Source organism: Henckelia pumila, chromosome 3, assembly GCF_033568475.1.
Source record: "Henckelia pumila isolate YLH828 chromosome 3, ASM3356847v2, whole genome shotgun sequence".
Classification (NCBI taxonomy): domain Eukaryota; kingdom Viridiplantae; phylum Streptophyta; class Magnoliopsida; order Lamiales; family Gesneriaceae; genus Henckelia; species Henckelia pumila.
In genome coordinates, this window is record NC_133122.1 from 93747123 (window position 1) to 93819211 (window position 72089).

General features: G+C 39.9%; 1 non-coding gene across 1 annotated transcript; it reads left to right on the top strand.

Moving 5' to 3' along the window:
* The first annotated feature begins 23161 nt into the window (after window positions 1-23161).
* On the top strand, window positions 23162-23268 carry LOC140894157 (small nucleolar RNA R71). The gene has a single exon (XR_012153704.1). It is a non-coding gene; the product is annotated as a small nucleolar RNA R71 (small nucleolar RNA).
* Window positions 23269-72089: the final 48821 nt, after the last annotated feature.

Here is a 72089-nt window from a genome sequence, read left to right on the forward strand (position 1 = left end):
GTGGAGGATTACTACAAGGAGTTGGAAACCACGATGATCCGGCCAACATTGAGGAGGATAATGAAGCTACAATGGCCAGATTTTTGTGTGGTTTGAATAGAGAAATCCAAGATCAAGTGGAGCTTCGCCACTGTTTTGATTTGGATGAGATGGTGCAGACAACCATGAAGGTGGAGCAGCAGCTCAAGAGGAGAGGAGCTGGTCGTCTTCCTACCGGTGGAGGATCGTCAACTCCTTGGCGTCCAAGCATTGCAAAACGGGAGGAAAACAAGTCGGTGTCCAAGCCAAAATTTGACACCAAATTGGAGGCACCAAAACAAGTGGGTAAAGGTACACCTGAAACTACTAATACTCATTCTAGGGATATTAAATGTTTTAGATGTCAAGGACTTGGTCATATTGCCAGTTAGTGTCCTAATAAAAAAATTATGATTATGAATGCTGGTGGTGAGATTGAGTCGGAGAGTGAAGATGAGAAATATGATAGTATGCCTACGTTGGAGGATCCTGATGAAGAGGGATATGATGCGGTGGTTGGAGAATTGCTAGTGACCAGGAGAGTATTGAATGTACAACAAAAGGAGGAGGAAGAAACTCAAAGGGAGAATTTATTTCATACTAGATGCTTTGTGAATAACAAAGTATGTAGTGTTATTATTGATAGTGGGAGTTGCAATAATGTAGCGAGTTATGAGCTGGTGTAAAAGTTGAGTTTGCCTGTTATAAAGCATCCTCAACCTTATAAATTGCAGTGGTTTAATGATAGCTCGGAGGTGAGAGTGCATAAGCAGGTGGTAGTACCTTTTTCCATTGGTAAATATGTAGATGAAGTGTTGTGTGATGTGGTGCCTATGCAAGCTTGTCATATTTTGTTGGGTAGGCCGTGGCAATTTGATAGAAAGGTGATACATGACGGTTTTAAAAATCGTTATTCTTTTACCTTGAAAAAGGAGCCTATTGTATTGTTACCGATGACTCCAAAGCAAGTGTTGGAGGCCATTTGAAAAAGAAAAAGAAAGAAGAGGCCGAAAAAAAGGGTGAACAAAAAAGTGAGTGGCCTTAGAAAAAAATATTGAGAGAAAAAAAGATGAAAAAAAATTTGAGAGGAAAGAGGCCGATAAAAAAATATTTATGACCCAAAAAAGTGAGTTGCGAGAGATTTTACATGTGCATACTCCACTTGTGTTGATTTTCTATAAGGAGTTTCTCCTTAACACAAGTGATATAGCCGGAAATCATCCGAGCACTGTTGTTTCTCTTTTGCAGGAATTTGAAGATTTATTTTCGGAGGATTTGCCTCAAGGCTTACCACCTTTGAGGGGGATTGAACATCAAATTGATTTTGTGCCCGGAAGTGCGTTGCCAAATCGTCCAGCGTATAGGAGCAACCCGAAGGAAATAAAAGAGATGCAAAGACAGGTAAGTGAACTTTTAGATAAAGGTTTTGTGCGTGAGTCCATGTCACCATGTGCTGTGCCTGTTTTGTTAGTTCCTAAGAAAGACGGTTCATGGAGAATGTGTGTGGATTGTAGAGCCATTAATAACATTACCATCAAGTATAGGCATCCTATTCCTAGACTAGATGATATGTTGGATGAGTTGCATGGTTCTAGCGTATTTAGTAAAATTGATTTAAAAAGTGGTTACCATCAAATTAAGATGAGAGAAGGTGATGAGTGGAAAACTGCTTTTAAAACCAAATACGGCTTGTATGAGTGGTTGGTTATGCCCTTTGGACTAACTAATGCACCTAGCACTTTTATGAGATTGATGAATCATGTGTTGCGTGCTTATATTGGAAAATTTGTTGTGGTATATTTTGATGATATCTTGGTATATAGCAAAAATTTGGATGAGCATGTAGAACATTTGAGAATTGTGCTAATCACACTAAAAGCTGAACAATTGTATGCTAACTTGAAGAAGTGTGTGTTTTGTACAAAAGAACTTGTGTTTCTTGGTTTTGTTGTGAGTTCCCAAGGTGTCAGAGTTGATGAGGACAAGGTAAGTGCAATTCGAGATTGGCCAACGCCTACTTCTATTAGTCAAGTTCGAAGTTTTCATGGTCTTGCAAGTTTCTATAGGAGATTTGTGAAAGATTTCAGTACTTTGGCGGCACCTATGACTGCAGTGATCAAGAAGAACGTTCCATTCCATTGGGGCGAGGAGCAAGAGAAGTCTTTTAATATTGTCAAGCATAAATTAATTAATGCTCCTTTACTTGTATTACCTGATTTTACTAACACTTTTGAAATTGAATGTGATGCGTCAGGTGTAGGAATTGGAGGTGTATTGATGCAAGGTGGGCGACCGATTGCTTACTTTAGTGAGAAGCTTAGTGGGGCGTCCTTGAATTATCCTACTTACGACAAGGAGTTTTATGCGTTGGTAAGGGTACTTGGGACATGGCAACACTATTTGAGGCCAAAGGAATTTGTGATTCATACGGATCATGAATCATTGAAGCATCTCAAAGGACAACATAAGCTAAACAAGAGGCATGCTAAGTGGGTGGCGTTTGTGGAAATTTTTTCCTACGTTATCAAATACAAGCAAGGGAAGGAAAATGTGGTAGCGGATTCTCTATCACGAAGGTATATACTTTTATCTACTCTAGATTCTAAATTCTTAGGATTTGAGTATGTGAAAGAGTTATATACTAGTGATCTTGATTTTGGTGAGATATATGTGTCATGTTTGCATGGTCCAAAAGATAAATTCTTCATGCATGATGGGTATTTGTTTAAGGAGGATAAGTTATGTATTCCTAAGTCGTCTATTCGTGAATTACTTGTGAGGGAATCACATGGGGGTGGCTTAATGGGACATTTTGGTGTGGCTAAAACTTATGAAATTTTGCATGAACATTTTTATTGGCCACATATGAAGCATGATGTTGAGAAAATTTGTGAAAGATGTGTGACTTGTAAGAAAGCAAAGTCTAGACAACATCCACATGGTTTGTATACTCCACTTCCCGTTCCTAGTGAACCGAGGGTAGATATTTCTATGGATTTTGTTTTAGGACTACCGAGGTCTAAGAAGGTGAGGGATTCAATTTTTGTTGTGGTTGATAGATTTTCTAAGATGGCTCATTTTATTGCTTGTCATAAATCTGAATTGTTCTTTAATGAAGTTGTTAGATTGCATGGCATGCCTAGGAGTATTGTGTCAGATAGAGATACTCGTTTTTGAGCTACTTTTGGAAAACATTATGGTGCAAACTTGGTACTAAACTACTGTTTTCGACTACATGTCATCCTCAAACGGATGGTCAAACTGAAGTTGTTAATAGAACGTTAGGAACTTTGTTGCGTGCTATAATTAAAAAAAATTTGAAGAGTTGGGAAGAATGTTTCCCATTTGTTGAGTTTGCATATAATCGTAGTGTGCATTCTACTACAAATTTTTCACCATTTGAAATTGTGTATGATTTTAATCCTTTAACCCCGTTGGATTTGATGTTTTTGCCTATGAGTGAAAGGGTTAACATGGATGGTAAGAAAAAGACGGAATTTGTGAGAAATTTTCATTAAAAAGTGAAGGCGAACATTGAGAAAAAGAATTTGAAGTATACAAAGCAAGCAAATAAGGGAAAGAAGAGAGTTGTTTTTAACCAGGAGATTGGGTGTGGTTGCATTTGAGGAAAGAGCGGTTTCCTGAAAAACGGCGCTCAAAGCTTCTACCTAGAGGCGATGGACCGTTTCAAGTATTGGAGCGCATCAACGACAATGCTTACAAATTAGATTTGCCAGGTGAGTATAATGTCAGTGCTACTTTTAATGTTTCTGATTTATCTCTGTTTGATGTAGGTGATGATCAAGATTTGAGGACAAATCCTTTTCAAGAAGGGAAGGATGATGCGATCATGGATGACTCACATGCTGATCAAGTGACTAAGGATCTGTTGGAGATACCACGAGGACCGGTTATGAGAGGCCGAGCTCAGATGTTAAAGGAAGCACTTCAATCTTTGTTGTTGAAGACACAAGAGGGCGTTGGATTTCTTGATATTCAATTTGGAGGAAGTTATAATCTTATTGAGGTCAAAAGAGGTCAAGAAAGTGAAAAAATTGAAGACCCTGCTCGAAGCCAAGGCGCGCCCGCGCCATTATTTTGCGAAGAAGAAGCGCGCCCGCGCTTACGGATGCCAAATTGACGATGTTTTGCGAGCTCTCGGTGCGCCCGCGCTACCTTATCGCGCACCCACGCCATTGTCTGCGCAACTTCGGCGCACCCGCGCCTCTCTCTAGCGCGTCCGCGCCATGCCCTTTTACACGCACCGAAGGTGTTTGTGTGTGTGTTCGGGATTTTTAATAGTTTGGATTTACTTTGTTTATTTTAGGTCTTTTATTTCTACTAGGAAACTTTAGGAGATATCTTTGATATCTTTTTGATTTATTTTGCGTTATCTTTTAATATTTTGGGTTGTAATATAAATACTACAACATTCATTATTTTAATAATAACTAAGATTTTCACATTATTGATTATTCAATACAAAATTCTCTTTAGAATTTTATCAAAGCTTTTGCTTTACCCAAAATCAAACTTATCAAAGTTTCATAGTTTTTTGGCGTTTGTCAATCGATTTTTAATTGAGTTTTCAAAGACAGGTTCCTTTGAAGGTCTAATTGAATCTTTGATAGTTACAGGTTCAACTAGAGGTGGAGATTCCAAAATCTGTTACTTGTTTCAAAGTCGGGACAACATTATTGAATTCTTTTGTTATCGAATTGAGGTACGATTCGTTGAAATCGTGTTGCCTTTCATACATAAGATTCACATCATGTACCCAAAGCCATCCTTAAAATTATGGATTTATTTTATTTTATTGAATTTAAACTTTGATTTTCTGAACAAAATTGAGATTATTTTAATTTCAGTATTTAGTGTGAATATAAATTTTCAATCCTCGTGGGAACGATACTCTACTCATCGTATATTAAAACTTGACACCGTGCACTTGCGGGCACAAAAATATCGCAACACCATATTTTCTTCATTATTCTCATACTCACCAGCACCATTTAAATCTAGTGAGCCTTCGGTCGAGCGAGCAGCAGCCCTTCCAGGGCTGCTGTCGCCTTGCTCCGGCCAAGGCCGAACGTAGCACCACCGGTAGGACCTTCCCAGGGTCTTGCCGGCCCTAGCCTAGCCCACACCTCGCTGTTACATGGGCATGCATGGACCATCCAAGACTTATTCCCCATAACCCTAAACCTGCCCACTCTTGGACCCAAACTGATGAAGCTCAATCCTAGCCTCATTCCAGCCTTAACCATTAAGCCAAACCCAGCCTAGGGACCCTAAGGCACCCTCTGACTCATGACCCAGCAGCCAGATCCTTGCCATGGAGGAAAACGTGAACCATATACATGAACAAAAGAACACACATGAATTCGGATGAAGGAAACTCAACTTTCTTGCATATAAATCATAAAATTCAAAATCAACCAATAAAAAGAATCTGTAAATGATGTGCATTCATAGCTTATATGGTGTCCAAGAGAAGGAAAAATTCATGCCTTTGAATTAAATAACGAAGACTATTGCGTATTCGGGGCTCCGGGACGACGAACAGATGAAGAACTTTAAAAATCCTTGAAGAATCGGTTAAGGAAGCTTGGGTTTTTTGCTGAATATCATGAAGAAGAAGGTGGAGGCGGCTGAGTGCTTGGGGCGTGGGGTTAGGTTAATTAGGATTTAAATTTAGGTTTTAAGTTAATATAAATTAATTAGGTAACTAATATAACATAAAATATATACTTAAAACTCCTACTAAAATATTAAATCTTATAATAAATTATAAATATCGAAATTAATAATTAAGGAATTTTTAAAAGTTACTAAAAGTCATTAAAATGGCTTATTTTGGCTAAAAATTGGCTTGCTAAAATATACATATAAAATACCATAAAATTTTGGGAATAAAAACTTCAAAATAATAATTTATGGCTACTAAAATCTCCTAAAAATAATTGGGATGAAAAATCAATATCTCATCCGTCCACGGTCCCGTCTACGTGATCAAAATAATAAATTTATTAAAAATCTAGAATTTCCAAAATTATGGGTTAAATGCTAAAATAACTTAAATCATGCACATAATACACATAATAACACATAAAATTATTTAACCCATATTTCTAAAATTTAAATAATTAAAATTTTCCTAATTATGCACGCGAATTTACGTATTAAAATTTCCGGGTGTTACAATTCCCCCCCCCCCTCTTAAATTGAATTTCATCCTCGAAATTAAAGTACTTACCCGAACAACTCCGGGTAGCGAGTCCTCATGTCCGCCTCGGTCTCCCAAGTAGCTTCCTCCTCCGAATGATCCAGCCACTGGACTTTGACTGTAAGGCCCAGAAATATTAAATGAATAATTATGGGATTTGAGAATTTAATTCCATATTATGGGCTAATATTGATTTGAGAAGTTATGGAAATGATAGATTTAATTTTCGACCCAGAAATATTTAATTTGAGAATTTATGGATTTTGAGAATTAAATTCCGAGAATTCTTAAATTAAAAGAATAAATATTCGATTTGAATATTAATGGGATTTAAGATTAAATTCCATATTTTGGAAATTAAAGAAGATTAATTTTTGAAGATACAACCCGATCAGGGACTGATTTGCAAATATCGAAGTTGCAAGGGCTAAAGTGCAAATGGCCGGGATTATTTAATTAATTCAAATTTAATTTATTTTAATCCGAGTATATTTAATTTGGGAATATTTAGAGTTTCGATTTTAATTCTAATATTCTTAAATTATTTTGGATTGAAATTGAATTAAAAAGAAGGCCGAGGACTGAATTGCAATTAATGAAGACTTGAGGGACTAAATTGCAATTAAGCAATATATATCCGATTATTACAGATAATAATCAGAATTAATACGTGTATTCTTCAGAATGAATTCAGAATTGAAGAACAAAGTTCGACCCTCTTCCATTTCTTTTGAGTTTTGATTTTTAAACGTCGATAACTTTTGATACGATCGTCCGATTTCAATTCCGAAAGATGTTCTGGAATCCTTGAAACAAGGGCTTCGATTTGATGTAAGTATTTAATCATCTCGGCATGTTTTGAAGATCTAAATATGTCAGAGATCATATTATGAATTTATGTTTGTGTTCTTGAGTTGTATGCCGTTCGATATCGAAGTCGGAGTGAAAATGAATTAAGAAATGAACTTGTTATGATGTCCAGCTTGTACTTGATATACTTAGCTGCTGTTATAAGGATTAGAATGATGTATTAATGATTTGAAATGGACGTATGAATTGGATTGAAGTTAAATAAGTTAGATTCAAATTTGATATTTCATCGGTTACCGATTTTTGATCGCTACGCCGTCGATTAATGTTTTAAAGCCGGTTTGATAGCCTATGATATAGCATTTTTATTTCTCAGTTTTAGATGAGTTTCGAAGGCTAACGACTCACGACTCCGAGTTGTACCGAATAAGAAGAAGTTGAAGTTTGAAATGATGCTGATTGAATTTATATTGATGATTTTGACTCGATTCTGAAATGATTGACTAGAATGAAGATTAATATGAATGTTTTGATGCTATGTTTCAGAGTTTAATAGGAGACTATTGACTCAAGAACCTCAACTTGAAACCAAAGAAGAAGTGATCAAGATTGAAGTAAATTTAATTAAAGATTGATTGATGTTTGAATGATCAGATTTTTGTAGGAGTTATTGTACTTCCTATCCAGATGTGGAACATGACAAACTCGAGAATGAAAGGTATAATGACGACATCGAGAGTCAGGGACTTTGAAACTCATGATCGATTCTTCTTGAGTTATCCCGCCAAAATCACATACGTATTTATTGCTTTGATTTGATTTTGATGTTGTCGATCCATCCCAGGTAGTGGATCTTTGATTTGAGTCGATACGATTATGATATGATGATATTGAATTGATTCTATGCCAAGGTCGGAGGGCGACCTTATTTTCGAATCCGGAATGATTTCGAAAGATGAATATCCATGTCAAGATCGGATACGAATCTTGATGGCAACGAAGTAATAAGAATCAATTCTTGAGATAGCGCGCTATAGAAATTCGAAGAATAGATTGAGAGATTGTGATGTTTATATCTGAATCGATATATGCGTTAATTATTATACTTGTTGAGTTGATATGATTTATTTAACGCTTTATATGTCGATTATACTGAGAATTATATTCTCACCGAAGTTTATCCGGCTGTTGTTTTGTTTTGTATGTGTGCATCACAACAGATGGGGCAGGAGCTAGTCTGAGATGACGATGATAGCTCGGGAACGAGAGTTAGCAAGTGTGGACTCGGGTTTAAGATGAAGAATGGTAGTGAGACAACATCAAACTTGATATGAACTTATAGACTTGAAGCTCACATTTGAGTCTTTGTGTAGCTTGCTCGGTTAATGTCTATTATGCTATTCAATTGATGTATTGAATGCATGATTTGATACTTGAAACTTTATACATGTTGATATGCATGTTTTAGAATTTATAAACCATGAATTGAGTTGATATTGAATGCATTTGGATTGATGTATCAAGCTTGACAACAGAAAATATTTCCTGGTGTTTTCTGGAAATAGTGCCCGCTCGATCGGGTGAAGTTCACCGATCGAGCGAGGCCCTTATTTTTAAAGACAGAAAGTCGAGAATTTTGGGCTCGCTCGATCGATAGGTTTTGACCGATCGAGCGAGGCAAAATTTTGTTCAGACCCGAGAGCATGATTTTGTTTCTCGCTCGATCGGCTAATTTTGCCCGATCGAGCGAGGTTCCGAATTAAAAAAAAAAAAATATTCTGTCTTGATTTATTATCTTTTGATTGTTTGATTAATTATTTAATTAATCATTAGTTACCCTAAAACGAGATTAGCAACCCGAGGTCCCCACAACAGGTGGTATCAAAGCGTAGGTTCTGGACTGAGATAAAAGCTGAGCGGGGTAGAGTGAGTCACATGCATTTATAGTATTGCATGATTATGAAATATTTGATTCGATGATTTAATAAATTGCATGTGTTATTGATCTACTTGTGAAATTGAATTGATTAATTTACTGATTTGTAAATTGTCGAATTCTTATCGATGTTACTATAAGAATTTTTCCGGGTGATGTAAGCACCCAGAATCGAAGAGAACAGTATTCTTTGGGTGATGTAAGAACCCCAGACTGATAGTATAGTATGGCCAGACTGAACAGAATGGTATGGTCAGATTGAACAGAACTGTATTATTGCTCAGCTGAATGAAATATCTCTGATTGAACAGAACAGAACAGCATATCAGCCAATGAATAGATATTATTGTAGGTAGAAGTTGGTTTGAAGAACATGATCAGTTGTTCATATTTGTTTTGAAGATACAGATGAATATAGTATTAGATTGATTTAATACCAACTTCGAAACCTAGCAATCATGAATTTTGATGAAGAAATGATGAGAAGGCAGAGGTATATTGATTGTTGGTAAGTGCTTAGAACAGAACTTTGTTTATATTTCTTTGCCGCAATAGATAGAATTGATGAGAAAGAAAAATATACCCTGTAGACGCTGAATATTTTTAATTTTGAGGATTGCCTTATTAGAATTTTCAAGCCTACTATGATTCTCTGAATTGTAGATGATAATAATGAATCTCACGATTGAGTTGTTTATTTATGACGAATAATTCAAAGATTATGTCTGAATAAATGTTGATGACTGAAACATTTTATGAAGGACATAGACAGAGCAAATAAACTGAAATTGAATGATGAAGCAGAAGAAATGAAATTGTAGATATGTCACAGGATATGAGATAATCATAACTGACTGCAATTTTTCCTTCCAGAATAGATATGAAGTGAATGATATGTAAGTAATTCTTTAACTCTAGCGGACCGAGACAGAAGTGTTTGGGTCTAAATGCAGAATATGTTAGAGATTATTGCACTCATTGTGGAGGAAGATATCCGAACAAGCAGTGTAAAGAAAATTTAGGCACGAAAAAACATAGATTCTAAGAAGATTCGAAATGAAAAACAGTTCCAGAAGTATACAGAGGATCAAAATGAAATTGAACCTGAGAATGAACTTTCAGGTAACAGATTTATTTTGTTTTGACCTGTTTATTATTGGTGCAATAGATATATGATAGCTGAAAGCTTATTATATGATCACCTCTGTATCAGAAAAGAGACTATGTGAATTGAACTGAAGAATGGAACTATTGCTTCGATGAACTGAAACTGAATATGATTGTGTTCATATTGAAATATCTGTTTATGTTGCATGATAGATGATGATGCAATAATCGAACACAGATTAGTAGAAGAATGAAGGATAAGAAGCGATGAAAAATTAGATCAGTAAGAACATAATGTGCATATGAATATGACGATATGATATAGAATCTCGAATTAAGATTCTGTGATTTCGGTTTGATATATGATTTTGATTACAGAAATATGCCGAAATCAGTATATTCGATGTACTAGATATGTTCAAGATCTAATTATCATTGATAAGTATGCTAATGAGTAGAGATTACAGATATATTCTAGTAAGCTTTTCGATGTTAGTTTAAATTGTGAACTGGAACTCAGTAGCGACTTGATGAATTTATGAATTTATGAAATACCGACTTGATGAGATTATGAACAGAATATTGATCTTGAGGTTTAGAAGATAGATGATGATATGAAAATCAGTTACAGTTAAGTCTATTCCTTAATTATGCTGAATTGATTACATCAATTGGAAATATGATTCTTGAAATGATTGAATATTGATTGGATCTCATGGCACATTGCTTTCGTTTAGAGCCTGTGTTGATTCACTCATTATGAGTTGGGTGATGCAAGTGAGTTGTTTTCACTTTGCAGAGTTTGTTATCCAGAAGATTTGATTTTTGGATGACCTTGATTGAGGGATTTTCTCAATCTTGATTTATTTCTTTTGATTTTGAGAATTATTGATCCTTTGATGATATTTCAGCATATTTTAGATTGTTGGCTCGTAACTGATAGAAGAATTTGAATATGATCCATAATTTTTGGGTTAGATGATATGAATTGTCAGTATTTTGGAGATAGAAATGAGAAATGAAATAGGCATCCGATGAATTGATTTCAGATTTCTGTATATTCTGGTTTGAATATTCGGACGAATATATAACCAATCAGAATGATTTTCGATTGAAAGTAAGCCAGAACTATTCAGAAGATGAAAGAAACACAGAAAGTAAACTGAAGCGATGAGAATTTAGTAAAGAATTCCAGATTGAGATATGAATTGAAACCTTAGATCAGAATGAATGAATTCTATTATGATTGATTATTTGATTGTGCCTGATATTTCCGAAAAGAGATATCAGAATTTGAAAAATTGCACAACAATGAATTCAATATTCCTCCGATAATTGTTTTATCAGACGATAAAGCAAATAGAAGTAACATAATTAGTACGTTTTTGAAGTTAAACGTACAGAGAGTTTCCGATGAATTTAATAAATCGTTGACCAGATGAATTCAGTGATAGTTTAGAAACTCCAGAAGTGTTATGAGATCATGCTTTGAAAGAATATTGTGCGAAACTACCATGATGAAACAGTATAGATGAGGTAAACAGGTGGTGGTTATGAACAGATTTATTGAAATTACTGTATACGATGATCTGTCTATATGATCAAATCACTGAATTGTGATTAGATTCATTGCAATAAGAACAGTAAGCTACGGAATAATGCTTCAGATTGAAACATTGGGTTTACTATTAAATTGTAATACAGATGATCAGAAGACTTTGAGTACTTTTTGAGGTAAAGGTACAAAATATTATTGTTGAATTGGAAGAATAGTCAGAGAAGATAAATCGAAGTGCGGGAATGAACTTTATCTGTCATGATACCGATTATCAACATATCTGAATACTTTGAAATCTGTGAATGCAGCGTATTGTACTCTGATTAATAGATAGTCCGAATAGACTAATCAGCTTTGTAGAATACACTGTATGAGATGTGAATAACAGCTGTCTATTCAGATCTGTGACGAAGAAAGAGATATGATGAAATTACAGGAATGATAACAATCTATTGTCAGGATTAAGACTTTAGATTTATTCGACATAATGTGGCATCGACTGATTGACTGATGTTCTGAGATTTGGTTATATGTGATTGCATTATACCATTTGTCGATTGATGGATTATCTGAGTTGATTTTCCAGATATTGAGACTATTCTCAAAACTTTAATACCTGATTCGGTATTACTTGATTTGATGTGTTGCCACTTGATGATTATAATTCCTGTACTAGCTAATGAATCGATTTTGAGATAATGTTATGATGATATGATGAAAAGAAATCCGATTTCCTTGTGTTGAAATGATACTACCGAAGTATATAACATCAGATCAGACATGAATTGTCGATATCAGATCAGATTTGATTTGAGATACACACAGATTTTGAAGATGAATCTGTACGAAATGAAAACAGAGAAGAAGAAACATAATTAGTAATTGAATGATAGGTATAACTGTTGAAGCTGAAACTGATTAGTTAAGCGGAAAAGTTATTCTTGAAACATCATTCAATTTAGAATAGAGAAAGAGCAGAGTTGAATTTACAGATTCAAAATATGAAGTTGAATACTGACCTTGAAACGATGAACTGAATGACAGTGTAAACTTGATATGTTTTCTATGCATAGCATAGAATGATAAAGAGAATGAAACAAGTCATCACTGAAGCTGAATTTCATTGACTGAGAGGTTAGACAGAATTAATGCTTTTCTGGATCAGCTTGATATGATGGATCTGATTTGTTCCATGTGAATAAGAGAAGGAAGTATCAGAAGATTCTTCCCATGTACTTTAATCAAATGAGTTATATATTGAAAAGATACTGATTTGAGTCGATTATTCGACAGATCCTTGATTTGAAAAAAAAAAACATCTCTGAAAGATTTCTTTTCAATTATTTAAAGTACAACTGAATAGATATCGAATACAAGAGACTAGAAGCAGATTCGAAAAAAGAATCTGATAAGAGATGAAGAGATGAGATATGAAGTTCAAAGCTATATGATTGAAGTAATAACTTCAGATAATTATTCAGTCAATTAGATTGAATAGTTCGATTGAATGTGATTTCGAGGACGAAATCATTTCTTAGAGGGGAGGAATTGTAAGACCCAAAAATATTAAATGAATAATTATGGGATTTGAGAATTTAATTCCATATTATGGGCTAATATTGATTTGAGAAGTTATGGAAATGATAGATTTAATTTCCGAGCCGAAAATATTTAATTTGAGAATTTATGAATATTGAGAATTAAATTCCGAAAATTCTTAAATTAAAAGAATAAATATTCTATTTGAATATTTATGGGATTTAAGATTAAATTCCATATTTTGGAAATTAAAGAAGATTAATTTTTGAAGATACAACCCGATCAGGGGCTGATTTGCAAATATCGAAGTTGCAAGGGCTAAAGTGCAAATGGTCGGGATTATTTAATTAATCCAAATTTAATTTATTTTAATCCGAGTATATTTAATTTGGGAATATTTAGAGTTTCGATTTTAATTCTAATATTCTTAAATTATTTTGGATTGAAATTGAATTAAAAAAAAGGCCGAGGACTGAATTGTAATTAATGAAGACTTGAGGGACTAAATTGCAATTAAGAAATATATATCCGATTATTATAGATAATAATCAGAATTCATACGTGTATTCTTCAGAATGAATTCAGAATTGAAGAACAAAGTTCGACCCTCTTCCATTTCTTTTGAGTTTTGATTTTCAAACGTCGATAACTTTTGATCCGATCGTCCGATTTCAATTCCGAAAGATGTTCTGGAATTCTTGCAATGACGGCTTCGATTTGATGTAAGTATTTAATCATCTCGGCATGTTTTGAAGATCGAAATATGGCAGAGATCAGATTATGAATTTATGTTTGTGTTCTTGAGTTGTATGCCGTTCGATTTCGGAGTGAAAATGAATTAAGGAATGAACTTGTTATGATGTCCAGCTTGTACTTGATATACTTAGCTGCTGTTATAAGGATTAGAATGATGTATTAATGATTTGAAATGGATGTATGAATTGGATTGAAGTTAAATAAGTTAGATTCGAATTCGATATTTCGTCGGTTACCGATTTTTGATTGCTACGCCGTCGATTAATGTTTTAAAGCCAGTTTGATAGCCTATGACTGAGATAAGACATTGTTTGAAATGTTATCGATGATGTAGCATTTTTATTTCTCAGTTTTAGATGAGTTTCGAAGGCTAACGACTCACGACTCCGAGTTGTACCGAATAAGAAGAAGTTGAAGTTTGAAATGATGCTGATTGAATTTATATTGATGATTTTGACTCTATTCTGAAATGATTGACTAGAATGGAAATTAATATGAATGTTTTGATGCTATGTTTCAGAGTTTAATAGGAGACTATTGACTCAAGAACCTCAACTTGAAACCAAAGAAGAAGTGATCAAGATTGAAGTGAATTTGATTGAAGATTGATTGATGTTTGAATGATCAGATTTTTGTAGGAGTTATTGTACTTCCTATCCAGATGTGGAACATGACAAACTCGAGAATGAAAGGTATAATGATGACATCGAGAGTCAGGGACTTTGAAACTCAAGATCGATTCTTCTTGAGTTATCCCGCCAAAATCACATACGTATTTATTGCTTTGATTTGATTTTGATGTTGTCGATCCATCCCAGGTAATGGATCTTTGATTTGAGTCGATACGATTATGATATGATGATGATATTGTATTGATTCTACGCCAAGGTCGGAGGGCGACCTTATTTTCGAATCCGAAATGATTTCGAAAGATGGATATCCATGTCAAGATCAGATACGAATCTTGATGGCAACGAAGTGATAAGATTCAATTCTTGAGATAGCGCGTTATAGAAATTCGAAGAATAGATTGAGAGATTGTGATGTTTATATCTGAATCGATATATGCATTAATTACTCTACTTGTTGAGTTGATATGATTTATTTAACGCTTTATATGTCGATTATACTGAGAATTATATTCTCACCGGAGTTTATCCGGCTATTGTTTTGTTTTGTATGTGTGCATCACAACAGATGGGGCAGGAGCTAGTCTGAGATGACGATGATAGCTCGGGAGCGAGAGTTAGCAAGTGTGGACTCGGGTTTAAGATGAAGAATGGTAGTGAGACAACATCAAACTTGATATGAAATTATAGACTTGAAGCTCACATTTGAGTCTTTGTGTAGCTTGCTCGGTTAATGTCTATTATGCTATTCAATTGATGTATTGAATGCATGATTTGATACTTGAAACTTTATACATGTTTATATGCATGTTTTAGAATTTATAAACCATGAATTGAGTTGATATTGAATGCATTTGGATTGATGTATCAAGCTTGAAAGCAGAAAATATTTCCTAGTGTTTTCTGGAAATAGTGCCCGCTCGATCGGGTGAAGTTCACCGATCGAGCGAGGCCCTTATTTTTAAAGACAGAAAGTCGAGCATTTTGGGCTTTCTCGATCGTTAGGTTTTGACCGATCGAGCGAAGCCAAATTTTGTTCAGACCCGAGAGCATGATTTTGTTGCTCGCTCGATCGGCTGATTTTGCCCGATCGAGCGAGGCTCCGAATTTTAAAAAATAAAAAATAAATAAATTTTGCTCTTGATTTATTATCTTTTAATTGTTTAATTAATCATTAGTTGCCCTAAGACGAGATTAACAACCCGAGGTCCCCACATTGACCATCGGTATAACATGCGTCCTCAGCCTCTGCTCATCTCTATCCAAGATCCTAGATGGCCTCTCCTCAAATGCCAAATTCGGTGCCAACTGTAGAGGCTTGTAATCCAACACATGCGACAGATTCGAGATGTATCCCCGTAGCATGGATATATGGAAGACATTGTGCACTGCCGCAAGCCCTGGTGGCAAAGCCAAACGGTAGGCCAACGTGCCAACTCTCTCCAAGATCTCAAATGGCCCAATATACCTCGGATTCAGTTTGCCTCTGCGACCAAATCTCATCACCCCTTTCATATGTGATACCCTCAAAAATACATGATCCCCTACAATGAACTCAAGAACTCAATAGATCTTCAAGAACCTGGATCACTCTCTCAGACTGCCCGCCTATCTGGGGGTGGAAAGATGTACTGAATAGTAATATAGTCCTCAATGTTGTATGCAGACTCTTCCAGAATGCAGATGTGAACCTCGGATCTCTATCGCATACAATAGACACTATGTCATGCATTCTAACAATCTCTTTGATATAAAGCTCTGCATAATGGATCAAACAAAAAGTAGTCCACACCGACAGAAAATGAGCTGACTTGGTGAGTCTATCCATGATCACCCAAATCGCTGTACAGCCTCTGGCACTCCTCGGAAGACCAACTACAAAGTCCATAGTGATGTTCTCTGGTAGCGCTTAATCGTGTCACGCCCAAATTACCTGACTCAATCAGATAAACAAATAATGCAGTAGTGTGAGTAGGGATCGTTCCCACGAGGAAAGACAAATTTAATGCATTCTCAATAAATAAAGGGGGTTTTGAGGTTTGAGGTTAACTACTAAAAACTTTAAGCAATGAAAATTCACTAACATGCAAGATTGAATAATAAACTGAAAAAATTCAATAAGAGACAAGACTTGGTATCGGTCGACTACACCCTTGATATTCATTCATTCAATCATCGATTCTCTAAAAATAATTAATCCTATTAAATATTTGCCATTGAATATAAAATTCATGTTTCACCTTAATTTTAGTTAATTAGAAAACAGCATTCTAAATTAACCCTTACCCCATAAATTAACCCAATACCAGCGATCAGATTTAAATCCACGGTAGCATTCAAACTAGTAAAACTGACGAACCTAGACAACACAAACACCAGCGGTTGTATTTAGCCTAGTCAATAATTGATCCTACGATTTAATAACTTCAACAACATAAAATATCAAACGTAGTTGCTTCGCAAATTAGATTGTTCAAACAATTACGGATTTGAATTCTAATTTAGCTATTGTTCGCAATACAAAACTCTAAGATGACCAATCCTAAAATCTCGCATAAAAACATGAAATCAAACAGATCAAAGATTGATACTTAATAAAGATTAAACACTACGAATCTAATCTCATGAATAAAATATATCAAGGTTTCTTCTCCCTCAACCAAGTATTAAAAGTTTAGCCAACAATACTCATGAATTCTCTACAAAAATTCATGAAAGAAATTAAAATTAAGAAAAGATAGATGAAACCTAGCCGTCCAGAAAGAGTTCTTCACGTTCTCCGCGTCTAGAATCTACTGATAATGTCTCCAAAATGGAATTAAAAGTCTAATATAAGTCTAGGACATTATAGTTTCCAAAATTACAAATTTCATCCCGCAACAGACCCGCGCGCTCGATCCTAGATATATACCTGATCGAGCGCGCAATACCGGCCAACTTTCTGCCTTAAAAATTCCTTGGTCGCGCTCGATCCGGGAAGAATGTGCGATCAAGCAAGAGATTTGAGGCAGCCTATTGTCTTGAAAATCTCATGACCACGCTCGATCTGGGAAAATTCCAGGATCGAGCGCATGCTTCTATGATGAAAAAAATATGCTTTGCTGTTTTCTTTGGACGCATGGATGCACTTCGATTTCTTTAATCAAAACATGGTAATTCCTACACAATAAATCAAAACTAAGCTAAGAAGCTCAATGCATGACATAAAATAAAACTAGAATAAAACATGAACAATGACACAAAATGCATGCAAACACTTAACAAAATGACACTAAAAATGCAAAAAAAATAATACTATCAAATACCCCCACACTTGAACCTTCTCGCCCTCGAGAAAGTTATGCAAAACAAAATATGCAAACAAGAATCAAGAAATACTACAGAGCACTGGCCTCAATTCATCTTTCAAAATTTTCACATCCATCCATCCATCCAACTCGCATTGTTTTGAAAATTTTAAAACCAGACGGATTTTACTTCACAAACTTATAAACCCCGCAACTCAAGTTCAAAACACTCGCCTCCAAATTCAATTCACACATTCATAGATCATGAAGAATTTTCATGGTTTCACAGGATTATAATGAATAGAAATCAAATCAACACACTCACAATCGGTTAAAGACAAAGAAATCTAGTGTGTACGTGTTTTGATAAAAAATTCATACTCATCAATAGTGTCAATCGACAGTCCATAGGCAAAATTCTCGCAACCCCTCTCCACTAGTATATTGGGTGACTGTGACTCGGTCAATAGGTCTTAATTGGCTTATAATGTAGGCTTGGCGTATAGCTACAATAATGGAAAAGAATTCAAAGAGGGAGTAAATTATGTCTATCTTTGGAGTTCACTCCTTTTCATTCAGTTTTCACACCGCTTTTCACTTCATTGATCTCCATATTTTCTTTTCTAATGTTTTTCACCATTAAATTGCCCTTCTTTTTCACCACTTTTTTCATCATTTTTTTTATCCCCTTTTCACTATTATTTTTTTTTACTTTCAAGCTATCATCACACCATTCCATATTAACCATTCAACGCAGGAGAATAAAATAATTTTAACATTCAACTCACTCCCTTAAAGGTAGGAAACAGTATTTAGGCTATGGGTAGTAGTTGTAGGACCTTGAAATAATGCCGAATGGGGGTTTACCACACGTTTTCACGCATGCCATTCATTTTTCAATCAAGCTCAAACAAGGTACTAGGGATAATTAATAAAGTGGGTGGCTTGAAAAGCTCAAACGAATTCAGAAAAATTGCCTACATCACTCATAAGTCACAGTGTACCCATATTGCACCTCGAGGGATGTTTGAACAAGTTCTAGACATGTCTCAATTCACTATCAATTCATACAAATATTTATCAGTGCAGAAAAGAGAAATCATCAACAGTAACCGATGATTTTGCACAAAATTCAGAAATATGCACCTCATGTGCTCATATATATATGAAAGCTCAAAGGGCATCTAAGGACAAAAGATTCAAGAAAATGTAGGCCCAAATAATCCAAACAATGCCTCAATCCTATCCATGTTTGTATGTTTCAAAATTCAGATTTGAGTATAATTCACAGAGTATGTAGGAGTTCACTCGTCTACTGAGTTCCATCAGTGCAAAAACTTTTCAGATAGGCATGGAATTCACAAATAAAGCTTCAATCATCGGCCAGGCTACCCGTTTCTTTCTCAACTCAATACAAAATGCAACAAATGCTAAAATCCTAAAATGAAATAAATGCAACAACGCAACAAAAACAATAATGCAAATGAAATTCAATGCATGAATTCCCCCCCCCCCCCTACACTTAAATGAAACATTGTCCTCAATGATTGAGAACTAAACTAAACAAAAGCACACAACAAAACAAGTAGCAATAAAAACAAAACAAAAAAAAATAAAATGATGCAATGCAAAAAGTAAAAAGAAAACTCCCCAGATCTATGGATTGGCGTCCGCCCTGTCCTCATCATGCTCTGGCGGTGGCACTAGTTGACCCATGGAAACTCAAAAGGTGGCGGGAAAGGAAACCGCTGGTGGGAGCGTGGTGGATCAATCCCTAGTCTCTCGGAGATGCCACGAGATATGTAGTCTAACACCTGAAAATTTGCAGCTGTGGCCGCATTGAACGTGTTCTGATGCTGAGTGAAAGTGGCCATCTCTTGAACAATAACTGTAGTAGTGTGGCGTAGAGGTGGAATAGGATGCACCGGATCGTGTACTACCACAAACTGGTCATCCACCACAAATAGGCTCCGCCTATAAGCCCTTTTTGCATCAACAGCTGCTTGGTCAATGGGTCACATTGACTGCAACCATTCCTCGTCTGCTCTAGCTTTCACACCAGCTCGCATGCATAACTGTGTAATGATCATGGGAAAGAAAAGACCGGATGTCCTAGAAGTGACCGACTGCCATATCTGATCATGAACAAACTCGACCCACATTGACCAGGAATCCGACATCGAGAGCGTATAGAAACACAGCACGGTCGACATGAACTTCACTCTTGTGTGAGATTGGCATTAGACGGCAGCATAGGAATGCGTACCAGGTGGCCGGACTCACAAAAATATATTTCTCTTTGAAGCACTTGTAAGTAACCGGATCCAACCAAGCAGCCCCGGTAAAGCACAGCTGATTAAGGATCTCGTGGACATCCGGGTAAAGGGTAGCGCTTTGGAATATGCTGTCATCGACATCTGGTGTCTCTAGCATGGCATTCAACTCAGAAGCTGCGTAGGAAACCAAAGTGCCCCGGACAAAGGCTTTGCCATCCGTCCTCTCCGCAGCATTGGCGTAGAACTCCCTAACAAGAGGGACGATGGCTGGAGCGGGTTGCTTACAGAACGTTCCCCACCCACGTGCCAAGACTTGAACCGCCACTTCGTTTACATTCACATCTAGATCAAAACCCCTCTCAGTAATAGGGGAGCGATGGTTCTTGGCGTGGTCGTAGCGATCCCGGGCCGCTTGATTGGCAAAACGACCGGCTAAGTTTAAGGTTGCGGTTGTAGCTCGTGTACCTTGGTGAGAAGATTCGCCTCTTGCTGTAGTGCGTTTTGGACCCATGAACACCCTAAAATTTGCAAGAATTGGTGAATGAAGCAATTCGTCAAACACCTTGTGGATACCAACAATTCCGGATTTTTAGCAAAATATGGCTGTGGAGAAGTAGAGAGGAGGGAAGAAATGAAGATTCCAAGCCCTTGAATGATCCTGTAATAGATTGATAACAAATTGTGAACAATTATGCAATTTCGAAATTTTGGGGAAAAAAGGGTTTTAAAGGCCGAGGGAAATTTTTGAAGGGGAGTGGGGAAGATGAGCAGAAAACGGCTCAGAAATAGGGTGTGAGAGGGGAGCGCTCGATCCTAGAAATATACCCGATCGAGCGCGCCTCTTTAAAAAAAACGGACAGTGACTTTGGGAAAATTGCGCGCTCGAGCCGGTGAAATGCCAGGATCGAGCGCGCCTCTTAAAAACATGGGGCAGTGGGCTCGGGATTTTCTGCGCGCTCGATCCGGTGAAATGCCAGGATCGAGCGGGCGATACTTCAGAAATTACTTTTTTTTAATTTTTCAAAAAAAAAACCGAAAATCAATTAAAAACAAAATTCAACAAAACACAAAGCAAAAAAAAAAACTAAAAAGGAATATAAATACTGGGTTGCCTCCCAGTCAGCGCCTTTGTTTACGGTCGTTGGCTCGGCTGAATGCTGCAGATCCTCAGGGTGGTTTAAATTTGGTTCCTTTGTCCACCTTCACCCACTTCAGAATTTTTCCAGTCAATGTCCCATGCTTTTTCTGCTTCGACTTCTTGGGGATTCTTTTCGCTCGGTCAGGAGGATGTTTTGTCTCAGTTATAGGTACCTGCATATCAGAAAGAAAAATTTCAGCAGGCGTTGCAATAGTCTCTTTCAACTTATCTTCAAGTACAAGCTTCTTCTTTCCTTGTGAGACGTGGTCATTGACATCAAGAAAATTAACAACACTTTCACTTTTAGGAGTTTTCAGGGTATCAAAAATATTAAACTTCGCAATTTCCCCATCGAATTTCATAGTGAGAGTGCCGTTATCAACATCTATAATGGATTTTGAAGTTTTCAAAAATGGTCTTACTAACAAAATAGGACTATTCAACTCATTATTTTTCATGTCAAGAACATAAAAATCAGCAGGAAAGACCAATTCACCAACTTGTACAAGAACATCCTCTAACAATCCTTTTGGAAAAATAGTAGATTTATCAGCCATCTGGATAACAATGGCAGTTTCATTAAAAGGCCATAGTTTTAAGGAAGCATAAACAGAGTATGACATGACATTAATAGATGCTCCTAAATCTAGCATGGCCGTATCAAGCTGACTATCTCCTATTTTACATGGAATCGAGAACATACCTGGGTTTCTTGCATTTTGTAGGTACCTTTCTTTGAATGACGGCAGAGACCTGTTCTCCCAATTCAACTCTCTTACATCCCTTCAACTTTTGTTTTCTTTTCGCAGTACATAATTCTTTCAAAATTTAGCATAGCGAGGTACTTGCTTAATAGCATCTAACAGTGGAATATTTACCTCGCATCTACGAAAAGTTTCATAGAGCTCCTTAATCCCCTCATCATTCCTAGAATCCTTTAGTGCCATGGGAAAAGGGGCAACAGGCTTATATTTAGATAGAGGAGGGAACTTACCTCTTGGTGTATCATTTGGAATAGGTTCACTTTCCTCCACCTTTGACTCCTTGTCATTTTTAGACCCTACCGGTTCTTGGATCAATCCTTCACGAATATTCAGCTCCCGTCCACTCCTCGACGTAATAGCACTCACGTTTTCCTTTGGATTCACTACTGTCTGTGATGGCAGACTGCTAGACTGTTGTGCTTCCAATCTGTTGATTGCAGTTGCCAACTGTCCCACCTGAGTGTTCAAGTGTTGGATACTTGCTCTCATTTCCTGTTGAAAACTCATGGTGTTAGTTGCAAGATCCTTAACTATATTTTCCAAAAACTCACCTGGTGTTGGAATTTGTGGGCGCTGTGGTGGAGGATGATACGGTGGCCTATAAGCTTGATTGTGCGTTTGTGCTTGAGGTCCAGATTGATTCGCTGGAGGATTGCCATATCTGAGGTTTGGATGATCCCTCCAACCTGAATTGTATGTGTTAGAGTAAGGATCATACTTCTGCTGAGGTGGCCCTGGAAATCCTCCTGCGGCATTGACTTGTTCCGCAGATCCCTCTTGAAGAGTGGGACACATTTCAGTTGCATGTCCCACTTGAGTGCAAATTTCACATACCCTTTCAATATGTCCATTCCCTACAGCCATATGACGCACAAGAGACGTCAGTTCGCTCAGTTGTTGTTCAAGGGAAGAAACGTTTACCTCACTACTCTTTCTTGGCGCAGGATCACTTCTGTTGGTGCCAAATTGCTGAGAATTGGCAGCCATACTCTCGATTAGATTCCTTGCTTGTACTAAAGTTTTATCGACGAAAACTCCACCACTGGCCGCATCCACCATGCTCTTGTCATGAGACAATAACCCTTCATAGCAGTATTGAATTAATAAATTTTCACTTATCTTGTGCTGCGGGCAGCTGGCGCATAGTTTCTTGAAACTCTCCCAATACTCATGCAGTGACTCTCCCATCTGCTGCTTGATGCCATAAATTTCCTTTCTGATGTTTGCCTCTCTTGAAGCTGAAAAATATTTCTCAAAGAAAATCCTCTTCAGTTCTGTCCAAGTGGTGATGGATCCAGAAGGTAGGTAGTATAGCCAATCCTTTGCAGCACTCTTCAAAGAGAAAGGAAAGGCTCTGAGTTGGATCTGCTCCTCTGTCACTCCATGTGGTTTCATGCTGGTGAATACGATAAATTCCATCAAGTGCTTTTGCGGATCCTCACCTGTAAGACCATGAAAAGCAGGCAATAGATGTATCAGTCCAGATTTTAATTCAAAATTAGCATTATTTTCTAGAGTAGGAAAATTAATGCATAAAGGCTGCTGAGCGAGATTAGGAGTGCCAAGTTGTCTCAAACTCAAGTTCGCATTCGCCGCCATATCTTCCTCAGAAATTTCAGTCTTAAAATCGTCCTCTTCTTGCCTCATACGAGCTTCTCTCCGTCGCTAAAGCAAGGTTCTTTCAATCTCTGGGTCGTATGGAAATTCTTCTTCTCCCGAAGATTCACCTGCAAGCATGAACAAACCAGAGTAGCACTACGAGATATAATAAAATAAGAGACGAGACTTGGTATCGGTCGACTACACCCTTGATATTCATTCATTCAATCATCGATTCTCTAAAAATAATTAATCCTATTAAATATTCGTCATTGAAAATCAAATTCCTGTTTCACCTTAATTTTAGTTAATTAGAAAACAGTATTCTAAATTAACCCTTACCCCATAAATTAACCCAATACCAGCGATCAGATTTAAATCCACGGTAGCATTCAAACTAGTAAAACTGACGAACCTAGACAACACAAACACCAGCGGTTGTATTTAGCCTAGTCAATAATTGATCCTATGATTTAATAAATTCAATAGCAGAAAATATCAAACGTAGTTGCTTCGCAAATTAGATTGTTCAAACAATTACGGATTTTAATTCTAATTTAGCTATTGTTCGCAATACAAATCTCTAAGATGGTCAATCCTAAAATCTCGCATACAAACATGAAATCAAACAGATCAAAGATTGATACTTAATAAACATTAAACACTACGAATCGAATCTCATGAATAAAATATATCAAGGTTTCGCCTCCCTCAACCAATTATTAAAAGTTTAGCCAACAATACTCATGAATTATCTACAAAAATTCATGAAAGAAATTAAAATTAAGAAAAGATAGATGAAACCTAGCCGTCCAGAAAGAGTTCTTCACGTTCTCCGCGTCTAGAATCTACTGATAATGTCTCCAAAAACGGAATTAAAAGTCTATTAAAAGTCTAGGACATTAATTAAAAGAGTTTCCAAAATTACAAATTTCTTCCCGCAACAGACCCGCGCGCTCGATCCTAGATATATACCCGATCGAGCAAGCAATACCGGCCAACTTTCTGCCTTAAAAATTCATTGGCCGCGCTCGATCCGGGAAGAATGTGCGATCGAGCGGGCGAGTTGAGGAAGCCTACTGTCTTGAAAATCTCATGACCGCGCTCGATCTGGGAAAATGCCAGGATCGAGCGCATGCTTCTATGATGAAAAAAATCTGCTTTGCTGTTTTCTTTGGACGCATGGACGCACTTCGATTTCTTTAATCAAAACATGGTAATTCCTACATAATAAATCAAAACTAAGTTAAGAAGCTCAATGCATGACATAAAATAAAACTAGAATAAAACATGAACAATGACACAAAATGCATGCAAAACACTTAACAAAATGACATTAAAAATGCAAACAAAATAATACTATCATTCTCCCACTTCCACTCTGGAATGGGTAGAGGCTTAATCAACCATGCTGGACGCTGATGCTCTGCCTTGACTTTCTGGCAAGTCAAGCACTCATATACGAATCGTCCAATGTCTCTCTTTATACCAGGCCACCAATACAATGACTGTAAGTCTCGGTACATCTTCGTACTTCCAGGATGGATGGAGTACGGAGATGTGTGCGCCTCTGAAAAAATCTTGGCCCTCAACTGATCAACGTTTGGTACCCACATCCGCCCACGGTACTGAACAATGCCATCAACAATAGTATAAAGAAGACCACCCTTGGCCTCATCCCTCTGTCTCAACCTCTGCAGCTCCTCATCAGCAGGCTGTCCATAATGATCTCGAAGATTTGGCTGTACTACCAACACTGCCAAAATCGGTGCATGACCGCCCGAGTAGAACTCCAACTCAAATATCTGAATCTCCTCCTGGAGTGGCAACTGTACTGTCAAACAGGATACCACCAAAGTCTTCCGACTTAATGCATCGGCCACCACATTAGCCTTACACGGATGGTAGCTAATGTTGCAGTCGTAATCCTTCACCCACTCTAGCCATCTGCGCTGCCTCATGTTCAACTCCTTCTGGGAGAAGAAATACTTGAGGCTCTTTTGATCGGTGAAAATCTTTCACTTCTCACCATACAGATAGTGCCTCCAGATTTTCAAAGCAAAAACCACTGCTGCTTGCTCCAATTCATGTGTCGGATAGTTCTGCTCATGAATCTTCAACTGTCTCGACGCATAGGCAATGACTCGGTCACACTGCATCAGCACGGCGCCTAACCCTAGCTTAGACGCATCCGTGTAAACCACTAACTCCTCATGTGGAACAGGCATCGCCAACACTGGCACAGAAGTGAGTTCTTCCTTCAGCTGATCAAAGCTCCTCTGACAGTCAGAACTCCATATGTACTTTGCATTTTTCTTGGTCAATGCGGTCAAGGGTACTGCAATAGAAGAAAAACCCTTGATAAACTTTCGATAATAACCTGCCAAACCCAAGAAACTGTGAACCTCAGAAGCATTCTTCGAAACTCCCCAATTCAGCACTGCCTGAAACTTATACTGATCCACCGCTATCCCATCTCTCGAAACTATATGGCCAAGAAACGCCCCCTGCTCCAACCAAAAATCACACTTACTGAATTTCGCATACAGTCGATGCTCCCTCAAAGTCTGCAACGCTGTCAGCAAGTGCTGTCTATGCTCCTCCGTGCTCCTCGAGTAGATCAATATATCATCAATAAAGACTATGATAAACTGATCTATGTACGGCTGAAATACGCGGTTCATGAGATCCATGAAGACCGTTGGAGCATTGGTCAACCCAAATGGCTTTACTAAGAACTCATATTTCCCATAACGTGCCCGGAACGCAGTTTTGGACACATCTGCATCTCTGATCCTCGACTGATGATAGCCAGATCGCAGATCGATCTTAGAGAAAACTGAAGCTCCCTGCAACTAATCAAACAAATCCTCAATCCTCGGAAGTGGATACTTGTTCTTCACTGTGACCCTGTTGAGCTCTCGGTAATCGATACAAAGCCTTATGCTACCATCCTTCTTTTTCACAAACAACACTGGCGCTCCCCAAGGAGAAAAACTAGGGCGAATGAAGCCCTTCTCAAGCAATTCCTGAATTTGCTCCTTCAACTCTTTCATCTCAGTAGGAGTGAGTCGATACGGTGCATTAGAAATAGGCACAGTGTCAGGCAACAACTCAATATTGAACTCCACTTCCCTCTCTGGTGGAATTCCTGCAACATCATCGGGAAATACATCTGAAAAGTCACGTACCACGTCTATCTCTGCTAGGGAACTAGTAGGTGGCAATGCTGATGTGACTACACTGGCGAGAAACCCCTAGAAACCACGTCTCAATAACTTCCTTGCACGTGCATAAGAAATCACATACGAGATCCTGCTGCTCTAGGAAGCATTGAAAATAAACTGGTCGCCCTTGTATTAGCCCGTAACCAAATCAGTAATTAAGGAATTAATCATAATTACTTGGGTAGAGTTCGGAAGCTCCGAAGGTGAGATCGGAAGTTCCGAACAGGATCGGAAGCTCCGATGCAAGATCGGAAGCTCCGATCATATTACGTCATCCATGACGATTGGCTAGATCGGAAGCTCCGATCAGGACCGGAAGCTTCGATCACCCCTATCCGGAGTCAACAAGTGATATTTTGACATGTGGCAGATCAGGATCTTCGGAAGCTCCGATGGCAGGATCGGACGTTCCGATCGGGGTTCGGACGTTCCGATCAAGGATCGGAAGTTCCGATCGTTGTCTATAAATAGAAGGCCGAGGCTTCACTTTCATTTGCCAATTCCGAGTTCTCCTTTCCTTTCTAGTCCTTTTGGAGCTGTTCTAGTCTTCTTAGGCTTGGTCCGGAGGTCGGCGAGGCATTTGGTAGTCGTAGCGGAGTTGTGCCCAAGTTCTGGAGGCATCGACATCAAAGGGCTAACGACGGACGAAGGTATAGCTTTTGCTTCTTATAAATATTTAGGAGTATGCAATAGGTTAGTTAAGGCTTTTAGAGCCCTTTAATGATAGTAGTATCATTTGGCAGTGTAGAGCAGACTATAGGCGTGGACCTAGAGTTGGTAGAGCTTGCACTGTTTTGAGGTACGAAAGTACTGTTCGAGATATCCTGACTGAGTATGCATGTATTATGTGACTGCATGATTTATATGCCATGATATTATACTGCATTCATTTGCATCTTGCTGTATCTCTTTCGAGATGTCTGTTAGTAGGGTTGTACCCTATCCTGTTAGTGGATGGACTTCCATCGATTTGGGTCCGGCGCATCCACGGTTATCTCGATATGGGAGCCACCTCCTGAAGTGACGGCACAGCGTGCTACATACCAGGGCCCGGTCTGTCTCTGTTATCTGATCCTTGACCTCGAGTCTATAGGGTGTTCACTTTGCATGCATGTATACTCATACTCTCGCACTGAGCGTTTTATGCTCACATCTCGTACTATGTATTTTTCTGGACACCCTATTCCATGGGGCAGGTTTGCGATTGGACGAGGAGGGTGGATCCAGGAGGGGCTAGTCAGTGGTTGGCCAGCTGGAGCTTCGCTTAGGTTTTATTACTGTTGTTTGGGTTTATACAGCTATTCGATTTGGTTGTATATTATTGGATAAATTACAGATTCCTTTACTTGGGATTGTATAATGTTTGTGGTTTCTGCAGTTTTATTCTGATATCTGTTTAATTAAGTTAATTGCATGCATAAGTTCTGTTTAGTAGGTGATCCAAGTAAGGGTCACTACATTTATGGTATCAGAGCATGCAAAAGATTTCTTGGGATTTAGTCTCATCTTGAGGTATTTTTGTAGATGTCAAATCGTGACGACCAGAGTTCTCATGGCAGTGTTGGTGGGCGTTGGGGAGATGCCGACCGGGAGCCTCGTCGAGAACGGCATCATCGTCACCATGACGACGAGCGTTTCACTGTGAGTCGATTCTTAGCTATGGGTCCTAAGCCCTTAGTTGGAGGTGAATCTCCGGAGGATGCGGAGAACTGGTTAGACCGCATGGAGACGACTTTTCAGACTTTCCAATGCACCGAGCAGCAGAAGGTGGAGACCCTTGGCTATCTTCTGGATGGGCGTGCGCGCAGGTGGTGGAGGTTTACTTCTGCACCTTTTGTTGCGGCGAGAGGAGTGGCCACCTGGGCCGAGTTCTGCACAGCTTTCCAAAAGCGGTATTTTCCTCCTGCACTCCGACAGTCGAAGGCAGGCGAGCTACTGAGTCTGCGACAGGGAGCCATGTCTATTGATGAGTATCAGCATAAGTTCTTTGATCTGCTATCCTATTGCCCCGAGATTGCTGATAGCTCAGAGATGAAGTATAATATGTTCCTTCAGGGCCTTAACCCTGAGATCCATGACCGTGTGGCGGTTGGCGACGACATGTCCTACGAGGGTTTGGTGAGCCGTTGTCACCAGGCGGAGGACAGCATTCGGCGGAACAAGTCTTTCCCTCAGTCGAGGCCTACTAGTTCTTTGGGTCCCCGTGCCCAAACTTTCAAGAAGTCTGGATCTTCTTCTTCCTCTGGTTCTAGAGGTGTTGTTCGTTAGGGTAAGAAGGACAAGTGTTATCACTGTGGGAAGAACCATCCATCCGACAAGTGCCGTAGAGCTTCTGGAGCTTGTTTCCGTTGTGGAGAGACTGGTCATATCCGGAGAGATTGTCCACTGTCTGGGGGAGGCGGTTCTGGTTCTGTTTCAGGATCTGGTTCTCAGGCCACCGTTCAGCAGAGGTCGCAAGGACAGTCTGCTGGGAGTTCTCATTTGAGGCCACGAGCTTCTGGCCAGGTGTTTGCCCTGAGACATGATCAGGCTGTGGAGGAGAATGAGAAAGTCATCGCAGGTACATTTCTGATTTTTGGTATACCTGCTCTTGTACTTATTGACACTGGTGCATCTCATTCCTTCATTTCTGCACGTTTTGTTAAGAGGCATAAGTTACCATGCATTGCACTAGACGTAGTGATGTCTGTTTCTACTCCGACGGGCCAATCTGCTTTGGCTAAGCGTCTAGTGATGGGTTGCCCTTTAGAGTTCGAAGGGAACATTCTGTTAGCGAATCTCATGGTCCTGGCGATGGACGACTTTGATTGCATTCTGGGAATAGATGTGTTGACTACCTATCGAGCTTCAGTGGATTGCTATCAGAGATTAGTACGCTTTCATCCGGAGGGGAGTGAGAGCTGGTTTTTCTATGGTGAGGGAGCGCGACCCCCGATGCCTTTGGTATCAGCTTTGAGAGCATGTCGAGCTCTAGAGACTGGCGGGGAAGGCTACCTTATCTATGAAGTTGATTTGTCCGCTGAGAGTATTGGGATAGAGAGCATTCCTGTTGTGGATGAATTTCCAGATGTGTTTCCTGATGAGATTCCGGGTTTTCCTCCTACTAGGGAAGTCGAGTTTGTCATAGAGTTGATGCCGGGTACTTCGCCTATTTCTAGAGCACCGTATCGTCTGGCTCCGTCAGAGATGAGTGAGTTGAAGAATCAGCTACAGGATCTTTTGGACAAGGGGTACATTCGTCCTAGTGTGTCTCCTTTGGGAGCTCCTGTTCTCTTCGTAAAGAAGAAGGATGGGTCGATGCGGCTGTGCATTGACTATCGGCAGCTGAATCGAGTCACTGTTAAGAACAAGTTTCCGTTGCCTCGTATTGATGACTTGTTTGATCAGCTGCAGGGCACGTCAGTTTACTCCAAGATTGACTTGAGATCTGGGTATCATCAGTTGAGAGTCCGTGATCAGGATGTAGCCAAGACTGCATTCCGTACTCGCTATGGGCATTACGAGTTCCTAGTGATGCCATTTGGTTTGACTAATGCGCCCGCTATATTCATGGATTTGATGAACCGTGTCTTCAGGGAGTATTTGGACAAGTTTGTCGTGGTCTTCATTGACGACATCTTGGTGTATTCGCGTAATACGGAAGAGCATGTTTCTCACTTGCGGTTGGTACTGCAGACTCTTCGAGATGAGCAGTTGTACGCCAAGCTGAGAAAGTGTGAGTTCTGGATGGATAGAGTGGTCTTTCTTGGCCATATCATATCCAGGGAGGGTATTTCTGTTGATCAAAGCAAGATTGAAGCAGTACTTAATTGGTCGCGTCCGACGACAGTTGCTGAGATCCGTAATTTTCTGGGTCTAGCAGGGTATTATCGTCGCTTCATTCTGAACTTCTCTCAGTTAGCTCGACCGTTGACGCAGCTTACCCGCAAGGGTGTGGATTTTGAGTGGTCCTCCGAGTGTGAAGAGAATTTCCGTGAGCTTCGACGGCGGTTGACTTCTGCGCCGGTGTTGGCATTACCGTCAGGATCTGGAGGGTATGTAGTTTACACGAATGCTTCTCTTCAGGGGTTAGGTTGTGTCCTGGCTCAGAATGGGCATGTGATCGCATACGCTTCTAGACAGCTGAAGCTTCACGAGGACAACTACCCAGTCCATGATTTGGAGTTAGCAGCCATTGTGTTCGCTTTGAAGATCTGGCGTCATTATCTGTATGGCGAGAAATTTGAGATCTTCACCGACCATAAGAGTCTCAAGTATTTGTTCACTCAGGCAGAGTTGAACATGAGGCAGAGACGTTGGATGGACTTGCTTAAGGACTATGATTGCGAGATTAAGTACCATCCGGGAGCTACTAATCTCACCGCTGATGCTTTGAGTCGCAAGGTGCGACTATCCACACTTCAGACTTATTCGATGTCTAGTGGATCAGTGACTGTTGCACTTCAGGTTATACCTTCAAGCATAAGAAAGGTATGCAGAGTATCCAGATATTTGCGATATTATCTGAGCCAGCCTTGTATTCGCGGATCCGAGATGCTCATATGTCTGATTCGAAGACCCAGCGTTTAGCTCGTCTAGCTAACGAGGGTAGCTCGTCTGGATTTCATTATCAGTCAGATGGTTTTCTGTGTTTGTCTGGTAGGCTTGTGATTCCGCAGGATGAAGAGTTGCGAGAGGAGATTTTGTCTCAGGCGAATCGCACTAAGTTGAGTATTCATCCTGGGAGCAACAAGATGTACAAGGATCTACGTACTCGTTTTTGGTGGAAGGGAATGAAACGCAGTGTTTATCAGTTTGTTTCGAAATGTTTGGTGTGTCAACAGGTCAAGGAAGAGCACCGACGACCTGGGGGATTGCTTCACAGTCTGCCTATTCCTGAATGGAAATGGGAGTTTATCACAATGGACTTTGTGACCCATTTGTCGGTATCCCCGAAGAACTGTGATGCTATCTGGGTTGTGGTGGACCGACTCACCAAGTCAGCACATTTCATTGCCTATAGCCGAGAGTACTCTGTGGATCGCATGGCACGGATGTACATTCAGGAGATCGTCCGACTTCATGGAGTGCCTGTGAGCATTGTCAGCGATCGGGACCCCAGGTTTACTTCTAGATTCTGGGGGAGTGTTCAGCGTGCGATGGGTACTACTCTCAGTTTGAGTACAGCCTATCATCCGGAGACTGATGGTCAGTCAGAGCGCACTATCCATACGTTAGAGGATATGCTTAGAGCGTGCGTCTTGGATTTTGGTTCAGCCTGGCAGGATCATTTGCCGTTGATCGAGTTCTCTTACAACAACAGCTATCACACTAGTATTGGGATGACACCTTTTGAGGCGTTGTATGGGCGACGTTGTCGTACTCCAATCTTCTGGGAAGAAGTGGGGGAGAGACAGGCTGAGGAACCGGAGTTTATCCAGCAGGCGATAGACATTGTTGATCAAATCAAGAAACGGATTAAGACTGCACAGGATCGTCAGGCCAGCTATGCTAATATCAAGTGCAGGCCCTTGCAGATCGAGGTCAGGGAGAAAGTGTTTCTGAGAGTGTCACCTTTCCGCAAGATTCTCAGATTTGGCCTTAAGGGCAAGTTGTCTCCTAGATTTATCGGTCCGTTTGAGATCTTGGAGAGCATTGGAGATTTGGCTTATCGACTAGCTTTGCCACCGCATCTATCCAGTACGACGTGTTCCACGTATCTCTGTTGCGACGGTATGTGGCGGATGAATCTCATATTCTGCAACGGTCTGAGGTTCAGGTAGACAAGGATTTGACTTATGTTGAGAAACCTCTTCGTATCCTGGATTATAAGGATAAGGTTCTACGGAACAAAGTCATTCCTTTGGTTTTAGTTCAGTGGCAGCGCCGAGGCACTGAGGAAGCTACTTGGGAGCTTGAGGACAGGATGCGTAAAGACCATCCTGAGTTGTTTTGATTTCATCCTTTAAGTTGTACTCAGTTGCAAACTCTGTAAACGTTTGATTTGAATAAAGAATGTTTTCGATTTCTGTATTTGCATTCGGTACTTAAGATCTGATTTCGATGACGAAATATCTTAAGTGGGGGAGAATGTAGTAGCCCGTAACCAAATCAGTAATTAAGGAATTAATCATAATTACTTGGGTAGAGTTCGGAAGCTCCGAAGGTGAGATCGAAAGTTTCGAACAGGATCGGAAACTCCGATGCAGGATCGGAAGCTCCGATCATATTACGTCATCCATGACGATTGGCTAGATCGGAAGCTCCGATAAGGACCGGAAGCTCCGATCACCCCTATCCGGAGTCAACAAGTGATATTTTGACATGTGGCAGATCAGGATCTTCGGAAGCTCCGATGGCAGGATCGGACGTTCCGATCGGGGTTCGGACGTTCCGATCAAGGATCGGAAGTTCCGATCGTTGTCTATAAATAGAAGGCCGAGGCTTCACTTTCATTTGCCAATTCCGAGTTCTCCTTTCCTTTCTAGTCCTTTTGGAGCTGTTCTAGTCTTCTTAGGCTTGTTCCGGAGGTCGGCGAGGCATTCGGTAGTCGTAGCGGAGTTGTGCCCAAGTTCTGGAGGCATCGACATCAAAGGGCTAACGACGGACGAAGGTATAGCTTTTGCTTCCTATAAATATTTAGGAGTATGCAATAGCTTAGTTAAGGCTTTTAGAGCACTTTAATGAAAGTAGTATCATTTGGCAGTGTAGAGCAGACTATAGGCGTGGACCTAGAGTTGGTAGAGCTTGCACTGTTTTGAGGTACGAAAGTACTGTTCGAGATATCCTGACTGAGTATGCATGTATTATGTGACTGCATGATTTATATGCCATGATATTATACTGCATTCATTTGCATCTTGCTGTATCTCTTTCGAGATGTCTGTTAGTAGGGTTGTACCCTATCCTGTTAGTGGATGGACTTCCATCGATTTGGGTCCGGCGCATCCACGGTTATCTCGGTATGGGAGCCACCTCCTGAAGCGACGGCACAGCGTGCTACATACCAGGGCCCGGTCTGTCTCTATTATCTGATCCTTGACCTCGAGTCTATAGGGAGTTTACTTTGCATGCATGTATACTCATACTCTCGCACTAAGCGTTTTATGCTCACGTCTCGTACTCTGTATTTTTCTGGACAACCTATTCCATGGGGCAGGTTTGCGATTGGACGAGGAGGGTGGATCCAGGAGGGGCTAGTCAGTGGTTGGCCAGCTGGAGCTTCGCTTAGGTTTTATTACTGTTGTTTGGGTTTATACAGCTATTCGATTTGGTTGTATATTATTGGATAAATTACAGATTCCTTTACTTGGGATTGTATAATGTTTGTGGTTTCCGCAGTTTTATTCTGATATCTGTTTAATTAAGTTAATTGCATGCATAAGTTCTGTTTAGTAGGTGATCCAGGTAAGGGTCACTACAGCCCTACTCTGGTTTCACTGCCACTGACCTCTGCCAAAAATCGATCACCGCCTCGTTGACCACCAACCAGTCCATACCCAAAATCAAATCGAACCCAGTCAACGATAAGACCACTAAATCTGCTCTGATAGTGCGCCCCTGTAAATCCATCTCCAAACCTCTGCATATACTAGTGGTAGTAAGAATCTGCCCAGATGGAATAGTGACATCGTAACCTGGAACAGCAACCTCAGGTTTAATGCCTATCCGCTTGATAAACTCCAGGGAGATAAACGAATGCGTGGCTCCCGAATCTAGCAACGCAAATGTGGAGTTTCCTCCAACTAGAATTCTCCCTGCACGCAGAAAATCCCAACAATTGCATACCAACACTTAACTTCCCAAGAACAATATTACCAAAATCTCTTAATTCTAAACACAAGTAATATACATCTTAGTCTAATCATGTAAACATATAACCCATGCAATGAAATAAATTCCCAAAAATTTCTTAAAAGAATAAGTTAGGATATACCGGTGATCAAGGACGTATCTTGGTCTGCCTCCTCTGCCTGCATAACAAACACCCTCCCAGTGGTGTTATTCTTCCTTGGGCAGTTGTATGCCACAGGCCCTGGCTCCTTGCAGTGGTAGCAGACATTGGAGCCAATCAAACACTGACCTTAGTGAGAACTCTGACACTATGGGCACAATGGAACTCCTCCAGTCTTAGGGGCCCTGCCCCTCTGCTACTGCTGTGGCTGTCAACCCTGAGGCTTTTGCTGGCTTGGGCCCTTAGATGGCCCCGTGAACTTCTTCTTCACAGGAGGCTTCGAAGACTCCCGCTGAAATCCCGGCTGGAACGGTCTCTTGCTCTGCTGCTCCCTCTGCATCTCTCTTCTCCCCTCCTCAGAACGCAATGACCTACTAACTGAAACCTCATAAGTAGTGACGTCCAACATGCGAACGTCATGCTTGATGTCAGCCCGCAACCCATCAATAAACTGTCTCAGTTCTCCGCTACACTGTTAGCAATAAGGGGTACGAAGCGACACCCCCTCTCAAACTGTGTGATGTACTCTACCACAGACTTGTCCCCCTGACGGAGACTCATGAACTCTCGGATCGTGCAGCTGCGCACATCCTCAATGAAATACTTTGCAAAGAATATACGTCTGAATTCTGTCCAAGTCAAAGTAGGTAGGTGTATGCCCCTAACAGCGCCCTCCCACCACGAGGCTGCATCCCCTCTCATCATATAAACCTCACACTTGACCTTGTCTTCATCCACAATCCCCACGTAGTCAAAGATAGACTCCAATGATCGGATCCAACCATCCGCAATAAGCGGATCAGTGGTGCCTATAAACTCCTTCGGTCCCTTCTTCTGGAACCATTCAGCCACGTCCTCATCATGCGTAAGTCTAGGTCGTGCAGCTTGCTGCTCCAACAGAGCAGTGATCCCCGCATCATATTTGCATTGGCCTGCTCCAATGTTGTAAACGGGTTCTGCGGAGGTGGAGGTGGAGGTCCCCCACGTCTGTTCATCTGTCTCAGAGGCATTCTGCACCACCACATGTTTCTTTACGTAAATCGCAATGCATAACTAAGGGTTCTAAAAATTTTACTAACATGAAAATCTTAAATCATTACATATGCTCCTTCTAGATCATAAGAAAACAATTTAAAACTTACAGACCGATAGTGAGATTTCTGAGTTTCACGTGGTAGACAGACACCCTCCAAGGACCGCGCTCTGATACCAAATGAAACGCCTACTACTAATAAAATGCGGAAAAAAACTTTTTTTTAAAATAATAACTATACATATATTCCCATACATATATGTATAAACATTAAAAATAATAATACTAAACAAGAACTTCCAAAACTTACTTAAATATAATAACCAAGTATTTAAATAAAAAAAATCTTAATTCATGCAATATTAAAATTATTATTCAGAAAATCACCCAAACAACAACTGAATTAAAAAGCCATAAATAAAATATAAAATTCGTCTCAACCACTGAAACATAAAAATATGAAACATGTTTTAAAAACTCTCATAAATAACTCAAAGCATGCTAGGACTCGATGCGACGGTCACGGGGTCCTCTGCCAGCTCGCTCACACATCCTTACCGCCGGTAGGAGCTACAAAGGAAACATCATGCTCACCTGCACCATATAAGAGTAGTGAGCCTCGAGGCTCAACATGTCTAATCCTTATAACAAAGATTAAAATAATGCATCACATAATCATACTAATACATATACGTGTACATGCATACAAGAATAAAATATTGCATAATCATGGCATAAACATCACTGATCCTGATTCTTAGACATAAGCATAACTTGACATCATAAGAAAACTTAATATAGTTGAGCATGATATTTTGAAACAGTCTATGGTCATATCAGTAAGTGTGACTAAATCTGTGCCGACTGATCAGTCTCCTGAACCAACGTATGTGGCGGTGATAAATCACCTTTTGTTGGTAGTAAACTACCTCTTAACTTAAATAGTGTATAACCACCTCTGTGCTGTCACACTACTTCAATTTCCATCATAAAAATATTTTATAGTTCAACATTTAACATAATCATAACATGTAAATTTTTCATAAATGCATGCAATGAAAATATGTCCGTAATATATATTTAATTTATTTTCATAATAAATAGACTTATACATAAAAAAATACATTCATTCATAAAATAAATTAAATATATATTCAGGACTTAGAAATTTTTCATGGGTTCGGTCTAGACAATTGATCACTAACTCTAAGCCCATTAATTACATAAAAGCCCAAAAATTATTTCTTAAACTTAACTGGGCCTAAATAAAAATATTTAAGCCCATTAACTTAATTAACCAATAAATTTCTAGACTGACCCAAAAATCCACTGATTGACCCAAAAATTCCCAAGGGCTCCCAAGCCCATAAAAATTATTTGGCTAACTTAAATAAATTATTTAAGGCCAAAATAAAAGTATTTGAAAGCCGAAATAATTTTCTAATTAATTTTAAAAGCCTAAAACACACTTAAACTATTAAATACTTAAAAATTAAAATTTCCGAGCCCGGCCCACCTAACCCGGACCCGTACCCCACTGACCTGACCTGCCATACCCTAGACCTAACCCAGACCCCAACCAACCCCAAACCCCCAAACCCGATCGCCTCCTCCCCCTTAACCCTTCGGCCGAGCGAGCAGCTGCCCTTCCAGGGCTGCTGTCGCCTTGCTCCATCCATGGCCGGCCGGAGCGCCGCAAGCAGGACCTTCCCAGGGTCCTTCCGGTCCTAACCTAGCTCACACCCCACTGGTTCATGGCCATGCATGGACCAGCCGAGCCTTCTTCCCCATAACCCTAAACCTGCGCACTCTTGGACCCAAACTGATGCAGCTCGATCCTAGCCTCATTCAAGCCTTAATCATCAAGCCAAACCCAGCCTAGGGACCCTAAGGCACCCTCTAACTCGTGACCTAGTAGCCAGATCCTTGCCATGGAGGAAAACGTGAACCATATACATGAACAAAAGAACACACATGAATTCGGATGAAGGAAACTTAACTTTCTTGCATATAAATCGTAAAATTTAAAATCAACCAATAAAAATAATCTGTCAATGATGTGCATTCATAGCTTATATGGTGTCCAAGAGAAGGAAAAATACATGCCTTTGAATTAAATAACGAAGACTATTGCGTATTCGGGGCTCCGGGACGACGAACGGATGAAGAACTTTCAAAATCCTTGAAGAATCGGTTAAGGATGCTTGGGTTTTCTGCTGAATATCATGAAGAAGAAGGTGGAGGCGGCTGTGTGCTTGGGGAGTGGGGTTAGGGTAATTAGGATTTAAATTTAGGTTTTAAGTTAATACAAATTAATTAGGTAGCTAATATAACATAAAATATATACTTTAAACTCCTATTAAAATATTAAATCTGATAATAAATTATAAATCTCGAAATTAATAATTAAGGGATTTTTAAAAGTTACTAAAAGTCATTAAAATGACTTATTTTGGCTAAAAATGGGCTTGCTAAAATATACATATAAAATACCATAAAATTTTTGGAATAAAAACTTCAAAATAATAATTTATGGCGACTAAAATCTCCTAAAAATAATTGGGATGAAAAATCAATACTTTGTCCGTCCACGGTCTCGTTTACGCGATCAAAATAATAAATTTCTTAAAAATCTAGAATTTCCAAAATTATGGGTTAAATGCTAAAATAACTTAAATCATGCACATAATACACATAATAACACATAAAATTATTTAACCCATATTTCTAAAATTTAAATAATTAAATTTTTCCTAATTATGCACGCGAATTTTCGTATTAAAATTTTTGGGTGTTACATCTTATCTCAAATCGTAAATCTCATAATAACGGGTTAAATGTTATACTAAATTTAAAACATGCAAATAAATCACATAATACACATAATAACATATAAAAATCATTAACCCCTTATTCTTAATTTTTTAAAATTCATTAAATCCCCCTCGTTATGCATGCGGGTTTACGTAGCAAATTTTCGGGCTTTACAATTCTCCCCTCCTTAAACGGAATTTCGTCCTCGAAATTTTATTTAACTTAGTCTTCTAATAACACATTACTAAACTATTTCAAAATAAATTTTCAAACTTAAATTCCAAAAACATAACTTAATTTGCATATCTAAAATTCAACTTACATCTCAGAAATCCTAACTTGTCAAACTTAAATCTAAAAATCATAACCTAATCTATAAATTTAAATGTCAAACTTACATCTCATAATTTATCAAACTTAGTTTTCTAAACGTATATCATTCTAGTCATCCTCGTGTATTACACGTCTAAAAAGCATACTGTAATTTCCATAAATTTCCCACGTAACCGCATTGCATAACTTAGTGTTTTTTTTAACTTTAAGACTGTCATAACTTAAAATTCTCATTTTCATAAATCATTATAACATAAATTATGTATCTCAAGTATATAAAACATAATTTAAATCATTTAAAACTTACCGACTGGAAGTGTGGCCTCTGAGCTCCGTGTAGTAGGATAGTCACCCTTCCAAGGAACATGGCTCTGATACCAAATGAAACGACCCAAAACTATTACTATATTTTTTAAAAAATATACTTTATACTTTAATATATTTTTTTACTATAAAATAATATTAATACATATTTACATGTCCATACATACATATATATATATATATATAGAAATTTTCAGCTGCCCAACCAGGTTTCCCACTTGTTCCGCGACCACTAAAATCTGGTAGTGGTTTTTGTTTTTTTTTCGCATATATATAGAGATATTTTTTTTTGCATCACTAAAACCCACTACCGGATTTTAGTGGTCGCGGTCCAGGTGAGAAAACATGGTAGGGCAGCTGAAAATTCCTCATATATATATATATCATACTTAAAATACATTTACAAAAATTAATATACACTATATATAAATATATATAACTATAACACATGCAAATAAATACATAAAATTAATTAATAAATCATGATAAAATATCATGCATAAAAATCCCATAACTAGATAATTAAATAATATTACTTCAACGATTCCATGTAACTTGACCAAAATTACAAAAATATAAAAATAAATGCATACTCTAAAAATTCAAAATAATAAAACATGTTCGAAATATTTGTTTTGACTGTCAACAGATAAATATCATAAATGAGCTATGGTCATGGGTACTAGCTGTCTGGATGTTCATACGCCCTCGCTGCCAGTCGGGACCATATGATAAGTGCAATTTATGCACTTAATTTATATATGATTTGACTTGGATTTTGTGATGTATTGAGTGGGTATTATGAATATTTGTTGTTGTTTTTGTGAATTGCAAGGATTGGTGCAAAAGTAGCGAGAAGAAGCGGATGAATAAATTATGGAGCAGCAACTTCAGAAAATTACTGGGAATTATTGAAACATCCAAATTTTATCTCCACCGTCCATAATACAATTTGAGATGTTTTGAAGCTATGGTCAAAATTTCAGCTCCATCCGACAGTTAGTTTGGGAGATATGATTTTTTGAAAATTGTCGCGCGTTGCAGAATTCCTCATGCGAGAGGAAGGCGCGCCCGCGCCGCTTTTAGGCACGCCCGCGCCATCTCTGGACGTGAAAAGAAGTGTAAATTCGAAGCTCCTGCCCGCCCTCGCTGTTTCCTAGCGCGCCCGCGCCGCTCTGTGCGTGAATTTTGTAGAATTTTGAGTTTTTAAAATACATGATTTTCCGGCCTTTATTTGATGGGCTTCGAGGACATATAAAAGAGATTTCAAAGACACAATAGAGGAGGAAGAGCCGTACAAATCAGCCACACGTTTTGGAGAGAATCAAGAGGAGAAGAAGCGGCACCCAAACAAGAGAACCACACAACTACGCATTCTAGTAGGCTTGGGACACGTATTTGAGACGTGGGAGCGAAAGACAAGGGATAATCGAATCACACGACAGAGGAAATTCATCTGGGGACGGAGAATCAACTCTACTATGTGATATTTATTATTTGCCTTGATTTATCATGAGATTTTTGGATATGTCTATGTGTTTGATTATTTCATTATAAACTTATTAGTTGTTTCTAGATATTGACGGATCTTGATTGGAGTTTCATGTTTTGATTATTATTTTGCCTACTATTATTTGTTCTTAAAAATTTATTTGCATATTCTTGATTTGATTGTGTTTCAATTACTTGATCACTAATTGAATTGTTATATTTATTTGAAATCTGGCTCTCGGGAGAGGAGATTTTGAATATGATCATAGAAAACACAACCTAGGATTTTTGTAGAGGTCGGGATACTTACAAGTTCCTTTGAGGTCATTGAAAGAGAACCATAGAATTTGATAAATTATTTTGTTGTTTGATTTCTGATAGGGATATCTAAATTAGCATTAGAACAATAACATTTACTCGGCGCTCGGGAGAGGCAGTAAATAACATTAAGGGTTCTTGGCCTATAAATTGGAATAGATGATATAATCAATTAATATGATTTGCATGAATAAAAATCGAGTGATATCTTGTATCTAGAACCCGTCTCATATTGTGTACCCAAAGCCATCCTTAAAATTATGGATTTATTTTATTTTATTTTATTTTATTGAATTTAAACTTTGATTTTCTGAACAAAGTTGAGATTATTTTAATTTCAGTATTTAGTGTGAATATAAATTTTTAATCCTCGTGGGAACGATACTCTACTCATCGTATATTAAAACTTGACACCGTGCACTTGCGGGCACAAAAATATCGCAACAAGTTTTTGGCGCCGTTGCCGGGGATTGATTCAATTTATTGTGCACTAATACTGTTACCAAGTGATCTTGATTTTGATTTAGATTTTTTATTTTTATTGTCTATTTATTATTATCATATTTTTGGATTAATTTATTTTATTTTGTCTTTGTCTATAGTTGATTCACATATCTTAAAGTTTTGAAAGTGCAGACACATTCAGGCTGAGGACTATAAACTAAGAGCTGCTTGGGAGGCAACCCAAGAGTTTTTTTTATTATTTATTTATTATTTTTATTTGATTTTTATGTATTTACTTCTTAAATTTTTGTCCCTTGTCATTTTTTTTAGGTTGTGTACTGATGAAGTTTGGTGGTGTTACCCCTACTATACCCTAATTCGCTGCAAATGACGATGAAAAAGATGACGACTACTGATGGTCGTTTTCACAGGTACGTGTATTCCTCTGCAATTTAATTTGTTTATTTTACATTGAGGACAATGCACATATTAAGTTTGGGGGGGTGTTTAAACATTTTGAAAATTTTAAAAAAATTTTATGAGTTAGTTTGAGTTATAGGCATGATGAGTAATTGTGTTGGCCTATGATGAAAATAATTTTTGGTGTTAAAAGGTCAATGTTAGCTATATATTTAATCTTGAGTTCTCACCCATATGCATTATTCCTTGATTTTCTAGACCCTAGTGATTAGAGAAACTTTGTGATATTGTGAGTGAATTGGATGATTTGATTCTTAACTTTGGTGATATATTCTTGAAACCGAGGTAGACTTCTACAAGCTTAAAAATGATTTAGGCAAAATTTTTATTGAATGATGAAAAGTTGCAAAAGCAACAGAAACATAGAAATTTTTTGTTAAAACAACTCCACCCGGGTCATTGATAAGGAATTGAAATCCTAATTCTCTTGTCCTTGGCTAAGTATGCGGAATAAATGGGGTTGCAAAAGTGAAATAATTAATTTTTGAAAAAAATTAACAACTCCATCCGGGCTTGAAAAGTGTTTGAAATTCTATTCGTTGTTCCATGCTAAGTTTGCGGACAAAATGGGGTTGATGCTCCATCCGGGCTATAGACGAGGGGATTAAAATCCGAATCCTATCTTTATTTATAGCTAAGTTTGCGGGTAATTTATGGGGCTAAAATAAAATTGGGTGCAAAATCCAGCGATGTTATGAAAAATCTTTGATATAACTTGAAAAGTCCTTTTGATCTTGGTGAGTAGAAGTTGAACTTGGTGGAGACTGTTTTAAAACTAGAGAGCAGAGTTGATGATTCTATGAAACAAACTTGTTGCACTAGTGTATCAAAAGCGAGGAGGATAGACAAGATTGGTAAATCACACACGCACGAAAACTCTTGAAAAAATTAGCTGACATGTGTATTGAATCTTGAAATGTAAAAATTTGGAGGCCGATTATATTACTCATTATTGTTTTGCTCGGGACTAACAAAAGTCTAAGTTTGAGGGAATTTGATAAGTGCAATTTATGCACTTAATTTATATATGATTTGACTTGGCTTTTGTGATGTATTGAGTGGGTATTATGAATATTTGTTGTTGTTTTTGTGAATTGCAAGGATTGGTGAAAAAGAAGCGAGAAGAAGAGGATGAATGAATTATGGAGCAGCAACTTCAGAAAATTATTGGGAATTATTGAAACATCCAAATCTGATCCGCACCGTCCATAATACAACTTGAGATGTTTTGAAGCTGCGGTCAAAATTTCAGTTCCATCCGACGGTTAGTTTGGGAGATATGATTTTTTGAAATTGTTGTGCGTTGTAGAATTCCTCATGCGAGAGGAAGGCGCGCCCGCTCCATCTCTCGACGTGAAAAGAAGTGTAAATTCGAAGCTCTTGCGCGCCCTCGCAGTTTCCTAGCGCGCCCGCATCGCTCTGTGCGTGAAGTTTGTAGATTTTTTAGTTTTTAAAATACATGATGTTCTGGGTTTATTTTATGGGCTTCGAGGACATATAAAAGTGATTTCAAAGACACAATAGGGGAGGAAGAGCCACTTAAATCAGCCGCACGTTTTGGAGAGAATCAAGAGGAGAAGAAGCGGCACCCAAACAAGAGAACCACACAACTACGCATTCTAGTAGGCTTGGGACACGGATTTGAGACGTGGGAGCGAAAGACAAGGGATAATCGAATCACACGACAGAGAAAATTCATCTGGGGACGGAGAATCAACTCTACTATGTGATTTTTATTATTTGCCTTGATTTATAATGAGATTTTTGGATATGTCTATGTGTTTGATTATTTCATTATAAACTTATTAGTTGTTTCTAGATATTGATGGATCTTGATTGGAGTTTCATGTTTTGACTATTATTTTGCCTACTATTATTTGTTCTTAACAATTTATTTGTGTATTCTTTATTTTATTGTCTTTCAATTACTTGATCACTAATTGAATTGTTATATTTATTTGAAATCTGGCGCTCGGGAGAGGAGATTTTGAATAGGATAATAGGAAACACAACCTAGGATTTTTGTAGAGTCGGGAGGCTTACAAGTTCCTTTGAGGTCATTGAAAGAGAACCATAGAATTTGATAAATTATTTTGTTGTTTGATTTCTGATAGGGATATCGAAATTAGCATTAGAATAATAACATTTACTTGGTGATCAGGAGAGATAGTAAATAACAATTAAGGGTTCTTGGCCTATAAATTTGAATAGATGATATAATCAATTGATATGATTTGCATGAATGAAAATCGAGTGATATCTTTTATCTAGAACCCGTCTCATATCATGTACTGATGCAATCATGGATGACTCGCATGCTGATCAAGATCTGTTGGAGATACCACGAGGACAGGTTACGAGAGGCCGAGCTCAGAAGTTAAAGGAAGCACTTCAATCTTTGTTGTTGAAGACACAAGAGGGCGTTGGATTTCTTGATATTCAATTTGGAGGAAGTTATAATCTTATTGAAGTCAAAAGAGGTCAAGAAAGTGAAGAAATTGAAGACCCTGCTCGAAGCCAAGGAGCGCCCGCGCCCCAGACTCGCGCGCCCGCGCCATTATTTTGCGAAGAAGAAGCGCGCCCGCGCCTCGTGATCGCGCGCCCGCACTTACGGATGCCAAATTTACGATGTTTTGCGAGCTCTCGGCGCGCCCGCGCTACCTTATCGCAGGCCCGCGCCATTGTCTTGGAAACTTCGGCGCGCCCGCGCCTCTCTCTAGCGCGCCCGCGCCATGCCCTTTTACATGCACCGAAGGTGTTTGTGTGTGTGTTCGGGATTTTTAATAGTTTGGATTTACTTTGTTTATTTTAGGTCTTTTATTTCTACTAGGAAACTTTAGGATATATCTTTGATATCTTTTTTATTTATTTTGCGTTATCTTTTAATATTTTGGGTTGTAATATAAATACTACAACATTCATTATTTTAATAATAACTAAGATTTTCAGATTATTTATTATTCAATACAAAATTCTCTTTAGAATTTTATCAAAGCTTTTGCTTTACCAAAAATCAAACTTATCAAAGTTTCAAAGCTTTGTGGCATTTGTCAATCGATTTTCAATTGGGTTGTCAAAGACAGGTTCCTTTGAAGGTCTAATTGAATCTTTGATTGTTTTCTATCGTGAATTCTCTGTTGCTAGTTACAGGTTCAACTAGAGGTGGAGATTCTAAAATCTGTTACTTGTTTCAATGTCGGGACAACATTATTGAATTCTTTTGTTATCGAATTGAGGTACGATTCGTTGAAATCGTGTTGCCTTTCATACATAAGATTCACATCATTTGGTATCAAAGCTTAAGGTTTTGACACAAGTAAGTCGTATCCTTCTTTAATCTATATTATTTCTTCGTTCTTCGTTCATATTTCCTTGTTCTTCGTTCTTCATCTCTCTCATATCAAATTTCTGTGTCATTCTTTCAAACTTGTTATCCAAGTCTCGTGTCTTGTGCTACAAGTTATAAATTAAAAAAAAAAGAGTGAAAAATCGAAAAAAAAAGTTAAAAAAAAAAGAGATTTGAAATCGGTCAAAAAAAAAATGTAGAGATCGAAAAAGCTTAAAAAAATATAGAAGAAGCAAGATAACTTGTGGACAATTTTCGTTCTTGTTCATCCTTGGGTGCAAGTTAAAATTCGAGCACCCATAAATTTCTCCTTCTTGTTTTTGTCGATCTTTGAGAGTCGATCTTCAAGCGTCTAAAAGTTGTGAACTTGAGAGTTTGATTCACTTTTACACAAAGCAAAAGCCTACATAAATTGAGTGGAAAGAAAAAGAGTGTTGAAGTGATTCGTTTGGAGTGATCTGTGAGAAATTGTGTGAGGAATTTTACTACTAACCTTTTTCTTGCAGGTACCATGAATCCTAATAAAGATGCTAGTGAAAGTGTGAACCAAGGAATTTCCAAGGTTCAAATGGATGCGTTGATGGGTCAATTTACTAGGGTGATGAGGTCGGAGTTGGAACCTCTTCATGAGCGGATGAGTAGATTGGAGGAGAGTAGTGGTAGTGGAAAAAAAATAAAGATAGGAAGGGAAATAATTTTGAAGGAGATGAGGAGAGTTTTGATGAGAATTGGGATGGAGGGAGAAGAGTACATGAGGTTAGACATAGGCAAGAAGCAATACGAGGAAAACAAACGGAGTGCAGTAAGGAGGATGGAAATATTAGTAGTATTAAGATGAAAATTCCAGCGTTTCATGGGAAATCTGACCCGGAGGCATATTTGGAATGGGAGAAGCGTGTGGAGTTTGTGTTTGATTGCCATCACTATTCTGACCTTAAGAAAGTGAGGTTGACAGTGGTTGAGTTTGTAGACTATGCGTTAATCTGGTGTGATCAATTAGTGACCACTAGAAGAAGGTGTGGAGAGCTGTAAGAGTGGGTGCCCAGTGAGCCAACTGTGTGGCTATGGGCTTTGATGACTCTTTGTATAAACAATCTTTTGTTTAATATTATTTACACTTTTATTAATGGCAATGACTTTATATTACTTCATATTGTTATATTGTGATATACTATTGTTGTTTTGATAAAGACCTTGAATATACTATAGTGTATGTAAGATGTGGTAGAACATGGGGATGTCTATCATGAAATACATCTTATAGTCACTGTATATTCTAAAACCGTTCCTAGTCGATTGAGCCGTCCGATAATAAGGATAAGGATCGCTCGAGTTTGAGACTAGCATTTGCGATGCGGAGTACCACGTTTCATTGGTAGGGAACATGGAGATGTTCGAAGCATGCAAATGGATATTCATAGGATGAATAATCGAACTACCCTATCCGGACTTTCCAAGTGGTTATCACTTATCGAGTGGATAAAGTCCGCGGTTTTGGTTGTACACCATTAGTCCTTACGACTTGAAACATCATGGAGACTCTATATGCTAGTGCTGTGCTTTGACTCGTTTACCGACTCTATGGGGGTCATCAGGTGTCGAGATTGGGTACAGTTACGACACATATAGGAGTCAATGCATTGTTGTCAAGGATTCACCACATACTTGCGAGTGTGGATATCCTATGCGATCTGAGGAGATATTAGTGTGACAAATCTCTGGCCAGAGTACTTGATGTGATTTAAGAAATGGTTTCTTAGTAGCACATGCGATGTCACTAATTTGATCTTCAAGATGTATTGCATAGTTATCGAATCTTGAGCGACTCTCGATATACCAATGGTTGTTGATTCGATCGGGATATTTGGATGAAGGGACCGTACTGTACGCTAACCAAAATCTACTGGTTCTTGTAGGCACTATCAGTGATACCTAGGGAATCATGGGGCGATGTTGCTAGGCGCTTTACCTTGATTCGTTGGGCAAGTCGGAAAGTGTTGTTCCGAGTCACAAGGAGTTGTGAGCCCACGGCTAGCTGTATCCCTGAACCATTGAGGGTCACATAGTGTAATGGAGTTTTAATCCCCGTTGAGATAGTTAAATTTAAAGAGTTAAATTTAATGAACTAAGGAGTTGGACTTCTTAAATAAGAGTAAGGGAGTAGGATTTCCTAAAATGACATAGGGATGGACATTTTTTGGAAACCACTGAATTCGGATTCAGGAAAATTTATTTTGACTTTAAAATGTGCAGAAATGGTTTCTGTGCACATTGGTGAAATCGGTTCATCAATCGGAGTCACGATGAATTTTATATTACTTTCTGAACGTGCGGGCTTTGCTTGTCGGGCCCTAGCTTATGACTAATGGGCCCTAAGGTGTTAGTGGCCTGCATTATAAATAAGTTATTGCAGTACAGAAATTACACAGAACAGCTCATTATTTTTGAGAAGCAAAAAATCGAAAACCCTAGCCTCTCAAAGTAATAATCGGCCGACCCCTCCCATACTCTGCCCGAGAAATTCCGGTCTGTGATTTTGAATTGCAGTCAGGAATAACGAATCAGATTCGTTTAATCTCTTCGCAGAAAAACTTCTGATAGATTTTCTAGTGCAATCTGTCAGAGGGATTTAAACCTCATTCGTGGACCTGATTGAAGGAGTTCATCAGTTCCTGGGAGATACAAGAAGCGCAGAGAAATCTGTGTGGTGTCCAATAATCTCGCTTCGAGATTGAAGGTAAAATTTAATTAATTGTTATTTGAATTTTACACACACTTATAATTTAATCGTTAAACGGTTGATACCCACACTATGGAATTGTTCCATAATAAAATTTTTAAACTTCCGCTGCACCGGGTATCAATCGTGATTGATCTGAGACCGCGAGTTTCCAACAGTGGTATAAGAGCCAGGTTGCTCAGATCAAACGATTGAATTAATCAATTGTACAAAATTTTTGAGTCTCGGTTTTTGAAACAAAATAAATATTTTTAAATAAATTTTTTTTTTTTTTTTTTTCGGGGCAAAACCCGGGCAGCGATCCAATCGCTGCCCGGAGGGGGCGGCGATGGTCGCTGCCCAGGGCGGCGCACACCGCCGCCCAGCGGCGGCACCAGGCGCCGCCAGGGCAGCGAGAGTCGCTGCCCTAAGGGGGCAGCCAGGCTGCCCCCGGCCCGCGCCCCGGGTGCGGGCCGGCCCGGGAGTGTCCCGGGCGGCCCGCGGGAAAAATTATATCTTTATTAAAAATTAATTTTAATATGATAAAATTTTATTTTTGGTCCGGTCAAAAATTGTTTTTGATTGGTTCACGAGATTTCGGATCGAATTGTTCGAGTCCGTAAATTTTAAAATTGATTTTGGATAAATTTGAATTTTTGGAAAATTTTAATGTTTTATCCGTAAATTGAATTTTGAAATCAATTATTTTGGTACAATTGATGATAAGATATGATCTTATGATATATTGAGTAAAATATGATTTTATTTGTAAAATTGGATTTTATAGATAAAATATGATTTTATTTGATATAGAGATAAAATATGATTTTATATGTGAAATGAGATTTTATATATAAAATATGATTTTATCTTGTTTAAATTTGAATTGCCACTGCATGTTATCCAATAAATTAATTTTGAATTAAATGTTATTGGATAAGGATGATCGATTGCCATGACCAATTTTGTAGGTGTATGTTAGGAATTTACATTTTGTTTTTATTGTTGTTGGTTTTATTAATGGGCCTGGTTTATGGCCCGATATGAATGTCATATGTAATAAAAGTGGGCTTGGTTTATAGCCCGTTCCCACCCCTAAAAATGTATCCCTACTTGTCATTGTTATTTATTGTAAATACATTAGATTTAGTGGGAGATCAAGATTTGAAGACGGTGGGCCCAGCAGACAATAAAGACTGAAGAAATGTAAATTGGAAGCACATGTAATAGGATTGCATTGCATACTGCATACTACCTAGGATTGGACTAAGACCCGTGATTGGCAACCACGGGTCAATTAGAAATGGAATCGATCATCCTATATAATATTTGATATTATGATTGTATGCATGTTTAGACATAAATTGCGTGAATCCGGCAAGCATGCAATAAATTAAATATGATGAGACAAATATTTTTATAATTAAAAATCCCTCATTTTAAATATGATTTAAAATTTATATCAAGATAAATAAAGGAAATTTAAATTTGTTTAAATGTTCCCACCTTCCATCAACGGTCAATGTATGTGATGCTACCCGCGGATACGGTCCGGCTCATATTATTGGGGGGGCCCGTCCGTCGGAAAGCTATACATTGGATCGACAAATGTTGTAAGTTGGGTGGAACTCCCATGGGATCGGCTCATATTATTGGGGGATCCACATGGCGACCGTCCATCACAACTTAATATTGATGGGTCATCTTGACATGTCACTTTAAACGGCGTCATATTATTGGGCCCTTATTGGACATGAGGTAAACACATGGGGGTTGCTTTGGAAGCAATTGGGCTCTACCTTTTGAGAATTATGGTTGGCTGATATTATTCGGGACCATAAGTTTGTCAATTGGACTCCATGTTCTCACTAAGGAAAAAGTTTCCCGTTTTCACTAGAGGGTGGTGAAATCGTTAAAATAGTGGGAGTGAGATTCATAAAATTAAATTCGCCTATTTTATGTCTTAGTAAATTGTTAAACAATCATTGATATATGTCTGTTTTTCTTTTCAGTATTTCATACAATGAATTCGCGAAATCCATTATTTTCGATCCTCGAACAAAACAAGTTGACTGGCGCCAACTATACGGAATGGTTCCGGAAGTTGAAGATTGTCTTAACTTCGGAGAAAATGCTCTACGTGTTAGAGAAAGCACCTCCGAAGGAAGCACCAGCTGACATAAGTCCGGAGGAATTGGCCAAACTTGATGCATGGTGTGACCATGACATCAAGACCAAATGCTATATGCAAGCCTCGATGTCTGATGAACTCCAGAGGCGATTTGAGGACACGGTGAATGCTGCTGACATTCACGCGCAACTCAAGGAACTTTTTGGGGCTCAGTCGAGGGCTGAAAGGTTCGCTACTGTTAAGGAGTTGATGACGTGCCGCATGCGTGAAGGGACTTCGGTCCGTGATCATGGGGTACGAGTGATTTGGCTCATACAGAAGTTGGCGACCCTAGATTTGGTGTTGGAGCATGAACTCAATGTGGATTTATTGCTTCTGTCTCTTCCTTCTTCATTTGATGGATTTGTGATAAATTTTAATATGAACAAGATAGAGGCCACCCTAGAAGAGATGGTCAATATGCTCGTTACATATGAATCCACACTTAAGAAGGATAAGCCAGCTTTCTTGGTGGGCTCCTCATCTTCTGCTAAGAAGGGGCCAAGTATGAAGGGCAAGAAACGTTCTACCCCACCCAAGAAAGTCGAGCCCAAGAAGCAAAAGACAAAGGCTTCAAACAATGGAAAATCCAAGGATGTTTGCCATTACTGCAAAAAGCCGGGTCATTGGAAGCGCAACTGCAAGGAATATCTTGAGCAGTTGGGAACTGCAAAGGGTATGTTCTATATTGAAATAAACATGTCACTTAATACAACTTCTTGGGTATTGGATACCGGATGTGGATCTCACATTTGCAATGATTTGCAGGTGATGACAAGAAGTCGCAGGCTTAGAATGGGTGAGACCCAGCTGAGGCTCGGGAATGATTCCAGAGTTGAAGCTACGGCCATTGGAGATGTTTGTTTGACTTTGCAGAACGGTTTTAAATTATTGTTAAGAGATGTTTTATTTGTGCCAGATTTAATTAAAAACATTATTTCTATTTCTATGCTTGATAGAGATGGTTATTCTTGCAATTTTGTGAATGGGATTTGCAATATTTACAAGAATGAATGTTTAATTGGAAATGGACAACTTGAAAACGATCTATACAACTTAAAACTAAAAGACGTTCCAGTGAATTATGTTGATAAACCGGCGACAACAAACAAAAGGAAAATCGATAGTCAAAACCCGGCAAACCTTTGGCATGCTAGGCTAGGTCATATTTACTCAAGGAGGATGAACAAGCTAGTGGGAGAGGGCATGTTTGATATGTCTGATATTAATTCTCTACCTACTTGTGAATCCTGCCTAAAAGGAAAAATGACTAAATCTCCTTTTAAGGGGAAACCTGAGCGTAGTCAGAATCTGTTGGATTTGATCCATACAGATGTTTGTGGTCCATTTAGAGTAGGGACTCAACATGGCCACACCTACTTCATTACCTTTACTGATGATTATTCAAGGTATGGGTATTTATATTTAATGAAATATAAGTCTGAAGCATTTGAAAAGTTCAAAGAATTCAGGGCTGAAGTAGAAAACAAGCTAGGTAAAAGTATTAAAGCACTTCGATCGGATCGAGGTGGAGAATACTTGAGTACCGAGTTTTTGGACTATCTGAAAGAGAATGGGATTCTCTCTCAGTGGACTCCTCCTATGACACCACAGCTTAATGGTGTATCGGAGCGTCGTAATCGAACTTTGTTGGACATGGTTCGATCTATGATGAGCTTCACTGAGCTTCCACCTTCGTTTTGGGGCTATGCGCTTGAAACGGCGGTATTGTTGTTGAACAACGTCCACACTAAAGCAGTGGACAAAACACCATACGAGTTATGGAATGGCAAAGCTCCTAAGTATTCGTACTTGAGGATTTGGGGATGTCCTGCTTACGTGAAGCGGACAGTGGGAGATAAGTTGGATAGTCGATCCAGCTTATGTTATTTTGTAGGGTATCCGAAGAATTCAATCGGATATTATTTCTATTATCCTGCTGAAACAAAGGTGTTTGTTTCTAGGAATGCCACCTTCTTGGAGAAGGAGTTCTTATTGGATAAGAAAGGCGAGATGATGGAACTCGAAGAAGTTCGAGAAGAACCCGAAATACAAAATAACGATCCTACACCTCAGGAACCATTGCTGGACACGCCTGCACCTAGAAGATCCGAAAGGACTTCTAGACCTCCAGTTCGATATGGTCTTCTTCTTGAAGGGGATCAAGATGAACCCGACATTGGATGTGATCCAAGAAACTTCAAGGAAGCAATTTCTGATGCGGATTCGAATTTATGGCTTGAAGCTATGCAGTCAGAATTGGATTCGATGCATACAAACCAAGTTTGGTCTTTAGTAGATCCTCCCGATGGAATTGTTCCAATAGGGTGTAAATGGATCTACAAGAGAAAGCTTGGGCCTGATGGTAAGGTATTGACCTACAAGGCGCGATTGGTGGCGAAAGGTTATACTCAAAGGCAAGGAGTTGACTATGATGAAACCTTTTCACCAGTTGCAATGTTCAAGTCCATAAGAATCCTGATTGCCATAGCTGCATGGTATGACTATGAGATATGGCAAATGGATGTGAAGACTGCTTTTCTTAATGGAGACATTAAGGAAGAAATCTATATGAAGCAGCCTGAGGGGTACACATCCATGGGAAGCGAGCATAAGGTATGCAAGCTTCAGAGATCAATTTATGGTCTAAAACAAGCATCAAGAAGTTGGAACCAGAAATTTGATGAAACAATAAAAGATTTTGGTTTCATCAAGAACCCGGAGGAACCTTGCGTGTACAAGAAAGTAGTTAAGGATGCGGTGACATTCTTAGTACTTTATGTTGATGACATCCTACTCATTGGGAATGATGTAGGGATGTTGCAGTCAACAAAGATATGGTTATCAGGTAGATTTTCGATGAAGGATTTGGGAGAGGCATCCTACATTCTTGGGATACAGATCTATAGAGATAGGTCTAAGAGAATGATAGGACTCACTCAATCAACCTACATCGATACCATATTGAAACAGTTTTCAATGGATGGGTCCAAAAGAGGACATCTACCCATGTGTCATGGAGTTTCTCTATCCAAGTCTATGTGTCCCAAGACTGATGCAGAGATAGAGAATATGACACATGTACCATATGCGTCAGCTATAGGTAGTATCATGTATGGGATGATATCTACCAGACCGGATGTAGCATTTGCTCTGAGTGTCACGAGCAGATATCAGTCTAATCCTGGTCAAATGCATTGGAAAGCCGTGAAGGACATTCTTAAGTACTTGCGAAGGACTAAGAATATGTTCATGGTGTATGGAGGACGAGATCTCAAATTGGAAGGCTATACCGACTCTAGCTTCCAAAGTGATGTGGATGACTCGAAGTCAACCTCTGGATTTGTGTTCATGCTCAATGGCGGTGCTGTCTCTTGGAAGAGTTCCAAGCAGGACACCACAGCGGATTCCACCACTGAGGCTGAATACATTGCAGCATCAGCTGCTGCTAAAGAGGCCGTTTGGATGAGGAAGTTCGTCCAAGAGTTGGGCGTTATTCCTGAATTTGTTGGTCCAGTCCCGGTGTACTGTGACAACACGGGTGCCGTTGCTCAAGCAAAGGAACCAAGGTCTCATCAAAGATCCAAACACGTACTGAGGAAATACCACATAATCCGGGAGATTGTGGAAAGAGGAGACATCATTGTCGAACGAGTGGCCTCTGCAGACAATATCGCTGATCCGCTTACTAAGCCCTTGCCAGGACCATTGTTTGACAAACATCGCGAAGCAATGGGTCTACGTAGTATGACTAGTTGGCTATAGGGCAAGTGGGAGATTGTAAGAGTGGGTGCCGAGTGAGCCAACTGTGTGGCTATGGGCTTTGATGACTCTTTGTATAAACAATCTTTTGTTTAATATTATTTACACTTTTATTAATGGCAATGACTTTATATTACTTCATATTGTTATATTGTGATATACTATTGTTGTTTTGATAAAGACCTTGAATATACTATAGTGTATGTAAGATGTGGTAGAACATGGGGATGTCTATCATGAAATACATCTTATAGTCACTGTATATTCTAAAACCGTTCCTAGTCGATTGAGCCGTCCGATAATAAGGATAAGGATCGCTCGAGTTTGAGACTAGCATTTGCGATGCGGAGTACCACGTTTCATTGGTAGGGAACATGGAGATGTTCGAAGCATGCAAATGGATATTCATAGGATGAATAATCGAACTACCCTATCCGGACTTTCCAAGTGGTTATCACTTATCGAGTGGATAAAGTCCGCGGTTTTGGTTGTACACCATTAGTCCTTACGACTTGAAACATCATGGAGACTCTATATGCTAGTGCTGTGCTTTGACTCGTTTACCGACTCTATGGGGGTCATCAGGTGTCGAGATTGGGTACAGTTACGACACATATAGGAGTCAATGCATTGTTGTCAAGGATTCACCACATACTTGCGAGTGTGGATATCCTATGCGATCTGAGGAGATATTAGTGTGACAAATCTCTGGCCAGAGTACTTGATGTGATTTAAGAAATGGTTTCTTAGTAGCACATGCGATGTCACTAATTTGATCTTCAAGATGTATTGCATAGTTATCGAATCTTGAGCGACTCTCGATATACCAATGGTTGTTGATTCGATCGGGATATTTGGATGAAGGGACCGTACTGTACGCTAACCAAAATCTACTGGTTCTTGTAGGCACTATCAGTGATACCTAGGGAATCATGGGGCGATGTTGCTAGGCGCTTTACCTTGATTCGTTGGGCAAGTCGGAAAGTGTTGTTCCGAGTCACAAGGAGTTGTGAGCCCACGGCTAGCTGTATCCCTGAACCATTGAGGGTCACACAGTGTAATGGAGTTTTAATCCCCGTTGAGATAGTTAAATTTAAAGAGTTAAATTTAATGAACTAAGGAGTTGGACTTCTTAAATAAGAGTAAGGGAGTAGGATTTCCTAAAATGACATAGGGATGGACATTTTTTGGAAACCACTGAATTCGGATTCAGGAAAATTTATTTTGACTTTAAAATGTGCAGAAATGGTTTCTGTGCACATTGGTGAAATCGGTTCATCAATCGGAGTCACGATGAATTTTATATTAATTTCTGAACGTGCGGGCTTTGCTTGTCGGGCCCTAGCTTATGACTAATGGGCCCTAAGGTGTTAGTGGCCTGCATTATAAATAAGTTATTGCAGTACAGAAATTACACAGAACAGCTCATTATTTTTGAGAAGCAAAAAATCGAAAACCCTAGCCTCTCAAAGTAATAATCGGCCGACCCCTCCCATACTCTGCCCGAGAAATTCCGGTCTGTGATTTTGAATTGCAGTCAGGAATAACGAATCAGATTCGTTTAATCTCTTCGCAGAAAAACTTCTGATAGATTTTCTAGTGCAATCTGTCAGAGGGATTTAAACCTCATTCGTGGACCTGATTGAAGGAGTTCATCAGTTCCTGGGAGATACAAGAAGCGCAGAGAAATCTGTGTGGTGTCCAATAATCTCGCTTCGAGATTGAAGGTAAAATTTAATTAATTGTTATTTGAATTTTACACACACTTATAATTTAATCGTTAAACGGTTGATACCCACACTATGGAATTGTTCCATAATAAAATTTTTAAACTTCCGCTGCACCGGGTATCAATCGTGATTGATCTGAGACCGCGAGTTTCCAACAAGAGCCACCTATTGAGACGTGGGAGGAGATGAAGCGTGTCATGAAGAAGTGGTTTGTGCCTAACTATTATTATCGTGACATGTACAGGCCATTACAAACTCTGAAGCAAGGTCCAAGAAGCATGGAGGATTACTACAAGGAGTTGGAAACCACGATGATCCGGGCCAACATTGAGGAGGATAATGAAGCTACAATGGCCAGATTTTTGTGTGGTTTGAATAGAGAAATCCAAGATCAAGTGGAGCTTCGCCACTGTTTTGATTTGGATGAGATGGTGCAGACAACCATGAAGGTGGAGCAGCAGCTCAAGAGGAGAGAAGCTGGTCGACTTCCTACCGGTGGAGGATCGTCAACTCCTTGGCGTCCAAGCGTTGCAAAACGGGAGGAAAACAAGTCGGTGTCCAAGCCAAAATTTGACACCAAATTGGAGGCACCAAAACAAGTGGGTAAAGGTACACCTAAAACTACTAATACTCATTCCAGGGATATTAAATGTTTTAGATGTCAAGGACTTGGTCATATTGCCAGTCAGTGTCCTAATAAAAAAATTATGATTATGAATGCTGGTGGTGAGATTGAGTCGGAGAGTGAGGATGAGAAATATGATAGTATGTCTGCGTTGGAGGATCCTGATGAAGAGGGATATGATGCAGTGGTTGGAGAATTGCTAGTGACCAGGAGAGTATTGAATGTACAACAAAAGGAGGAGGAAGAAACTCAAAGGGAGAATTTATTTCATACTAGATGCTTTGTGAATAACAAAGTATGTAGTGTTATTATTGATAGTGGGAGTTGCACTAATGTAGCGAGTTATGAGCTGGTGTAAAAGTTGAGTTTGCCTGTTATAAAGCATCCTCAACCTTATAAATTGCAGTGGTTTAATGATAGCTCGGAGGTGAGAGTGCATAAGCAGGTGGTAGTACCTTTTTCCATTGGTAAATATGTAGATGAAGTGTTGTGTGATGTGGTGCCTATGCAAGCTTGTCATATTTTGTTGGGTAGGCCGTGGCAATTTGATAGAAAGGTGATACATGACGGTTTTAAAAGTCGTTATTCTTTTACCTTGAAAAAGGAGCCTATTGTATTGTTACCGATGACTCCAAAGCAAGTGTTGGAGGACCATTTGAAAAAGAAAAAGAAAGAAGAGGCCGAAAAAAAGGGTGAACAAAAAAGTGAGATGGCCTTAAAAAAAAATATTGAGAGAAAAAAAGATGAAAAAAAAATTGAGAGGAAAGAGGCCAATAAAAAAATATTTATGGCCCAAAAAAGTGAGTTGCGAGAGATTTTACATGTGCATACTCCACTTGTGTTGATTTTCTATAAGGAGTTTCTCCTTAACATAAGTGATATAGCCGGAAATCATCCGAGCACTGTTGTTTCTCTTTTGCAGGAATTTGAAGATTTATTTCCGGAGGATTTGCCTCAAGGCTTACCACCTTTGAGGGGGATTGAACATCAAATTGATTTTGGGCCCGGAAGTGCATTGCCAAATCTTCCAGCGTATAGGAGCAACCCGAAGGAAACAAAAGAGATGCAAAGACAGGTAAGTGAACTTTTAGATAAAGGTTTTGTGCGTGAGTCCATGTCACCATGTGCTGTGCCTGTTTTGTTAGTTCCTAAGAAAGACGGTTCATGGAGAATGTGTGTGGATTGTAGAGCCATTAATAACATTACCATCAAGTATAGGCATCCTATTCCTAGACTAGATGATATGTTGGATGAGTTGCATGGTTCTAGCGTCTTTAGTAAAATTGATTTAAAAAGTGGTTACCATCAAATTAGGATGAGAGAAGGTGATGAGTGGAAAACTGCTTTTAAAACCAAATACGGCTTGTATGAGTGGTTGGTTATGCCCTTTGGACTAACTAATGCTGTAGTAGCCCGTACCCTAATTGAGTAATTAAAGGATTAATGCTAATTAAATAAATTGGGGATTGGACGGATCGGAAGCTCCGAAGGGACGATCGGAAGATCCGATCGGGATCGGAAGCTCCGATGAAGATCGGAGGCACCGATGATATTACGTCATCCATGACGTGTGGCTGGATCGGAAGCTCCGATCAGGACCGGAGGCTCCGATCACCCCTATCCGGAGTCATCAAGTGATATTTTGACACGTGGCAGATCAAGATCTTCGGAAGCTCCGATGGCAGGATCGGACGTTCCGATCGAGGTTCGGACGTTCCGATCAGGGATCGGAAGCTCCGATCGTTGTCTATAAATAGAAGGCCGAGACTTCATTTCTCCTTGCCAATTCCGGATTTCCTCTCTATTTCTAGTCCTTTTGGAGCTGTTCTAGTCTTCTTAGGCTTGGTCCGGAGGTCGGAGAGGCGTTCGGTAGTCGTAGCGGAGTTGTGCCCAAGTTCTGGAGGCATCGACATCAAAGGGCTAACGACGGACGAAGGTATAGCTTTTGCTCCCTATAAATATTTAGGAGTATGCAATAGCTTAGTTAAGGCTTTTAGAGCACTTTAATGATAGTAGTATCATTTGGCAGTGTAGAGCAGACTATAGGCGTGGACCTAGAGTTGGTAGAGCTTGCACTGTTTTGAGGTACGGAAGTACTGTTCGAGATATCCTGACTGAGTATGCATGTATTATGTGACTGCATGATTTATATGCCATGATATTATGCTGCATTCATTTGCATCTTGCTGTATCTCCTTCGAGATGTCTGTAGTAGGGTTGTACCCTATCCTGTTAGTGGATGGACTTCCATCGATTTGGGTCCGGCGTTTCCACGGTTATCTCGGTATGGGAGCCACCTCCTGAAGCGACGGCACAACGTGCTACATACCAGGGCCCGGTCTGTCTCTGTTATCTGATCCTTGACCTCAAGTCTATAGGGAGTTCACTTTGCATGCATGTATACTCATACTCTCGCACTGAGCGTTTTATGCTCACGTCTCGTACTCTGTATTTTCTGGACACCCTATTCCATGGGGCAGGTTTGCGATTGGACGAGGAGGGTGGATCCAGGAGGGGCTAGTCAGTGGTTGGCCAGCTGGAGCTTCGTCTAGGTTTTATTACTGTTGTTTGGGTTTATACAGCTATTCGATTTGGTTGTATATTATTGGATAATTACAGATTCCTTTTCTTGGGATTGTATAATGTTATTGGTTTCCGCAGTTTTATTCTGATATCTATTTTATTAAGTTAATTGCATGCCTAAGTTCTGTTTAGTAGGTGATCCGGGTAAGGGTTACTACATTTATGGTATCAGAGCATGCAAAAGATTTCTTGGGATTTAGTCTCATCTTGAGGTATTTTTGTAGATGTCAAATCGTGACGACCAGAGTTCTCATGGCAGTGTTGGTGGGCGTTGGGGTGATGCCGACCGGGAGCCTCATCGAGAACGGCGTCATCGTCACCATGACGAAGAGCGTTTCACTGTGCGTCGATTCTTAGCTATGGGTCCTAAGCCCTTAGTTGGAGGTGAGTCTCCGGAGGATGCGGAGAACTGGTTAGATCGCATGGAGACGACTTTTCAGACTTTCCAATGCACCGATGAGCAGAAGGTGGAGACCCTTGGCTATCTTCTGGATGGGCGTGCGCGTAGGTGGTGGAGGTTTACTTCTGCACCTTTTGTTGCGGCGAGAGGAGTGGCCACCTGGGCAGAGTTTCGCACAGCTTTCAAAAAGCGGTATTTTCCTCCTGCACTCCGACAGTCGAAGGCAGGCGAGCTACTGAGTTTGCGACAGGGAACCATGTCTATCGATGAGTATCAGCAGAGGTTCTTTGATCTGCTATCCTATTGCCCCGAGATTGCTGATAGCTCAGAGATGAAGTATAATCTGTTCCTTCAGGGCCTTAACCCTGAGATCCATGACCGTGTGGCGGTTGGCGACGACATGTCCTACGAGGGTTTGGTGAGCCGTTGTCACCAGGCGGAGGACAGCATTCGGCGGAACAGGTCTTTCTCTTAGTCGAGACCTGCTAGTTCTTTGGTTCCCCGTGCCCAAACTTTCAAGAAGTCTGAATCTTCTTCTTCCTCTGGTTCTGGAGGTATTGTCCGTTATGGTAAGAAGTACAAGTGTGATCACTGTGGGAAGAACCATCCATCCGACAAGTGCCGCAGAGCTTCTGGAGCTTGTTTCCGTTGTGGAGAGACTGGTCATATCCGTAGGGATTGTCCACAGTCTGGGGGAGGCGGTTCTGTTTCTGGTTCAGGATCGGGTTCTCAGGCTACTGTTCAGCAGAGGTCGCAGGGACAGTCTGCTGGGGGTTCTCATTTGAGGCCACGATCTTCTGGCCAGGTGTTTGCCCTGAGACATGATCAGGCTGTGGAGGAGAATGAGAAAGTCATCGCAGGTACATTTATGCTTTATGGTATACCTGCTCTTGTACTTATTGACACTGGTGCATCTCATTCCTTCATTTCTGCACGTTTTGTTAAGAGGCATAAGTTACCATGCATTGCACTAGACGTAGTGATGTCTGTTTCTACTCCGACGGGCCAATCTGCTTTGGCTAAGCGTCTAGTGATGGGTTGCCCTTTAGAGTTCGAAGGGAACGTTCTGTTAGCGAATCTCATGGTCCTGGCGATGGACGACTTTGATTGCATTCTGGGAATAGATGTGCTGACTACCTATCGAGCTTCAGTGGACTGCTATCAGAGATTAGTACGCTTTCATCCGGAAGGGAGTGAGAGTTGGTTTTTCTATGGTGAGGGAGCGCGACCCCCGATGCCTTTGGTATCAGCTTTGAGAGCCTGTCGAGCTCTGGAGTCTGGCGGGGAAGGCTACCTTATCTATGCAGTTGATTTGTCCGCTGAGAGTTTTGGGATAGAGAGCATTCCTATTGTGGATGAATTTCCAGATGTGTTTCCTGATGAGATTCCGGGTTTTCCTCCTGCTAGGGAAGTCGAGTTTGGCATAGAGTTGATGCCGGGTACTTCGCCTATTTCTAGAGCACCGTATCGTCTGGCTCCGTCAGAGATGCGTGAGTTAAAGAATCAGCTACAGGATCTTTTGGACAAGGGGTACATTCGTCCTAGTGTATCTCCTTGGGGAGCTCCTGTTCTCTTCGTGAAGAAGAAGGATGGGTCGATGCGGCTGTGCATTGACTACCGGCAGCTGAATCGAGTCACTGTGAAGAACAAGTATCCGTTGCCTCGTGTTGATGACTTGTTTGACCAGCTGCAGGGCACATCAATTTACTCCAAGATTGACTTGAGATCTGGGTATCATCAGTTGAGAGTCCGTGATCAGGACGTAGCCAAGACTGCATTTCGTACTCGCTATGGGCATTACGAGTTCCTAGTGATGCCATTTGGTTTGACTAATGCGCCGTCTATATTAATGGATCTGATGAACCGTGTCTTCAGGGAGTATTTGGACAAGTTTTTCGTGGTCTTCATTGACGACATCTTGGTGTATTCGCGTAATACGGAAGAGCATGTTTCTCACTTGCGGTTGGTACTGCAGACTCTTCGAGATGAGCAATTGTACGCCAAGCTGAGCAAGTGTGAGTTCTGGATGGATAGAGTGGTTTTTCTTGGCCATATAATATCCAGGGAGGGAATTTCTGTTGATCCTAGCAAGATTGAAGCGGTACTTAATTGGTCGCGTCCGACGACAGTTGCTGAGATCCGTAGTTTTCTGGGTCTAGCAGGGTATTATCGTCGCTTCATTCTGAACTTCTCTCAGTTAGCTCGACCGTTGACGCAGCTTACCCGCAAGGGTGTGGATTTTGAGTGGTCCTCCGAGTGTGAGGAGAATTTCCGTGAGCTTCGACGGCGGTTGACTTCTATGCCGGTGTTAGCATTACCGTCAGGATCTGGAGGGTATGTAGTTTACACGGATGCTTCTCTTCAGGGGTTAGGTTGTGTCCTGACTCAGAATGGGCATGTGATCGCATACGCTTCTAGACAGCTGAAGCTTCACGAGGACAACTACCCAGTCCATGATTTGGAATTGGCAGCCATTGTGTTCGCTTTGAAGATCTGGCGTCATTATCTGTATGGCGAGAAATTTGAGATCTTCACCGACCATAAGAGTCTCAAGTATTTGTTCACTCAGGCATAATTGAACATGAGACAGAGACGTTGGATGGACTTGCTTAAGGACTATGATTGCGAGATTAAGTACCATCCGGGAGCTGCTAATCTCACCGCTGATGCTTTGAGTCGCAAGGTGCGACTATCCGCACTTCAGACTTGTTCGATGTCTAGTGCGATCTGTGACTGTTGTACTTCAGGTTTTACCTTCAAGCATAAGAAAGGTATGCAGAGTATCCAGATGTTTGCGATATTATCTGAGCCAGCCTTGTATTCGCGGATCCGAGATGCTCAGATGTCTGATTCAAAGACCCAGCGTTTAGCTCGTCTAGCTAACGAGGGTAGCTCGTCTGGATTTCATTATCAGTCAGATGGCTTTCTGTGTTTGTCTGGTAGGCTTGTGATTCCACAGGATGAAGAGTTGCGAGAGGAGATTTTATCTCAGGCACATCGCACTAAGTTGAGTATTCATCCTGGGAGCAACAAGATGTACAAGGATCTACGTACTCGTTTCTGGTGGAAGGGAATGAAACGCAGTGTTTATCAGTTTGTTTCGAGATGTTTGGTGTGTCAACAGGTCAAGGCAGAGCACCGACGACCTGGAGGATTGCTTCACAGTCTGCCTATTCCTGAATGGAAATGGGAGTTTATCACTATGGACTTTGTGACCCATTTGCCGGTATCCCCGAGGAACTGTGATGCTATCTGGGTGGTGGTGGACCGACTCACCAAGTCAGCGCATTTCATTGCCTATAGCCGAGAGTACTCTGTGGATCGCATGGCACGGATGTACATTCAGGAGATCGTCCGGCTTCATGGAGTGCCTGTGAGCATTGTCAGCGATCGGGACCCCAGGTTTACTTCTAGATTCTGGGGGAGTGTTCAGCGTGCGATGGGTACTACTCTCAGTTTGAGTACAGCCTATCATCCGGAGACCGATGGTCAGTCAGAGCGCACTATCCGTACGTTAGAGGATATGCTTAGAGCGTGCGTCATGGATTTTGGTTCAGCCTGGTAGGATCATTTGCCGTTGATCGAGTTCGCTTACAACAACAGCTATCATACTAGTATTGGGATGGCACCTTTTGAAGCGTTGTATGGGCGACGTTGTCGTACTCCACTCTTCTGGGAAGAAGTGGGGGAGAGACAGGCTGAGGGACCGGAGTTTATCCAGCAGGCGATAGACATTGTTGATCAAATCAAGAAACGGATTAAGACTGCACAGGATCGTCAGGCCAGTTATGCTAATATCAAGCGTAGGCCTTTGCAGTTCGAGGTCGGGGAGAAAGTGTTTCTGAGAGTGTCACCTTTCCGCAAGATTCTCAGATTTGGCCTTAAGGGCAAGTTGTCTCCCAGATTTATCGGTCCGTTTGAGATCTTGGAGAGTATTGGCGATTTGGCTTATCGACTAGCTTTGCCACCGCATCTATCCAGTATTCACGACGTGTTCCACGTATCTCTGTTGCGACGGTATGTGGCGGATGAATTTCATATTCTGCAACGGTCTGAGGTTCAGGTAGACAAGGATTTGACTTATGTTGAGAAACCTCTTCGCATCCTTGATTATAAGGATAAGGTTTTACGGAACAAAGTCATTCCTTTGGTTTTAGTTCAGTGGCAGCGCCGAGGCACTGAGGAAGCTACTTGGGAGCTTGAGGACAGGATGCGTAAAGACCATCCTGAGTTGTTTTGATTTCATTCTTTAAGTTGTATTCAGTTGCAAACTCTGTAAACGTTTGATTGAATAAAGAATGTTTCTGATTTCTGTATTTGCATTCGATACTTAAGATCTGATTTCGAGGACGAAATATCTTAAGTGGGGGAGAATGTAGTAGCCCGTACCCTAATTGAGTAATTAAAGGATTAATGCTAATTAAATAAATTGGGGATTGGACGGATCGGAAGCTCCGAAGGGACGATCGGAAGCTCCGATCGGGATCGGAAGCTCCGATGAAGATCGGAGGCACCGATGATATTACGTCATCCATGACGTGTGGCTGGATCGGAAGCTCCGATCAAGACCGGAGGCTCCGATCACCCCTATCCGGAGTCATCAAATGATATTTTGACACGTGGCAGATCAGGATCTTCGGAAGCTCCGATGGCAGGATCGGACGTTCCGATCGAGGTTCGGACGTTCCGATCAGGGATCGGAAGCTCCGATCGTTGTCTATAAATAGAAGGCCAAGACTTCATTTCTCCTTGCCAATTCCGGATTTCCTCTCTATTTCTAGTCCTTTTGGAGCTGTTCTAGTCTTCTTAGGCTTGGTCCGGAGGTCGGAGAGGCGTTCGGTAGTCGTAGCGGAGTTGTGCCCAAGTTCTGGAGGCATCGACATCAAAGGGCTAACGACGGACGAAGGTATAGCTTTTTCTCCCTATAAATATTTAGGAGTATGAAATAGCTTAGTTAAGGCTTTTAGAGCACTTTAATGATAGTAGTATCATTTGGCAGTGTAGAGCAGACTATAGGCGTGGACCTAGAGTTGGTAGAGCTTGCACTGTTTTGAGGTACGGAAGTACTGTTCGAGATATCCTGACTGAGTATGCATGTATTATGTGACTGCATGATTTATATGCCATGATATTATGCTGCATTCATTTGCATCTTGCTGTATCTCCTTCGAGATGTCTGTAGTAGGGTTGTACCCTATCCTGTTAGTGGATGGACTTCCATCGATTTGGGTCCGGCGTTTCCACGGTTATTGTTGGAAAACTGGCGTTCAGATCAATCACGATTGATACCCGGTGCAGCGGAAGTTTAAAAATTTTATTATGGACCAATTCCATAGTGTGGGTATCAACCGTTTAACGATTAAATTATAAGTGTGTGTAAAATTCAAATAACAATTAATTAAATTTTACCTTCAATCTCGAAGCGAGATTATTGGACACCACACAGATTTCTCTGCGCTTCTTGTATCTTCCAGGAACTGATGAACTCCTTCAATCAGGTCCACGAATGAGGTTTAAATCCCTCTGACAGATTGCACTAGAAAATCTATCAGAAGTTTTTCTGCGAAGAGATTAAACGAATCTGATTCGTTATTCCTGACTGCAATTCAAAATCACAGACCGGAATTTCTCGGGCAGAGTATGGGAGGGGTCGGCCGATTATTACTTTGAGAGGCTAGGGTTTTCGATTTTTTTGCTTCTCAAAAATAATGAGCTGTTCTGTGTAATTTCTGTACTGCAATAACTTATTTATAATGCAGGCCACTAACACCTTAGGGCCCATTAGTCATAAGCTAGGGCCCGACAAGCAAAGCCCGCACGTTCAGAAATTAATATAAAATTCATCGTGACTCCGATTGATGAACCGATTTCACCAATGTGCACAGAAACCATTTCTGCACATTTTAAAGTCAAAATAAATTTTCCTGAATCCGAATTCAGTGGTTTCCAAAAATGTCCATCCCTATGTCATTTTAGGAAATCCTACTCCCTTACTCTTATTTAAGAAGTCCAACTCCTTAGTTCATTAAATTTAACTCTTTAAATTTAACTATCTCAACGGGGATTAAAACTCCATTACACTGTGTGACCCTCAATGGTTCAGGGATACAGCTAGCCGTGGGCTCACAACTCCTTGTGACTCGGAACAACACTTTCCGACTTGCCCAACGAATCAAGGTAAAGCTCCTAGCAACATCGCCCCATGATTCCCTAGGTATCACTGATAGTGCCTACAAGAACCAGTAGATTTTGGTTAGCGTACAGTACGGTCCCTTCATCCAAATATCCCGATCGAATCAACAACCATTGGTATATCGAGAGTCGCTCAAGATTCGATAACTATGCAATACATCTTGAAGATCAAATTAGTGACATCGCATGTGCTACTAAGAAACCATTTCTTAAATCACATCAAGTACTCTGGCCAGAGATTTGTCACACTAATATCTCCTCAGATCGCATAGGATATCCACACTCGCAAGTATGTGGTGAATCCTTGACAACAATGCATTGACTCCTATATGTGTCGTAACTGTACCCAATCTCGACACCTGATGACCCCCATAGAGTCGGTAAACGAGTCAAAGCACAGCACTAGCATATAGAGTCTCCATGATGTTTCAAGTCGTAAGGACTAATGGTGTACAACCAAAACCGCGGACTTTATCCACTCGATAAGTGATAACCACTTGGAAAGTCCGGATAGGGTAGTTCGATTATTCATCCTATGAATATCCATTTGCATGCTTCGAACATCTCCATGTTCCCTACCAATGAAACGTGGTACTCCGCATCGCAAATGCTAGTCTCAAACTCGAGCGATCCTTATCCTTATTATCGGACGGCTCAATCGACTAGGAACGGTTTTAGAATATACAGTGACTATAAGATGTATTTCATGATAGACATCCCCATGTTCTACCACATCTTACATACACTATAGTATATTCAAGGTCTTTATCAAAACAACAATAGTATATCACAATATAACAATATGAAGTAATATAAAGTCATTGCCATTAATAAAAGTGTAAATAATATTAAACAAAAGATTGTTTATACAAAGAGTCATCAAAGCCCATAGCCACACAGTTGGCTCACTGGGCACCCACTCTTACAATCTCCCACTTTCCCTATAGCCAACTAGTCATACTACGTAGACCCATTGCTTCGCGATGTTTGTCAAACAATGGTCCTGGCAAGGGCTTAGTAAGCGGATCAGCGATATTGTCTGCAGAGGCCACTCGTTCGACAATGATGTCTCCTCTTTCCACAATCTCCCGGATTATGTGGTATTTCCTCAGTACGTGTTTGGATCTTTGATGAGACCTTGGTTCCTTTGCTTGAGCAACGGCACCCGTGTTGTCACAGTACACCGGGACTGGACCAACAAATTCAGGAATAACGCCCAACTCTTGGACGAACTTCCTCATCCAAACGGCCTCTTTAGCAGCAGCTGATGCTGCAATGTATTCAGCCTCAGTGGTGGAATCCGCTGTGGTGTCCTGCTTGGAACTCTTCCAAGAGACAGCACCGCCATTGAGCATGAACACAAATCCAGAGGTTGACTTCGAGTCATCCACATCACTTTGGAAGCTAGAGTCGGTATAGCCTTCCAATTTGAGATCTCGTCCTCCATACACCATGAACATATTCTTAGTCCTTCGCAAGTACTTAAGAATGTCCTTCACGGCTTTCCAATGCATTTGACCAGGATTAGACTGATATCTGCTCGTGATACTCAGAGCAAATGCTACATCCGGTCTGGTAGATATCATCCCATACATGATACTACCTATAGCTGACGCATATGGTACATGTGTCATATTCTCTATCTCTGCATCAGTCTTGGGACACATAGACTTGGATAGAGAAACTCCATGACACATGGGTAGATGTCCTCTTTTGGACCCATCCATTGAAAACCGTTTCAATATGGTATCGATGTAGGTTGATTGAGTGAGTCCTATCATTCTCTTAGACCTATCTCTATAGATCTGTATCCCAAGAATGTAGGATGCCTCTCCCAAATCCTTCATCGAAAATCTACCTGATAACCATATCTTTGTTGACTGCAACATCCCTACATCATTCCCAATGAGTAGGATGTCATCAACATAAAGTACTAAGAATGTCACTGCATCCTTAACTACTTTCTTGTACACGCAAGGTTCCTCCGGGTTCTTGATGAAACCAAAATCTTTTATTGTTTCATCAAATTTCTGGTTCCAACTTCTTGATGCTTGTTTTAGACCATAAATTGATCTCTGAAGCTTGCATACCTTATGCTCGCTTCCCATGGATGTGTACCCCTCAGGCTGCTTCATATAGATTTCTTCCTTAATGTCTCCATTAAGAAAAGCAGTCTTCACATCCATTTGCCATATCTCATAGTCATACCATGCAGCTATGGCAATCAGGATTCTTATGTACTTGAACATTGCAACTGGTGAAAAGGTTTCATCATAGTCAACTCCTTGCCTTTGAGTATAACCTTTCGCCACCAATCGCGCCTTGTAGGTCAATACCTTACCATCAGGCCCAAGCTTTCTCCTGTAGATCCATTTACACCCTATTGGAACAATTCCATCGGGAGGATCTACTAAAGACCAAACTTGGTTTGTATGCATCGAATCCAATTCTGACTGCATAGCTTCAAGCCATAAATTCGAATCCGCATCAGAAATTGCTTCCTTGAAGTTTCTTGGATCACATCCAATGTCGGGTTCATCTTGATCCCCTTCAAGAAGAAGACCATATCGAACTGGAGGTCTAGAAGTCCTTTCGGATCTTCTAGGTGCAGGCGTGTCCAGCAATGGTTCCTGAGGTGTAGGATCGTTATTTTGTATTTCGGGTTCTTCTCGAACTTCTTCGAGTTCCATCATCTCGCCTTTCTTATCCAATAAGAACTCCTTCTCCAAGAAGGTGGCATTCCTAGAAACAAACACCTTTGTTTCAGCAGGATAATAGAAATAATATCCGATTGAATTCTTCGGATACCCTACAAAATAACATAAGCTGGATCGACTATCCAACTTATCTCCCACTGTCCGCTTCACGTAAGCAGGACATCCCCAAATCCTCAAGTACGAATACTTAGGAGCTTTGCCATTCCATAACTCGTATGGTGTTTTGTCCACTGCTTTAGTGTGGACGTTGTTCAACAACAATACCGCCGTTTCAAGCGCATAGCCCTAAAACGAAGGTGGAAGCTCAGTGAAGCTCATCATAGATCGAACCATGTCCAACAAAGTTCGATTACGACGCTCCGATACACCATTAAGCTGTGGTGTCATAGGAGGAGTCCACTGAGAGAGAATCCCATTCTCTTTCAGATAGTCCAAAAACTCGGTACTCAAGTATTCTCCACCTCGATCCGATCGAAGTGCTTTAATACTTTTACCTAGCTTGTTTTCTACTTCAGCCCTGAATTCTTTGAACTTTTCAAATGCTTCAGACTTATATTTCATTAAATATAAATACCCATACCTTGAATAATCATCAGTAAAGGTAATGAAGTAGGTGTGGCCATGTTGAGTCCCTACTCTAAATGGACCACAAACATCTGTATGGATCAAATCCAACAGATTCTGACTACGCTCAGGTTTCCCCTTAAAAGGAGATTTAGTCATTTTTCCTTTTAGGCAGGATTCACAAGTAGGTAGAGAATTAATATCAGACATATCAAACATGCCCTCTCCCACTAGCTTGTTCATCCTCCTTGAGGAAATATGACCTAGCCTAGCATGCCAAAGGTTTGCCGGGTTTTGACTATCGATTTTCCTTTTGTTTGTTGTCGCCGGTTTATCAACATAATTCACTGGAACGTCTTTTAGTTTTAAGTTGTATAGATCGTTTTCAAGTTGTCCATTTCCAATTAAACATTCATTCTTGTAAATATTGCAAATCCCATTCACAAAATTGCAAGAATAACCATCTCTATCAAGCATAGAAATAGAAATAATGTTTTTAATTAAATCTGGCACAAATAAAACATCTCTTAACAATAATTTAAAACCGTTCTGCAAAGTCAAACAAACATCTCCAATGGCCGTAGCTTCAACTCTGGAACCATTCCCGAGCCTCAGCTGGGTCTCACCCATTCTAAGCCTGCGACTTCTTGTCATCACCTGCAAATCATTGCAAATGTGAGATCCACATCCGGTATCCAATACCCAAGAAGTTGTATTAAGTGACATGTTTATTTCAATATAGAACATACCCTTTGCAGTTCCCAACTGCTCAAGATATTCCTTGCAGTTGCGCTTCCAATGACCCGGCTTTTTGCAGTAATGGCAAACATCCTTGGATTTTCCATTGTTTGAAGCCTTTGTCTTTTGCTTCTTCTCGGGCTCGACTTTCTTGGGTGGGGTAGAACGTTTCTTGCCCTTCATACTTGGCCCCTTCTTAGCAGAAGATGAGGAGCCCACCAAGAAAGCTGACTTATCCTTCTTAAGTGTGGATTCATATGTAACGAGCATATTGACCATCTCTTCTAGGGTGGCCTCTATCTTGTTCATATTAAAATTTATCACAAATCCATCAAATGAAGAAGGAAGAGACAGAAGCAATAAATCCACATTGAGTTCATGCTCCAACACCAAATCTAGGGTCGCCAACTTCTGTATGAGCCAAATCACTCGTACCCCATGATCACGGACCGAAGTCCCTTCACGCATGCGGCACGTCATCAACTCCTTAACAGTAGCGAACCTTTCAGCCCTCGACTGAGCCCCAAAAAGTTCCTTGAGTTGCGCGTGAATGTCAGCAGCATTCACCGTGTCCTCAAATCGCCTCTGGAGTTCATCAGACATCGAGGCTTGCATATAGCATTTGGTCTTGATGTCATGGTCACACCATGCATCAAGTTTGGCCAATTCCTTCGGACTTATGTCAGCTGGTGCTTCCTTCGGAGGTGCTTTCTCTAACACGTAGAGCATTTTCTCCGAAGTTAAGACAATCTTCAACTTCCGGAACCATTCCGTATAGTTGGCGCCAGTCAACTTGTTTTGTTCGAGGATCGAGAATAATGGATTTCGCGAATTCATTGTATGAAATACTGAAAAGAAAAACAGACATATATCAATGATTGTTTAACAATTTACTAAGACATAAAATAGGCGAATTTAATTTTATGAATCTCACTCCCACTATTTTAACGATTTCACCACCCTCTAGTGAAAACGGGAAACTTTTTCCTTAGTGAGAACATGGAGTCCAATTGACAAACTTATGGTCCCGAATAATATCAGCCAACCATAATTCTCAAAAGGTAGAGCCCAATTGCTTCCAAAGCAACCCCCATGTGTTTACCTCATGTCCAATAAGGGCCCAATAATATGACGCCGTTTAAAGTGACATGTCAAGATGACCCATCAATATTAAGTTGTGATGGACGGTCGCCATGTGGATCCCCCAATAATATGAGCCGATCCCATGGGAGTTCCACCCAACTTACAACATTTGTCGATCCAATGTACAGCTTTCCGACGGACGGGCCCCCCCAATAATATGAGCCGGACCGTATCCGCGGGTAGCATCACATACATTGACCGTTGATGGAAGGTGGGAACATTTAAACAAATTTAAATTTCCTTTATTTATCTTGATATAAATTTTAAATCATATTTAAAATGAGGGATTTTTAATTATAAAATTATTTGTCTCATCATATTCAATTTATTGCATGCTTGCCGGATTCACGCAATTATGTTTAAACATGCATACAATCATAATATCAAATATTATATAGGATGATCGATTCCATTTCTAATTGACCCGTGGTTGCCAATCACGGGTCTTAGTCCAATCCTAGGTAATATGCAGTATGCAATGCAATCCTATTACATGTGCTTCCAATTTACATTTCTTCAGTCTTTATTGTCTGCTGGGCCCACCGTCTTCAAATCTTGATCTCCCACTAAATCTAATGTATTTACAATAAATAACAATGACAAGTAGGGGATACATTTTTAGGGGTGGGAACGGGCTATAAACCAAGCCCACTTTTATTACATATGACATTCATATCGGGCCATAAACCAGGCCCATTAATAAAACCAACAACAATAAAAACAAAATGTAAATTCCTAACATACACCTACAAAATTGGTCATGGCAATCGATCATCCTTATCCAATAACATTTCATTCAAAATTAATTTATTGGATAACATGCAGTGGCAATTCAAATTTAAACAAGATAAAATCATATTTTATATATAAAATCTCATTTCACATATAAAATCATATTTTATCTCTATATCAAATAAAATCATATTTTATCTATAAAATCCAATTTTACAAATAAAATCATATTTTACTCAATATATCATAAGATCATATCTTATCATCAATTGTACCAAAATAATTGATTTCAAAATTCAATTTACGGATAAAACATTAAAATTTTCCAAAAATTCAAATTTATCCAAAATCAATTTTAAAATTTACGGACTCGAACAATTCGATCCGAAATCTCGTAAACCAATCAAAAACAATTTTTGACCGGACCAAAAATAAAATTTTATCACATTAAAATTAATTTTAAATAAAAATTTAATTTTTCCCGCGGGCCGCCCGGGACACTCCCGGGCCGGCCCGCACCCGGGGCGCGGGCCGGGGGCAGCCTGGCTGCCCCCTTAGGGCAGCGACTCTCGCTGCCCTGGCGGCGCTTGGTGCCGCCGCTGGGCGCCGCCCTGGGCAGCGCCGAGCG